Consider the following 63,570-nt stretch of genomic DNA (forward strand, 5'->3'; position numbering starts at 1 on the left):
GCTGGGAGTGACCCCGCAGTGGCGAGCAGCACACGGCAGGAGCGATGCCAGTGTGCGGGCTCCGAGGCCGGCCGGTGGAACTCTGGAGATCCTTTGCAGGTTTCAGTGAAGATTTGCAAATGACAAGGAGCTGCAATGTTGAGGTTTACAGGCGTCCTTAACTTGGGCTTAAATGAAGAAGAAAAGGAAGACACTGGGAAAGTATTAAGCATTATTTACAAATGAGAAAGTATCAGGAAAACAAATGAAAGAAACAGCTTTTTTCCCCTTAAGCATAAAGGAGAGTAAAATCACCACCAGGAGGCATAGAGTTTGAAAAGTATATAACAGCTTTTTTATTTATTTACAATCAAGTTCTGTGGGGCAACATAATTAAATAAATAAAAGATGTGCCCTGGCCTGTGAATTCGAGTTCTCTGAATGGCAAACAGGAAAGGGGACGAGGGCAGGAGGAGAAGGGAGACGAGGCCCCTTGTCGAGCAGAAGTGCAGCTCATGCCCTCACTCCTAGCTTGTGCATCCACAACCGTCCAGAGAACGAGTTTGGAAGGGAAAAAATTAAAGTGCAAACTAAAAAGTGATAAAAATATTGGTGTTTCAGTCACTCAAGGAACTACAGTTTCATATGCAGGTAAAATGGTGAAGATATATGTTCTAGAAAATGCCAGAGGCCTGCTGTTCCCCGGCCTTAGCCACAACTCCTGAAGCCTACAGATGACAGCCCAGGCTCCCTGGAACGGGCTTCCTGTGCTAAAGCACCGAGGGGGTACTGCACGTGGGTGGCAAAGGGACAGGGACCCAGAAGCACCGGCTCCACAGTAACGCATCGGAGGCCCCAAATCCCTTGTCACCAGCACTGGAACGCAGGGACGTGAGGAACGGCTGTGGCGCGGGCACCGTCTGGGACCTTACAGATGGACACGGACACGCTCCTCACTCCTGCAGCACATCCACTTCTCTGGACTAACGTTTCTGCACTTCCTCTTTACCTCAAAAGAATATTTTTAACCAAACTGAGACTTATGTCTTAACCAAGAAACAGGTCTGCAGAACTGGCGGGGGAAGGGGAGCCAGCAGCTCTGAAGAACAGGTGCTGTCCCAGAACACTGCAGGGCATCTACGGGAATCCCGACAGGAACCACATGAGCGGGGAGTGAGAGCCTCGTAACAATGACACGGCCCAGCAGGGGCAACACCCCACGTCCCCTCAGACGTCAGGGCAGCCCCTGTGGACTACCTGAGGGCAGGAGCCGGCGCGTTCGGTTTCTGTTCGTCCACTGATTAAAGCAAGCTCACGGGAACGGCCTGGGGGGACGGGACATGCACTGGGGCACAGCTGGCTTTGGAAGGACAGGAGGAAGCACGGAGGGAGCCCCGACACCTGGCCGTGCGGGCTGTTTGGCACTGCCGCCCAGTGAGGACACCAGCGGTGCCTGTGCACCCCCCACTGAGGTATGGAAGATCAGAGCCAGTAGTGTTTCCCACCCGAGTCAAGGCAAGAGCCTGAAGCTCTGCAAGTGGCTGCAGGCTCAGATCTTTTCACTGCTATTCTTTCAGGGCATCAGAGGCCTCAGCCAAAATCCTCAGGAGTCCTGGCCAAGGCAGGCCACCACACCACATGGCCCAAGCTCTTCTCTGGATGTCAAGGCTACACCCAGCACACCCCCGGCCAGGACAGAGCTGGAGGGCCATGTGTCTCTCCGACTTCGGATCCGCTCTCTCCTGGGGAGGTGCCATCAATACTCCGACCACAGCACAGCTTTGCTTCCTTTGTCCACACTGACGACGTGGGAGCCGGACGGGGACCACGCCACTGCATTGATGGATGAGCTTCGAAGGGAGAGGTCGGAGCATCTGTGAGACCCTGGTGACCTGAACACCAGGCCCCCTCGCACTCAGAGAGTTGGGCTCTTGCCAGCCCCCCTTTGCTAGCCAGCACTGCCCCTGCTCAGAGGCAGGCTTGTCAAAGGAACCCTGCACTGTGTTTCTGGAAGAAAAGGAGTCAGGTTGTATCGAGTTTAGCCTAAGGGAGCAGCTCTGAGCAAATTAAGAGAGTGACATCGCAGGACTCCAACAAGGGTGTGAGTACTGAGAGGCGGTCAGGGAGGAAACCGGGTCTGTATTCTAACCAGCAGGTGGGCTTCGGGGACAGAACAAAGCTAAGAAAAAAAAAGGGGTTGGCTATAGATGGAAGATGAAAAAACAAGTATATGAAAGTCACCGTTGACAAGTTAATTTACTGAGAAAAGGGACTTAGAAGGGAAGAGGTGCTATACAGTCAAAGGGACAGAATGTGTTGCTCTGACTGGAATCTTCTGTAACATAAATAAGCAGAACACTGTAGTCTGTTGTACTGTGTGAAGGCCCCAGCTTCTCGCCACCAGCCTGGCTCACAGCAGAGCAAGTGAGCAGACACTGCCCTCATGGGGCCGACACAGGCCCACACCCGAAGAGGACATGGCCCCTGGGATGAAGTCACAGGGCCCGCTCACAACCTCAGTGGGGCTAACTGGGCTCATCTTACCCGTGCTGCTTCGAAAGGACCTTCTCCACTTTCCCTGAGAGCACACTCCAAACGTAGAGAGAGCCGTCGGCCGAGCCTGCTGCCACGTAACTGCCATCAGGGCTGGAGGACACAGGAAGATAAGGGTCAATGGCCTGTCCCTAATTCAGTGTCCTCAGGGACCTCTTCCCAAGAAGTAATGTTTACTGTTCATTTATGAGGCAAACACATGACCCTTCTCGTGCACCCAAAAATCAGAACGTGCTATTCACGACTCTTACGGCCAAAGCTGCTTCAGCCTGTTATCTCGGCCTCACCCAGCTATGAAGATTGGTGCCACCACATTACTTCTCGAGGCCACAAGTCCCTAACCAGCTATCAGACTCCAGCACGGCACATAGGGAGATCAAGTCAACGCCCAAACGGCCAAGGACTGCCTGGTGACAAGGTTCAGTGAAGAGCAGGAGAGGACAGGAGGAGGGAAGCATCGACTGTGGAGAAGCTTCTCCAGCACACTGGGACTGACCATGGCAACGTATCTGGGAGAAGCGCCACGTGTGCAAGAAGGGAGAATAGGACGGGGACCGCCCCCCTCCAGAGAGCTGCTTCAGCTCGGCCCGGCAACCTTCCCCTCCCCTAAGAGCTCTCAGAGTGCTTACAGAAACGCATGACGTGCTCGCCCCAGACTGACCAGCCAGCCCCCCACTACTTTTTGGTACAACACACTTACTTTCATGCAACAACAAGGGGACACTAGAGAGAAAGGAGACAGTGACGGTGACCCCAGTACTGAACTTAACAGGTTCGCTCCTGGACACTCACTTGGGCTGAGACACCGTACTTGAGCTCACTCCCCCGTGGGAAAATGCCCACGCTCTAACCTTGGACTGACCCAGGCTGGGGGGGGAGGGGAGGGGCGGGCCAGGGCAGGAAGCAGCACCACGAACCTGAACACAACTCTCGTCCAGTCAGAGCCGCACTTGAACCCAGGCGCGCTGAAACAGACGACAGGGCACCGTTACCCCGGGAGCAGCACACGCAGGACGTGAGGGCAGGGGCAGGGCCTCCGGCCATCATGCAGGCCTCAAGTGAAACCCAAACCAGCAGGCCCTCAGTTACCTAAAGGTCTGCCTGACCGCGTTTATCCGCAGGTCGATAATTTTCAGCAGGTCGTCACGGGAGCAGCTGAGGAGCTCAGTCCTTTCTGGGTTCAAGTCCAGGGCAGTGATCTTCCCCAGCAGCTCCATCTCTCGGACAACACTCTCTGATCTAAGAAAGAGATGCAAAGTCTGAGAAAATGTAACAGAGAAAGATCACAACTCTCCCATTTTAACCAGGACGTTGTGCCATGGAGAAAAGCAGGGAAAAAGGCAATTCAACTAGAACGCGATACTCTTCAAGGGCGGGGAATGTGTGCCAACCTCACAAAAATAACGTCCGTGACCACTTTGATTAGTTTCCTGTCAACAGGTTCTATGGTAGTAGTTTTGAATACTACAACTCTGAACTGGGTAAGAATTAATTTCCTTGTCCATTTTGGGAATGACACAATAACTGCCAATCAGAGCTTCTGATCAGCAGGAGCTAAGCATGGCCACTATCCCATTAGAGCTATTTCAATTTCATCATTTCAACCCTTCTGGAGGCACACAAACTTGATCAGGTCTGGACTGTCTTACATGGAAGATGTGTGCTCTCCTGCAGGCTTCCTACCATTTGGAGTTCAGCTCAGGGGCCCTCCAAGGCCAGCTCAGTGACTCGCAGCGTGGACCTGCGACTCCACGGCAGAGTCACCACCCTGAGTATCTCCTTCCTTTCATTCTCCCTGCTGCCCTCTGGGCCCCAGTACTCACCAGGTCTGTGACAGCAGTCCTGGGCAGGGCCCTGTTGCTGAGACAGCCAGAGGACGCACTGACCCCTTCTGGAGTCATTTTGTTGTAAGCTTTCAACGAAATTATTTCCTGCCTCAAACCTTAACTGAGTTTATCTTTTTATTGCTAAACACGTGGCTGGAGGCAAGCCACTCCACTTCCCTGGGACTAGAGAGTGTTCATCTGTCAAATCAGGGGTGGGCCAGGAGACTCCCAACATCCAGTTTAACTCTACAAAATTCCACGTTTCAGGTTCAAATTTCAGGTTTAAAAAAGCTAGCCAAAGGTTACGATTGCACCGTGAAGAGGTGTCTGGGAGCCCTTCTGAGCCACATCTATAACCACAGGCTCTTCATGCCCCACTCTTCTGCCAATCGGATCACCCACTTATCTCCTAACCAAGAAGCCTCACCCTACTGGACTCCTCCTGCCACCCGACCCCTCCACGCCCCTAACTGTGGCTGGCACGGGACTCTCCGGCTGGCTCGCTTTCTTCCCATTTCTGGCCGCTCCTCCTGGGGCAGCTCCCTAAGCGCTGGCCTCCCGTGGCTTTACGTGTCTTCAAGTAAGCCGTCCCCACGTCTTCAAAGGACTCCTGCTCACTGAGGCCTTCTGATCTTTTCCTCCCATCCAGCTTCTCTCAAAAGTTCTGCTCCTGTTTTTCTGAACATCTATTAGAAACCACAAACTAATGTCCTGATCTGAACACGCTCTCTGCACCCCACCCCCATGTGTCCTGTATTCTCCGTCCTGCTTTACTTCCCCCTTCCTCACCCTCCACATCCAACTTCTCAATAAGCCCCGTCCAAATTCTCCCTCAACTGATGCCCCCTCCACTGCCTTGAGCTCAGATCCTCACTCACTCTTTACCATATTGCTGCTCCCCAACGCACCCTCTAAACTGCCACCAAACCCACTTGGCTCTGGGGAGCCATCCTTTGCAAAACACCCAATGGCTTACCAGATCAGGTCATTTACAAATGGCACAAAAAGCCTGCGGCAACCTGATCCCAACCCACTCTATTAGTCTCATCTGCCTGCCCTGACGTGCCCTCTCCAGCCACCCCCGGTGGCTCTGCTGTTCCGGTCGGGAACGTCTGTCAGGGCTTTTCTGCAACTTGAAGCCTGCTTGCCTGTCATTCTAATCCTGGGAGGCGCCCTCCACCATCCTAGACAAAGGAGCCCAGCTCTGCATCAGCACACTGTGCAGACCCGGGTGTCTTGCCTGCCAGACTGCAATCGAAAGCACCTCCTACCGAGTCGTTCAACTGTGTGTATTTAGCAGCTGGGAAAGAGCCCAGTAAGTACACAGTGCGTGCTCACAAGCGACGTGGAATGCAACAGTCGCTTCATGGTGAAGAACAGCACACGGTTAAGATAAACCTGAGCTGAAGCTCATTTCTGCCATTTCCGGGGAATTTAAAAACCACCCGTATACAAAGCATCATCATGGTTGTACCACGTACAGAGCCCCTCATCTGCCTCCCCACCAACCTCTTGAGTATTTACCGGATGTCCCAGAAACGAATTTTCTTGTCAAAATGTCCACTCATTACACACTGCTCCGTGCAGACTATATCATTGCAGCTGGATCCTGCAAACACGGTCTTTATGCCTGAAAGAAAACCGAACAGTGGTAATCAAGCAGAGGCCCCTCCGTGGCTGTGCAGACAACATCCCGCCCTCTGACCCTGAGCAATTAGAACCACCCATTTGAATGAAGCCTCAGACATGAGACACTGTCACTGCCCCAGCGCCACTCTGAACATGAAACTGGACTTGAAATTCCCACTGAATCACACTAAAGGCAGGCTTTGACAGGAAACAAACACCTCCGTGGATACTGTCTCGTCATACAGATAGACAGAGAGAGTGAATTTCCTCACAGACTTTGCTGCGTAGATCCCAGAGTTTGAGGGTCCGGTCATGACTTCCAGAAACAATGCGCGCATTGTCCAGCAGGAACTTGGCCGACAGCACTTTGCCGCTGTGTCCGGTGAGCGTGTGCTGGGAGAGAGAAGAGGGCCAGGCTAAGCCTGGGGGCGCCACGTTGGGAGAGTCAGCTTCTCCCACGCCCCCAGATCCAGTCAGGAACGCTCAGAGAGGACAGGACGCTGTGGAAACACCCAGAAAGCCATCTCTGGGTGCTGTCCAGAAGTGAGCTATCAAGAGGAAGAGGATAAACCTCCTACCACAAATAACACTGAAAAAGAAAGTCCAACACTGGAAGTACAAATGCCACGTGTCCCCATCCTCAAAAAAAAGAGGGGCAGTGGGAGGACTTATTTGAAACAAGCTCTATTACAGACACCTGTCTGTACTGTTCTTGAAGCTTTTTTGTAAGTCTGGATTATATCAAATTATAAAATTCTAAAAGCCTAGATTTTACCCAGCGCCTCTGAAAGTCAGTTCCCTATCTAAAGTCAGAGTAGACAGGTTCCCTGCAGGCATAATTTACAAAAGGAAACATCAGGACTCTTTAAATAAACAATTAACCTCCCTGGGGGTTTTTCAATCAGAGGCCTCAGCTTGAACCTTCCGATCACAACCACAGATACCAGCACTGCCAACAATCAAATCCCTTCGTGACAAGCTGTGGGACGCCAACTACGCCGTCGGCCCTGGGCTTGCCAAGAACACAGAACTGGGACCTCACGGAGTGTCAGCTGCCCCTTTGCCCATCAGAGCATCACTGGAGCCGGATGGAGAGAGGCATCTGGGGATGATGAAGACGCAAGGAGGGGACCTGGGGAGTCAGCCTTTTTACTACTCATCACTGACCTCTTTTCAACGTGGATCAACATGTTTATATGTGCAAAATTTCAAAGGCTCAGAAGGTATTCACTGACATTTGTTAATTAAAAAAAAAAATAAAAAGGAAAGAAAAAAAGCCTTTAAAAGACTCTAATAGACTTCCCTGCAAGTGCTGACTTCCTGAGTTCCAACCCCCACTCTCGAGAGGCTCCTAGTTGTTAAACTTTAGAAACTGATCTTTCCCCTATGCGCAGTGGAGCGACTCCACGTTACACTAGAACAGAAAACTTAGGCCACATGGACTTCTCCCTTTTCAATGGGCGATGTCTGCAGATTCTAAGACTCATTTCTCCCACACTTAAACCTCTCTGAAACCGGAACAGCATCTTCCAACCGCTGCCAGCCAGGTGGCAGCTGTGCCAGAGCTGTGTGAAAACCTCCCACCGAGCCTTCTGGTAAGATCAAGAACGCTCCAACGCTCCAGCAACAAAGTGTACATTAAATACAGCACAGGAAGAATGATTCTGTGCAGTATAAGGCACTGTACAAATCACGGGGAGAGACAGAGAACGGGTATGTGTAAATTCAGTTCTACTTTAGTAAAGAACCATTTCATCATAAAATGCACTATCTTCTTTCTTACTACAAAAGGAAAATTACATTTCACAAACACAAGGAGGAAAAGACATTGCTCACAATGGGCTATGCGATTGCACTCATTTTACATACTCTAAATGCACGTTAAAAGTTAATATTTCCATAAATTTCATGTGAAATATTCCGAAAATTTATCCATTGCTCTTTTGACATTATAGCTTAGGCAATTTTTCATGTGACAGCTGAAAGGGCATGGGCTTCGGGGTCACACTGATTTGACTTTGAACGCCCTGGGTCTCTAACATCTATGAGACTAAACCCGTCCTCAGGCTGTTTCAGTGAGGATGCAACACGGTGCCCTGTGACAAGGCACACAGCTGACAGCGTTATTTCTCTTCCTTTTTGCACACTCCCTCTTAAGAGTCTTCATAGCTACTTTAACAGCTAAATAATCTTCACGTGATGAGACCACAACTGAATTGAACTGTCCTTGGCCAGCACAAACTTAGGTCACTTTCAAAGTTTCAGGATCACAAATGATGCTGTAATGAACATTTCTGAGCATACATCTCCCTCTTGACTTACTTCCTGGTGGACTAACGGACAAAGAAGAGAGACGTTTTTATTTCCTGGCACTCCATACAGAACACGAGCTTGCTTCTGAAAAGGTCTGGACTCCTACTGATCTTGTTCTTGGTGGAAACCCAGTCCCCGCCTGAGGCCGACCAGGCTCCACCTCCATGCCCTCATCACCTGGAAGCCAGCCCTAACGGGGGCCACCTCTCCACATGACCGTCAGAGAAGGAGCAGAGCGGTTTCTCCACCCAGTGCCTCAAGTCACACCTTCGAGAGCAGCCAGGCAGTTCTGCACTATCCTTTTAGTTTTTTTAAGATTTCATTTTTCCTTTTTCTCCCCAAAGCCCCCCGGTACATAGCTGTGTATTTTTATTGTGGGTCCTTCTAGCTGTGGCATGTGGGACGCGGCCTCAGCATGGCCTGATGAGCGGTGTGTGCCATGTCCGCGCCCAGGATCTGAACTGGCGAAACCCTGGGCTGCCGAAGCAGAGTGAGCGAACTTCAGCACTCGGCCACGGGGTGGCCCCTGTCCTTTCGGATTTTGAAGGGAGTCTGTAACACCTGATACTGAAGAGTCCTCCAACAGACTCCTTTCAATCCTAGGCTGTTCCCAGGACACCTCCACTGAAAGCACGCTAAAGCACCCCCAAGCAGCTGCTCCCTGCACGCGAGTCTTTCCCAACACCACCGCTTCTCATAAAAGCTAAGGAGGCCCTGCCCAGGGCTTGGATCTGGAGTCTCAGAACATGGGTGTCCATTCATGTCCTCCAACATCCTCTGCTCACTGGGGTCTAAGCAGAAGCCAGAGCCTCCCACCGCAGGGAGCCTTCTCACTTCCTGGAGGTGGGTAACAGCTCCCTGCACTTTCTCTGGGCATGGAGAACCTGTTTAAAAGGCCTCCTGATCTCCTTCAGACATTTACCGAGGGACAGGACACAGGTGGGAGCAGACAAGAGGCCCTCAAGACCAGCCAGTCCAGCAGGGAAGCCCCAGCATCACCCCCAGTTTGTCAGCCCACAGCCTGCACATGGTGCCCCAGCCGTGGAGAGCACCCTCTCCAGTGAAACTCATCCACCTCTGCAAGCTGGCCGAGTAGGAAAGCTTGCCACATGACCTGTCTCCCAGGTCTATCCTCCTGCCTCCTGCATGTTCGTCTTCACTAATTAGACAGATTTACTGTACCTCAGTCTAGGCTAACCCAGGCCAAGCAAACAGAGGAAAGAACACAGGCCTCAATTCCAATTCTCATCTTATTTGTTAACTGTGTGACTAGGTAATTTTATGGGTTTATCTGAGCCTCAGCTTCCTCATCTACCTACCCCACCTGGTTCCTCCTGAGGATTAAAGCTGTAGGTACACAATATACCTCAGAACTGGGTCAAACGCACAGAAGCCACTCAAGAAAAGTCCCTTCTCCTTTAGGCAAGAAACATCTGCAGAAGTACTCAACCCTGTCTTAAATGTCCAATAAGAGACAGACGCTTAAATCAAGGATGGCATACCGCAGGCCAGACTGGAATGCTGCCCTGAGAACAGGCTGGGCATCTTTTCCGCGTTTAGGGTGCAGATCTACAGGCCTCCCACTGAGACCTGTGCGAGCATTGGCCAGATGGGAGCTGGTGCCTGAGCAGTCCTGGCCTGCCCGCAGGCCTCCAGTCACCTCTCTGTGCCCTCATTCAGATGAGAACACAGGGCAGGCCCTTCAGCCTTCACGAGAGAACATCATGTTTGTCATCTTCATGTCTCATACTCTGCATACCTAGCCCTGGACCTTCTTTCAACTAAGAATAAAGAATTACCACCATCTTTCAGGTATTGGCTAGCACCTAATACTGGTAATTTTGCATTTAGCTGCTTCAAGAAGATGGAAGGCCTAAGTGATGTTAACTGTGTTTCTAAGGATTTTTCCAGCTCCATCCCTACATCATCAAATCAGAACACCAGAAACCACCTAACAGGCCATTCTAGCGCAGCCCCCGACAACCTCCCTGTAGATTTATCTTTAAGAAGTTCATCTCAACATCACGCCATTTTCCATGTGAGTTGATACACAAGAGCTTGTGTCAAACATTTTTTGGTAAAAAGCCTACGAATGTCAAGTTCATCCTCCATTTTATCCTTCAGTAGCCTTTATTTAGTGAGCTGAAGTGAAGACTCCTTCAAGCTTAAGGAGAAAAGCATGTCCACATTAAGCTGGTTTTCATTAGAACAAGGCGATATAGCCACCAAGTTTTGGTCTCCATTGCAGAATCCAAGAGACTCCTGGGCAGGTTCGGGTTCAGATGCAGATTTCCTGAACATCTGAGCCCCTGTCCTCCCTTCCTGTACACTTTGTCTCCTAGCTTTCATTTCAGAGCTGTTTCTCTTTATCACAAGCGCATCCTATGTACTTACACGTCCTACTTTCCAGCTATACTCCGTTGGGTAATTGCTAAGTCTTGGAGCCCATAACAAACACAATTCATATGCTGGTGTTAAGATTGCTGAAGTTCAGCTAAAACTGGTAACTATCAAGTTTCTGGTTCCTATAAGCAGGAGTATCCCAAATCTTTCACAGAAATGTCAGTGTTTCCTACTGCAATTTTCTTGTTTGCTTTTTTGTGAGGAAGATTGGCCCTGAGCTAACACCTGCTGCCAAACTTCCTCTTTTTGCTTGAGGAAGATTGTTGCTAAGCTAACACCCGTGCCAATCTTCCTCTATTTAATGTGGGATGCTGCCACAGCATGGTCTAATGAGCAATGCTAGGTCCGTGCACAGGATCTGATCCTGCGAACCCCGGGCTGCCAAAGCAGAGTGCACAAACTTAACTACTATGCCAATGGGCTGGCCCTCCTACTGCAAATATTTTTAACTGAATCTTGGACAAAGTACGAGTATAAAGTAGAAATACAAATTTTTCCAATGAGAAAAGGCAGGGGGAATCAAGTATGGTTTTCAGGAAAACACACACTATTCTCTTCATTAATCAACCTGCCACTTCCCACATTTTGTGCCCCAGTAACCACTTGAAGTTTGGAGATCATACTCTCAGCCCTCCCTACCCGCAGATGTGGAACCTGGGGACACAGAGGGCCAAGGGACTCGGGCATCGGTGGATTTTGGTATCCACAAGGGTCCCTGGTACCAATCCCCCTCAGACAACTGTACTAATTTTCTTAACTGCATCTTACCCGCAACCGATAATCATCCACAGTCCAGATTCGGCTTGCAAAATCATTTGAAGCTGCTAAGAGGTAAGATCCCTATAGGAATAAAGGGGGAAAACAAATTTTAGCCACAATAGTGGAATTCAGTTCACACAATACAAACTCCCCAAGAGTCAAGTCCAAGGAGCTCTAGAAGCCCCAAACCATTCACCTGATCCCAACACCAGGCATTATCACTGGTGTGCTGTCAACTCACCACCCCCATCAAGTCCAGACCCTTCTGAGCTCACTCAGCCTCGCCTGAATGCTGCAGACCCTCCAGCTCAAAGTAGAACTCGTCCTCCCTTGTTCACTTTTCCCCGCCACATTCATGAACAGCAAATGCTGGTTTTCTCTACACACTGTCAAAGCCGGAGAGCCCAGAGGCACTGACTCTCCCCTTGCCTCTCTTCCCAATTAACCCCTGGGAGACCTGCTCATCTCCAACACATCTAGCTAGACCCTCTCCTCTCACTTGCACTGCCCTGGCCCAAAGCGGGGCTTTTCTCAAGTCTGCAGACACTGACTGCTGGGTACCGCAGACCTGCCTGCCCCACCCAGGCTCCAACATGGTAATGGTCAGCATAGGATTTATAATCTACCTGCATCCTCCTCTAACACTGATTTGACTTAAGACAGAGCATAGCAGAAAAATCAGATGAGTTACGTTTAAATTTCAACAACGAGACATCTTAAACTATTTCTAAAAACCTCTAAACTCGCCTGTCTCCATGGGTATTAGATACTCACAGCACTGTCAAATTCAATGCTTGTAATGCCTGCGTTGCTGCCGGAGAGGGAACCCTTGAATTCACATTTGTCTGCATAAAAAGAAAGATTGAAGAAAGACAGAAAGGTAAAGCTAACAGGTAAGTTAAAACGGAGCACCTGAAATACAATGGGAGCCGATTACTTTGTTACAGAATCAAAAACAGCAAGACAGACTACTAGACAAAAATATACCATTCGTCAGTTTCGAAGAGCAAGGAAGATGGACGCAGAGGCAGAGCCTAGCATCCTGCACGTGTCCTTAAGCTGTTCCTTTCAAGAAACTTAGTGCCATAGATTCTCTTCACAAAGAGATAAGTGCAGGATTTTGAAAGCGTGTCAACAGACCTAGAGGCTGAGTTTATTCAGTTCTGTTATTTCTCAGTAAAAATTTTTCTTTTTTGAAGATCAGCCCTGAGCTAACATCTGCCGCCAATCCTCCTCTTTTTGCTGAGGAAGACTGGCCCTGAGCTAACATCCGTGTCCCTCTTCCTCTACTTTATACGTGGGATGCCTGCCACAGCATGGCTTGCTAAGTGGTGCTGTGTCCGCACCTGGGATCCGAATGGGCGAACCCTGGGCCGCCGAAGCAGAACGTGCGCACTTAATTCCTGTGTCACTGGGCCGGACCCTCTCAGTAAAAATTTCTAATTTACAGAAATACATCTTTGAATTTGATCAGTATTTGTGTCAACTTAACAATCCCTTTTGTAGAGCCTGACCATTAAATTTTCAGAACCCAAGGTGTGGTAATTCTCATAAAGATCTGAAGAGAAATTTTTTCAGTTCTGTGTTACTGGCTAGTCATTAGAATGCCAGTAAAACTAGTCTGGAGTTTCTGGAATTTTTCGTTACACTTACTCTATCTCCAGGAACCATATGCTGGCAATCTAACTGCCTGCCAGGGCGCTCCCCTCTCTCTCCCCAGACCCGGCCACCCACTCCCGGGCCCTGCTGTCAGACATCTTTGGCCACCCACACGGGAACTCTAATGACGATGCAGACACAAACTTAGAAGTGTAACAGTCACAATGACGATGTGATTAAGTTCCTTTTTTAAAGGGTAGCTTAAGGATGACCTATACAGACAAGCTAGGAAAACAACTAGGAAACCACTCTAATGAAATTCATAAAAGGGGAGCAACAGAATAGGGAACATTTCAGTGAACACTCAGTACCTCTAAATAGTAATAATGATATGAATGCTGGTTTGGAGCTGTCAAATACATTTTAGGGCCAGGATTATTAACCTGGTCAATGAACCCCTCCTCTCAATTTACTTGCAAAATATAGCAAATTTAATGCCTTCTCCTGGATCCTAGCTTTCATTAGATTTTCAAGAGTCAAAAAAAAAGTCACCCACTAATTAAGGTCTTCGTTTAGACTAGACCTTCACAGATAGAAAGATAACAGCAAATTCTAAGAAATACCTCTTTGGCTTATGCCCAAAATATCGGTCTATTTGTTTGGCAGTTAACACAATGCCAAAATGCAACAAATGACCCATAAATATCATTCTACACAAGAGACTGATCTCAGAAGACCAAGCTCCTTATTAAAGCTGTTTTATCTAGAAGGCGCCAGGGGAGACTGTCCATACCATCTGTATAAGTAATTCCCAATGTTTCTCCTTTTGACAGAATGAGCAAGGACACACGCTCTACTGGGTAGAAAGTGCCATTCGTCTGATGTTTTTAAAGGGTAAAAAACAGGACCCCTGAACTATTCCATAAAAGGCCTCTTGGACTTGGTCTCTTTCAAGATTCAATAAATATTAGCCAAGGGGAAAAACCCTGAAGACTCAGGAAGTCCTCTGTGGAAGAAAGGCCCTATAAAAAGTTAGGACATGACTAATATTTGTTCCTAAAGATTATTAAAAATGCTGCCAAACATTCTGTTATTTCTGTAGACCAAGTAGAAACATCTCAGTTTATTAACACAAACTCTGTTCTGGCACAAATTATGTCAATATTAATTTTGATTAGTGTTGATTTTCTCTTCAGCAGCAAAAAGACAAGACTATTACTAAAGGTCGGTATCCCTAATTTTCTTACAGGTATTTTTACTGACCAAGGAGTAAAACAAAAATACCTCCAGCGTAATTTCTATTGAATTGCAAGGCATAATCAAAACAATCTGCTTAGATTTTTAAAAACCAAATTGCATAAAATTCCTATTCTTATGATATGGATTCTAGCATTGTTTTCTGTAACAGTTTCAGTAGTGATCACTTATAAGGTGTTTCTGGGCACAACGCACACATTTTGATGGGCTTCAACCGGCTGTAACGGCCAGGGATTTAATTACTGAGTCACTTTCCTGAAAATCAAGGCCAGTGAAGACAAGTGTGGTGCTTTACTGATAATCTATTATAATCAAAGGCATAAGAGACTGCTTTTGCCCTGAACACGTCAAAAGCAGCAACCACGCGCTTCTTGAGCGGCTCCACAGCTCAGAGGAGGCCACAGTGGAAAGCGAGGAGGCTGCAGTCTGAACACCCAGCTCGGGCGCTGGTTCTACTGCTCCCTTGCCAAGGGAATCATTTACTAGCCACGGAAATCAAGCAACTACGGACAAGCAGTGCTTCAGAGTTTCTGCGCTTTCATCTAACAGGGGCGACGCCCACCTTTCTAATCACACAGGGCTACTGAGATCAGAGGAAGTAACGCGGACACAGGCGCACTGCTGCTCTTTGTGGCCAAACAGTGAGCAGGTATGTGCTACAACTAGGCAAACCTGACAAAGTGGCTCCCATGGAAACCTTCGGCCTCACTGGTGACCTTGCTTTATTGAAAATACGTGTATACTTACATGAATCTCAAGAGGATGAAATTGGGCTATGCCCAGCTTCAGAATTCTGAGACGGTTTCATTAACTCCCATTTCCTGTTTTAATGCCATCCCATTTCTGAGTATCTGAGGTCATTTCTGAAACAAGGTCTAATCAACGAGACTGAGTCTTGAGCTTAGGGCCCTTGTCTGAGAAGCTGTTTGTTCAACACATTTTTCCTAGTGACACACCCCTCTTCTCTATTCCCAAGCTCAGATACGACTCGAGTCACTTTTTTCTAGGCTATGGCCGCTGGCATTATTAACTGCATAAAACACAGCTCAAAGCATAGTTCAATTATAGAGTCCATGACTAAGATTTTGTATTTTCCTTCTAAACCCAGTACTGTCTGGGAAGAGGTTCTGATCAGTATATATCTGAGAAAACACAAACACAAACCTATCCATAACTTAACAGCATTTTCCAGTCACTACTTGGAAACCGAGCAGACATCCACTCAGCTGTCAAGAGTGACTGAAATGGAATGATGCTTTGGTCCCATGATTCTTTACACAAAATGCTGGATGTTTTGAGAAGATGAGTGATTCAAAGAATGTGTGAAAGCAAAGTCACCCAGATGTCACCAACACAACTTCCTTCTGTGCACTCCGATGGCATCTCACCTCCAGACACTTCCCAAAGCTTAACCCTCCGATCCATGCCTCCTGTGGCCAGCAGCCGGGAACCTGGACTGAACTGCACAGCGTTCACCTCCCCGTCGTGAGCATCCTGCAAGACAAGCGTCTGTGTCAAACCCAATCACTGTCATTCCCAAGAGGACTGAGCCTGATACAAAGGAACACTTTGGACACCTAACCAAAGGTTAATAAACACCTGCCCTTACAGAGAGGGATCCAATCATAAACTGACTTGGATTCCTAGCCCAGTGTCCCCTAAGATTCTATGATCATTGTATTGTTTGTTTTTTTTTAAAGATTGGCACCTGAGCTAACATCTATTGTCAATCTTTTTTCTTCTTCTTCTCCCACACCCCTCAGTACGTACTTATACAGTCTAGTTGCAGGTCTTTTTGCTTGGCTATGTGGGATGCCACCTCAGCATGGCCTGATGAGCGGTGCCACATCCACGCCTAGGATCTGAACCGGCAAAACCCCGGGTGGCCAAAGCGGAGAGTGCGAAGTTAACCACTGGGCCACGGGGCAGGCCCCTGATCATTTTATTCTTACAGTTACTAACTGCCTAAAGTTTTTCTTTGCATTAATTTTATTTCTTCTAAAAATAATGAAACTTCAACCTATACTCTACTATGATCTCAACAGCTCAAAAGTAAACCTATGATTAAGTGCCTCTCTTTGGTCTCAAATGCATTAATACTACACACTAAACTACATATGTCAAGTATAGTATGGCTTCTCATGATAAAGCAAGCTTTTATGGCTTTCCGGAGTATATGCAATGGAGTCCAAACATGAGCAAATGCCAGTCCACTGCTTCCCCTCGGTATTATAGTGGGATTCTACGCAGCTCTTTCTGGAGACAACATGGCACTAATGCGTGCAAGCAGTGTGACCACTGCTAAGTTTCATAACTTCCCAAAGCCTCAGTCTGCCCATCTATTAAAAACAGACTTTGTAAGGTTTGCAGCCTAAGACTGTGCCTGACTGTGAGTAGGCCTTCAATAAAAATAATGGGTTATTTTGGGAGAATTTAAATTCTTCAGAAGGAAATTTCTGAGACTGACATCCACCCTGGAACACATAATCTGAGAAGATGGCTTCTGTGTTCAGGATAAGAAGGGAAACCAAGTAAAAAGCATCCACTCTAGAATGGGAAGAGAATACTAGAAGATGCTGCCATAATCTCTCTCAGAAGACCACGGACACTGAACGATTTATGGATGAGACACAACCTCTGGGATTTGTTTTAAATTGCTGTAGCAGAAGGGGGAGAGAGAGAAGAAGATGGGCAAATGTGGCTCACTGAAGCCACTGACTGGACGGTGGTACCTGGAAGTTCTTTCATCTCTACCTCTGCCTATAACTGAAAAATCCCATATTAAAAAGAAAAAAAACCCCATGGAAAACGTGGATTATAAATATTAGATCATTAAACAGGACATCAGGGGGCCGGCCCTGTGGCCTAGTGGTTAAGTTCAGCAGGCTCCTGCTTGGCTGCCCGGGTTCAGTTCCTGGACTCGGACCTATACCACTCGTCAGTGGCCATGCTGTGGCGGCGACCCACATACACATGTACCACAGGAAGACTGGCACAGATGTTACTTCAGGGCAAATCTTCCTCAAGCAAAAAGAGGAAGACTGGCAACAGATGTTACCTCACGGTGAATCTTCCTCAGCGAAGAAAAAAAAAAAGGTCATCAATCACTTGCCTAAAAAATCATTTTGGGAAGATAAAATCTAATCTTCACATTTGCTTGGGACTGAAAAACTGTAAGATGCTTGAAATACTGAGAGTGTGACTCTATTAACTGACAGGGGAATAAGCAGCACTTTATTATTACTTGGCTTGGTGACCGGATTTCTCAGCCCCCTCTTGCGGCCCACTGCTCAAAAGCTGTAGGACAGGTGACCAAACCTTTACTCCCTGCAATTCCCTTCCTTTTCTTTTTTATGCTAACTTTCTAAGCAGGAGGTCTCAGATTGAAAACTTGAGATCATGCACCGTCACACCCAGGGCTGCCGCTCATCAATCTCCTGCAGAACTGGTTCTGTTGGATACTTGTCAGCTGTGACCCATTCTCTCTCAGAAACACATGCTGACAGAATCCCCAACTGTCAGCTGCTCCATTATCCCAGACACATGACTTCAGTGTGACAGGAGAAAAAAAATGGGCTGCTGGGAGTTGAGGGCAAGGAAGGGACTGTGACATGAAGTGCAATCAGACCTTTTACCAATCATCATCGACCTCCAGGAGCCCAGGCCCCTTAGGGAATCAGAGGAGCGGAGTGAGGACAAGAAACGGCCTTAATGGCCCCCAGTCCAACTCTTCCTCCAGAGCAGACTCTCTTGACAATGTCCCAGATGGTCAATCGCTCAGCCAGTTCACTGTGTGGTCATATCTAATTATTAAAGTTCTTCCCTATGCTTGGAACTGAACACACCCCCATATAACTCCATCCACTTTTACAAGAAGTCTTCTCTCCGAAAGCTGGCTCCTCTGACTCACTCTACACAACCCAAGTCAGCCCAACTACCTGGTCTCTCTCTGCTTTTTCTGCTTCACCTTCCACCCCAAATCCCCCGACACATCTGTTAGGCCTGTCCAGGCTCTCTACATGTCCCCAGGCTGGTTCAATCTCTGATCCATCACCCTCGCTGGGATCGGATCATCCTTTAGTACTAGGAGGCAGCTCTGAACTCCAGCTGACAGCCCTGGTATCACAGTGGCTTCTGCTTAGGACTATGTCCTGATTCAAACCATATGCTCCTAATGGTCAGAGGTCATACAGATACAGGTGTAATTCAGGAAGCCAACAGCTGTCCTACTGGGCTTCCATAATAGACTGCCGTCTACGATCTCACTCTAAACTGGAGCCAACTGGTGACAACTGGATGAATTACTCCCCAATGTCTCACCATCCCTGATCAGTCTTCCCTTGCCCCATCTCTCATCGTACTGATCCTCTCCCTCAGCCAGCCCTGTGTTAGGAAGAATGGTTGCAACAAGTTCCGTCCTCCACAAATATCAACCCCTTCCATCAGTCAGAGCCAACAGGTGTAAAGCCTGATAGAAATAGAACAATACAAGGCTTAGCTGCAGCAGTGGAAAGGATACTTTAATTGTCGGGCTGTTCCCATACGGAGCTTGGACAGGTTTGGGGATAAACCATACTCACAAAGACGCACAATGCAGTCGTTGGCACCCTCACTTCTTTACTAGAAGCAGGATGAGCATCCATGTTATCCTGGGGTGCTGGAAAGGAAGAGACAGAGCGCCTCCTGAGGAGTAACACGAAGGAGAACATTAGAGAGGACTGCCCAGGCTTACCGTCTGTCAAACCTCAGAAGGGACACAAAGATGACCTTGGTCAAGTGCTTCTTTTCCCTTCTCAACCCTTCAAACCACAGAACAATTCACCAAATTAGAAGCAGCCTCACTCAAATGACAGCTGCTAAGATAGCATATAACCTGCACGCTGCCTGCTAACTCACGGACTCCAAAAGTCAACAGTGAAAAGCAGTCCTCAGGAACAGCTGCTTCCTCAGTCAATTAACTGCTAGAAAACTTTCTCAACAGAATGCAACTGCTAGCTCTGAGGAAGCTTGTTGGTATTTTTGTAAAACTACCTTAAGATGATTTCTATGCCTAGTTACAATCGTCCTCAGTATACACTTGTGGTCAAGGCGGAGTGGAACACATGCCAAAAGAAAGAGCAACGAGAGCGTGATTACTGCACAAGGAGCTCCATCTAATCGCCCTGCGCAGAGGGCAAACAGCAGTCCCAGCGACATGCAAAGCACCGGGTTAGCACAGGTACACTCGACGATCGAGGCAGTGAAGCGGTGATCAGTATGATTACCAACGACCCACACTTGCATGCTGGGCTAAGGAGGATAACGTTTTCACCTGGCAGCATCAGAAGAAGAGTGATGTCCCAAAAGGGGAGACTCGGACAGACTAGAGAGTCAGGCCAGAGATCAGCGCGCAGCGAGGTTAAGAGAAGGGAAGTTGAGGAAAAAAGGAAGAAGCTAAATGAAAAGCTGAAATCAAGGCATCTGTATACTCTGCACCACTGAAACTCTGGTGTACGTTTAAAAACGGTAATAAATCATGTACATATACTTAGGTATATTTACACACACAGTAACAAGGGAAGGCGAAGGTTTTCTAACCTACCCAAAGATATTAGTGATAGAATCCAGAAGGCCTCCAGCAGGCTGCGAGAGTCGCTTACTAAAGAGGAGGGGAGGATAGGTTTAAACCTTAGAAACACTTTGCCCAAATAATCAATCAATAAAAACAGTCCACAAAAATAGGTACCAGGGTGCATATTTTCCATTGAGTTCCCAAACCCCAGCCAAGAAACCCAACACAGTATTGAATCACCAGAAAACAGTGGGAAGGTAGGAGGGAAAACCCAGCTGGAAGTTTGAAAAGATACAAGGTTCCCTAGTGTTAAAATAATGTCCCTGGAAATAATGTTTTAGACAATGAAACTAACTGACCTAACCACGTCTGGCTGTCAATAACCAATCCCCATTCTTTTAGTCCTGCTTTAGCAAATAAAAAAAATCCTGGAGCTCAAGTATGAATGAAACAGGACGATCTAAACAATCACCCTGCCTGGGTTTAACTGTCCATCTTTCAGGAAGCCAGTACACTTTTTTCTGCTTAACGGCTAGTAGCAGCACTAAGGGACGGCTCGCCTACCTAAAGGTGACCTGAGACAGACAGGGACACTCAGGAAGTCACAATCCCTGTGGTTGTGCAGGAGGGGCCAGGTGTTCTAGCAACAGGGCCTGAGGGCATCAGACTGTCCTTCTGTCGTGTCCATGAACGTCCTCTGTCAAACTACAGCTCAAGCTCCCCTCTCGGGCCCAACCCGTCTACTTACGTGGCTGCCCTGCTGATGGCTCGCACGGGAGAGGTCTCCTCAGCATGATCGGTGGTTTCATCCACGATGACTTCAATGTCGTCATCCCTGGAAAGAAGGGTGAGAGGCCGAGTCTTTGATCCTGCTAAACAGGAGCTTTGTGATGAGTCTGTCCTGCCAAGGCCACACCATTTCCTAGTCACACACAGCCTACACGAGCTGGCTGTGGTGGTGACGGTTAAGAGGTCTCTGGAGAAAACGGAGGCACTGCCATGCTCTGAGCAACACAAGGAGGAAAGGTTTAACCTGTTCCAATCAAATCCAGAATTCCAACTGAAAATCACCTTAAATGTGAGCTTCTGATCCTTTTAGGTCTAAACACAGCTCCCACTTGAAAAGCAATCAAATAATGGCTTATTAAGACTATAACCACTAACCAGTACCAACGTAGATTCTGCACATCAGAAGAAGTCTGGTTCGCAGCTGAAAGGCTCCTGCACGTGAACAAGTGGATGGCAGCCCTCACGATAAACAGTTCCCCTGAGATACGCTGAGCGGCACAGAGGATCGGTAGCGGTAGCTACGGAGTGCTAGGAAATGACAGTGTAGGGAGAAGGCCCAGGGGACTAAGAAAAGGGACTGTTAACAGGGCAGGGAAACTAACAGCTGTATTCACATCCCAGTCTTAAATATAACTTTAATAATAAAAACCAGGAAAGCGAAATCTAAACGCAGTTCATTTTTGCCTCTGGCTATTTTGTGCTTAAACACTAGTGCCTCTGACATTTGGGGAGCCCATCACAGTTCACACGAAGTAATCAAGTGCTAGGAACACGCTCCTTTGCTGTTGTTTATCCCACCGGATGCAAAGCACTTCTGGAATTCCCCCTCCTCCCTGTTTTCCTGGTTGGAGGGAAGGCAAGTAATTATTTTGGTCTTAATGGACTCCCACCAAGTTGCAATCTGCATGGAGAAGTAAAATAACAAAATGTAATAACCCAAGACCATCTCACCTAATTTCCGGATTCATAAGAACCTGAAAGCAAGATTTTCCCAGGATTTATTATCTGGATTACGTAAATATAGACTTAAGAACTTGTTACCTAGCAAGTTAAACTAGGTCGAAGTAAACTTATTTTCCTTGGCTCTTGACTCTCAGATTCTGTGTAAGTGAACCCAGTCTTGGCCAGGATGCAGATGAGAACAAAGGCAGGCCTGAAGAAACAGAACACGGCTGAGTGCTCCTTCCTTCTCGGCTGCGGTATGGGGCAGTCACTTGTGTTCACACAAGGGCGACAGCGGACCAGTGGAGACGGTGAGAGTGGCAAATCTTAGCTGAGCCCATGGAAAGGCTTTAAGATAGAATTTTACAGTCATAAAGGTACTTGGAACTGTGCAAAGGCCCAGGGCCATGAAAACCACAGGATGTGGCAACTGGTTATCAAAACCCATCAAAGATGTAAATGTCCTTTGCCCCGAAAACTCTACTCTGAGGGAAGCAAGAGACCAAGAACAGGCCTTTACAGTCTGACACCCCTACGTCTGCATCTTAGCTCAGCCCCTTCCTGTGTGATCTTGAGCAAGATGACTGACCTGTCTGTTATACCTAGTCACCTGTTTATGCTGGCAAAGAGGAGGCAGACAAATGCTGCTTTCGTAAGCTGTTATTTTTACGGAACCGACTCTCATTTCCAGGTCAATTATTTATTTACTCTGTAGTTTCAGGAAAATAGATGAGATTCATTTTCCACATCTGAGAGTATAGAAGAAATGTACATATGCTACATCTGAAGCAGAGGCTTGGTATAAGAGCCTTTGTTTTCTTATAAATGAAGAGCTTTGTCCGGTAGGCGACTCCTAACTGAATTTAAACCACTCTCTTCCATTTATAAGGAAGCAATCAACATTTAAAAAAATAGTGGATCATAATTCTAACACTATATTCCAGAATATATTTCAATAGAAAATACCTACTGAACTAGAGCAAAGGGAATTTAGTTATTAAAATATCCACCACTCTTAAAACAAAGCTTCAAATCTTAGGGAAGATCTTCCATCCCAACTCCAGATGAGAAAAAGCTCCAAACTGATTCAATTCCTTTTGTTCCAAGAGATCCTAGTTTTCACTTACGCTTCAGAAGTTTGTCCAAACCTCTACTTAAAGTCACAAACCAAGGAGAGAGCAAGAGAAAGAACCCAGGCCCAGCACTACACTGCAACAGCCCCAACGAGGGGCAGAAAACGGATCAACATGTCAACAGGAAGACAGTGATGCTGCCACTTGTTAAGGCTGCAGAAGTCAGAACTCATGCAGCTGATGAGGAGCGTAAACTGGAACAACTTTCTGGAGGGTAATGAGTTTTTTAATTTTCTCCCTTAAACCTTCTGGCTTTCTTTCTCAGATCTACACAATGGTTTTATAGCAATAAAAATATTATAAAACTATTTAAAAAGAGCAAATCAAATTATTAAGAGCATAGTTTTGATTCATGTATCTCTACTTACTGTTCAACTGGTAGAGGTTCCTTTGCTGCTTCTGCAAGCTCTTTCTGTAGCCGGGCTTGGCGCCTCCTATTTTTAAGAAAGCCCATTATTTACGTCTGCTTAAAGAAAACATAGAGTTTTGGCTCTCAATAAACTACCAGTTCTGATAACACATTTGAATATTCAGTGCTTGTTAAATAACAGCTACCTTGGACAAAGACACCACAGGCCCAAAGCCACGCCTGTAACATGAGCAGGGCTCCCATTACAAAGGACTGCAGAGCAAAGCCTGGAGGGATTATGTTATTAGAGAAAGCAGGGACCCAGCAAGGGAGACGCCTGCCTTCTGTGGGGACCCAGGCCCTCAGGACAGGAAGACCCATGCAGTTTATCCAGGGTCACTCACAGCCCACTTAGTTTTCTACAGCAAATCATCTTACACTAACATACCAAGAGCAAGAACAATAATAAAGATTTACTTAGAACTTCCTGGTACCTGGCACGGTTTTATTGTTTGACAGGTTTTAAGTTACTTTTTTAATCCTTATAACAATGCTTTGAGGTTAAGTTCTATTATTCCCATTTTACAGAGGAGGGAACTGAGGTACGGTGAGATTCCTGAACTGTCAAAGTGTACACAGCTTCCATTTACTAAGGCTGGACACCTCAGTCTCAGCTGTAGCAAAATTTCTCCGCAGTCAGCAGTCGCATCCGCTCTCCCCCCTCTCAGAACTATTTCTGGTTCTCCTTCCCAAGTCCTAAATTCAGCAGCTCCCTAATTTCTAACTTTGGCCTCATTCTCTTTTCTGTGGCAGTTTCACCTCCAAGTGTGGCTTTACTCTCTTTGTGAAGGACCCCCAATCCAGAACGCTAGCACTGCTACTGAGCTCCAGTCAAGAATCCTGCTGGAATTTTTTTTTTAAAGCTTCTACCACAGTGATAATTCCCAAAATGAGGAAAAGTGCTCTGGGTGGCATATCAGAATCAGGAAGGGATGAGGTTGTAGCTTGAAAAAGTGCATTACACTCTTAATTTTATACCTGCAAGATGAAATGTAAGGGTTTTTGTTTGTTTGTTTTTGGTGAGAAAGATTGGCCATGAGCTAACATCTGTGTCCATCTTCCTCTATTTTGTATGTGGGATGCCGCCACATGGCTTGATGAGCAGTGTGTAGGTCCATGCCCAGGACCTGAACCTGGGAACCCCGGGCAGCAAAAGGGGAGCACATGAACTTAACCACTACGCCATAGGGCCAGCCCCTGAAAAGTAAGTTTTACAAGACAAACAACAAAAAATACAGCTTAACAAATTTTTCTTAGCTGGAATAGAAGACCTATCAACTATTTCTGAAGGAAAACCAGAATCTTAGTGGTAACACTCCTCTACCAGAAAGGCACCTGTCTGAAAAGGCGGATAAGGAGAGACCCAAGGTCACAGAGAGAAGACACACCTGCAGGCTGGCCTTCAGCTGAAAGGAAATGTCCTTCTTTAAGAGCTCACATATTCCCCGAGTATGTCTGCCACAGCAGCCACCGTGCCTGACTGTGGGGACACTCCTCAGCCTAATGAGGGAGGCAGAACATGAAGAGCTATTTCAAAACAGCGTGCTCTGCAATGACCCAGGGAAACAAAGGCTGCTGGAAGGAGGACATCTAACCTGGGGAGTTGGCAGGAAGGGGGGAAGCTTCTGAGGAGGAGCAGAAGCCATCTGAGGGAAGGAATGAGGCAGAGAAGTCCCGTGCCTCACATCCCATTTTCATGAGAAAGTCTGAATTACTCTCCTGCTCCACTGTGGAGCTCAAAGCCTCCTCCTCAGCCTGCCCACTGCTCCCTCAAGCAGGTTTTCAATACGCAGCACGACAACTCCCAGGTAACCCTGCTGTCTGCACCACCCTCAGCTGCCTACGAGCTCCACGGCATAAGCCAGGCCATCTGACTGAAAGTAGACATGAGACAGAAAGAATACAAAAGTCATGTTTTCTTAACACAACAGAAACTTAAGAAAGTTAGAAAATACAGAAAAGTGTGAGAAAACAGAAACTATAATCTCGCCACCCAGAAATAACACTATTAACAATATAATTCCTTCTAATCTAACTCATGTAAAACATGGATGTTGTAGAACAAGATTTTATATTAACATTATATTAACTTATGTATTTTATTATACATATTAATATGTATTTACTATACATATACATACCGAGGGATACACTGCTTCTAATTTGTCACTTCCATGAATAATGTGCTAACACAAAATATTTGTGAACAAGTCTCATTACTTCCTTAGGATGAAGTCCAACAAGTGGGAACACTTTTCAGGCCCCCGGACTTCGCCAAGTACCCTTCAGGAGGTTGTAGCAGTGCCCTTTCCACCAGCAACATGAGGAGCCCTTTTCCCCGCCTTCTATGAATTACCTATGCCTTATGCCCACCTGTCTGAGTGCTCACCAATTCCTTACTTTTTCCTAAGAATATTTATTTTATAATAGCATATCCTAGCTGTTTTAGTGTTCTTTGATGTTAAGAAATCTAAAAATTTTATACAGTCCACTCTTTTTTTTTTTTTTGAGGAAGATTAGCCTTGAGCTAACATCTGCTGCCAATCCTCCTCTTTTTGCTGAGGAAGACTGGCCCCGAGCTAACATCCATGCCCATCTTCCTCTACTTTATGTGTGGGACACCTGCCACAGTACAGCTTTTTTTTTTTTTTTTTTTTAAAGATTTTATTTTTTTCCTTTTTCTCCCCAAAGCCCCTCTGGTACATAGTTGTATATTCTTCGTTGTGGGTCCTTCTAGTTGTGGTGTGTGGGACGCTGCCTCAGCGTGGTTTGATGAGCAGTGCCATGTCCGCGCCCAGGATTCAAACCAACGAAACACTGAGCCGCCTGCAGCGGAGCGCGCGAACTTAACCACTCGGCCACGGGGCCAGCCCCCACAGTACGGCTTTTGCCAAGCGATGCTATGTTCACACCCAGGATCGGAACTGGCAAACCCTGGGCCACCGAAGCAGAACCTGTGAACTTAACCTCACTGCGCCACCGGGCTGGCCCCGACAGTCCACTCTTTATTTCCATTACTTTGAAAGTTTAGAAAGCCCTCCAAAACTCCTCTTTAGCAATTTTTCATAAAATAGTCACGTTTTTTACTTCTACTTTATGGTTTCAGCTTTTCTACAAATTTTGAAATCTACTTGACTATATTATTTAGCAGGGTTAGTGCCCATTATTCTTCTTTAAGTCTTATTTTCAGTTATTCGTTCCCTCAGATTAACTGCAATAATCTTTTCCAATTCTAAACTACTGGCGTGGGGATTTAAACTCTTAACGTTCTAATCTCTGTTGAACTCTTATTACTAGTTTCTCAGTTGGTTTTCTTAGATTTTCTAGGTGGATAATCATAACCTCTCCTTTATTCTAGTGACCCCGCATTTGGTGTCCTATCCGGTTGATCGGCCAAAACACCTCTCCGAGTCTCGAGAGGGCGCCCTTCCGTCTCCTGCTGCTGGTACTGACGGGCGCGTCTGGAGGAGGGCGCCCTTCCGTCTCCTGTTCCTGGTACTGACGGGCGCGTCTGGAGGAGGGCACCCTTCCGTCTCCTGTTTCTGGTATTGACAGGCGCGTCTGGAGGAGGGCGCCCTTCCGTCTCCTGTTCCTGGTACTGACGGGCGCGTCTGGAGGAGGGCGCCCTTCCGTCTCCTGTTCCTGGTACTGACGGGCGCGTCTGGAGGAGGGCGCCCTTCCGTCTCCTGTTCCTGGTACTGATGGGTGCGTCTGGAGGAGGGTGGCCCTTCACCGCGCATGTACTAGACTCTCTGGGGGGAATTTTCAACACACACTTCCCTCCATCCAGACTCCGACTCCAAGTGTCCTGGGTGGGAGGCTTCCCTGCTAAGTACGCTACTGGCTCTTGGTTACAAATAGGTGTTTTTATTGAAAGGTTTTCCCCCCCAGGTTAAGGGTTTTTATCAGAACTAGGAATTGAGTCTGAGCAAATGGCCTTTTTCGAATCTACCAAAGTGGTCATATAGTTTATCATCTAATGTGATACATATAATTGATTTCCCAACAAACCATCTTTTAATTCCTGGCATAAATCCTAGCAGTATTGCAGTCAATTTTTTCAAAAAGCACCACCAAATTTGATTTGGGAATTTCACATCTACATCCATGTGACGTTGGACTATAGCCTTCTTGTATACCAGCAAGATCAGAATTTTTGGTACAGGTCTGAACAGTTTTATAAAACGGAGGGAAGGGCAATTCAATCTTTTTCTAATTTTGGCTTAATTTATATTGTTCAAGAATGAGCTTTTCTCCTTGAAACAATAGAACTCCTCACTGGCAAAAATAGTAGGAGCCAAAGCCCTCTGGGGAAGTAATCCTTTGCTGAGCTGTAAGAATGTTCTCATAAACCCCAATCTCCTTTATATCCACCAGTGCAATTTCTAGTTTTGTTAGTGTTTTCTGGTTTTCCCCCCGACCTGTGGTTAGAGCTGTCGGGTTTGTTTCCTTCCTTTCAAAGAATGAGGTTTTACTTTCCTAACACTGGACACCACCAACTGTGCACTGAGCTCCCACCTTGAATCCTTCTCATTCTCTGCATTTAGGCGGTTGGCTTCCTGGGCTTTCTCGGCCATCCATCGGGTGACCAGCTCCTGGTTCTCCTCAGTGGTTTTCCTCAGTTTCTCCTCCAAGGCCGTAAAAGTGATCTGCAGGGCATCATATTCATCCTTCAGGGTCTGATTGGCTTTCTCAAGGTCCTGCAGCTTACTGCGCAGTTCTTGGCACTCCGTCTCTAGGTCAGAGATGGTCTGCAAGCATTCTGCAATTCTGAAAAGCATGATATGCAGAGGAGGGATGGGACCGTGCAGGAGGCTGGCACCGATGGCAGAGGGCCAGACCGGGTGCCCGAGCTGCGAACCTGGGCACCAACAATAACCTCAGCCATCACACAGGCATGACGTGGCACACTCATGTTTATTACATCTCACTTAGCTAAGCCCAGCCCCAGTGGTTCACAGGACAATTCCAACAGGAGAGGAAACACCTAGGGTAAAATTCATCCAGACTGACTAGTTAAAGCCCCTTTCAAAAAGCAGGTTTGAAGAGGGAGCTTTCGATACTTAAACAGAGTGGTAATGGGGGCTTCAAAGGAGGCTGGCAATCCACCAGCTCCATCATTCCCTGCGTGAGAACGTCTGAGCAAGTCCTCTACCTTTCCAAGCCTCTAGACACCCTGTTCTGCACAGTACGGAAAGAGGCACAGATGAAACCCAGACTCCCCTTCCAGCTCAAAGTCCTAGGACTGAGAGCCCCTGTTTATCTTGTCTATCAGGCTTCTCCCTGGTCAACAATAATCCTGCTCACAAACTCATCTCTGTTCCCAAAGGCCACACACTCGGACATCTTGGCACAATCTCTACCACACAAGATACCAGCCCCCATATGCAGTGGCCACAGGGAGAACCGTGAATGCCTCGGGGACACCTCCAAGGGCCAAGGTTACTTCCCAGGCGTATGCTGGGAACCTGGAGCCTGAGGGCACTGTCCCTGCCTCTCCCACCCTTGGAGCAGGTAGAACAGGATCCCAGCTGTGCATGCACAGAAAGGAAACTCTTGCTGAGTCCAGTGCGGCTACTGTTTGCCACCAGTCACCAGTGGCCCACTCACAAGAGTACAGTAAAACAGGAGTTGTGATCCCAGAACCAGTCCCAAAAAAGGTGTCGTCTCTACTCACTTTGCTTCATTCATCTGCATCTCCCGGTCCTTCTGCTGCATTTGGTTATTCAGGTCAATCACCAACTGAGCTAACTTTGGAGTAAACAAGAACATTTTCATAAATTAGCACCTCAGTTGGGAACTAAGTAATAGCGGGTTATTTCATGTGTAAGAAAGAAATGTTGCCCGTGGGGTTGGGCCAAGGCGCCAAGAAGAAAGAAGCTGGGTGGCAGAGAGGAGCTGAAGGGCCTGGGTTCACTCACGAGAACAGTGTGTGCTGTTCGCCGCTGAGGGCAGCCTTGGGTGGGTGAGAAGTACTCTAGGTGACCGCCAGGTTCCTGCTGAGGACACCTGTCTAGCCCTCCACCCTGGCAAACTATTCAGACTCTTCAGCTGATGAAATGATTCATTCAGCTGAACTGACGGTAAACTATTTTTTCATAATTTGCCATCAGACCACTGTCCAGAGTAAACACGGCCCAGGACTTAATCCTTTCTCATGGATTCATTCTCAAAAGCTTATGACGTAAGACCTTCAGTGTCTTACACCTTCCAAGCCTCCTTTCATTACAGTTTCTCCACTCGTACCTTTCACGCCATGTTGGAACATGACAACCGGGTAGTTATCTCAATAGCTGGACAAAAAATAACCTCTTACTGATGGAGGTGGAGACGTCACATCTTTCCAGTTGTTTCATTTCCACAGATGGAGCTGATGATGCCATATGTAGCCAAGACAGCTGCAAATTCTAGTGGAAGGGCCTGCCCGCCCATCCTCCCCACCGCAGGACCCGCACAGAGCAGAGGACAGACAAGAGCAGCTATCTCTACCTCTCCACGTTTCTTGTGTAATTCAGTCAGTTCTTCCTGGTGTTTAATCCTCAGCTGGGCCATTTCCTGTAGCTGACTATCATTCCACGCACCGTCATGTCCGGGACTAAATCCCCAAACCAGGCAGATGAAAAGAACATCCAAAAAAAGAGAGGAAAAAAAAATCAGACCCCAAACCCCTTCAATCAGGCAGTGGAACAAGAACTTCAGAATTTCAAACCTTTACGTGACAACACAGCCACGAAAGCCATTCAATTCCTCCAGGCAAATGCAGTTTTAAGCCACTACAACCCTGAAGTAGAAAGTAGGACATACGAGGCCCACGGTAAATAAGCCAACCACAACTCAAACCACCAGTCGTGTCAGAAATGAAGGATGGGTTCCAGAATGAAGTTTTGGTAAACAGGGGAAGAGACAAGGAGGTCCACCTACTCGGTAAGTATCTGAGTGCCAACTATGTACCATGCACAGTTCTTGGAGCTGGGGAGAAGGCAGCGAAGACAATCTGCTCTCACGCAGCTGACAGTCAGTGAAGAGCAGACAATGAACAGTGCATCCAGGTGGTCAGATGTGCTGTGAAGGAAAACTAAGCAGGGTAAAGAGGGGAACAGGGCGACAGGGCTCCCATCCTTTGGAGGGTAATCAAAGAAGGCTCCAAGAGGTGCCCCACGATTGGAGAGTGGATAGAAGCGAGGAACAAGTCACCCCACCCCTGGGGGTGGAGCCCTTGTGAGCAGAGGAACAGTAAGTGTCGGAAAGGCCCGGAGCCAGCCACACAGCCAGTGTACTCAGGAGGAAGGGCGACTGGAGCCCCTGGCGCAGCAGGCGGTATGGGAGATGGGTCAGGGAGGGGTGGGGAGATCATGCAGAGCCTTGGAGTTCCTCTGAGGACCGTGGCTTTTACTACACATGACTGGAAGCCATTGGAGGGTTCTGAGCAGAGGAATGCCGGATCCAAGGGATCGCTATGTTGCTGGGTGGACGGCAGACTGCAGGCGGCACGGGTAGAGGCAGGGAGACCAGTTACAGGCTACCACACAGTGCAGACTCGAGAGGGCAGCTCCGATCAAGGTGGTGGCAGTGGAGGTGGGGAGATCGGGCAGATCCTAGCTAGATCGATTCTGAGAGAGACCACAGAATTCGCCTTTGATGAGAGGTGGGGTATGAGAGAAAGATGACTCCAAGGCTTTCAGCCAGAGCAACGTTTCAGCCAGATGAAATGGAGGCGTCACCTCCTGAGAGGGGAAGAACGACGGGGAAGAGCAGGTCTCAGGGAGGCCTGAAGGATTCAGTGTTGACATCCAAGTGGGTATGTCTAGTGTGAACTGGATGTTAGAACCTGAACTTCAAATAAAGAGGTCCAGGCTAGAGACTGACATGTAAAAGCTGTCGGCAAACAGCTGTATCTGAGGCCATGGACTGAGTTCAGATGACCTCAAGAGTCAATGGAGTTTTGGAAACTCTGCAGGGGTTTGCACACTAAATCAGAAACAGCAGTAGATGAGTAGACCTGGGGACTCACAGTTTAGGAGAAGGGTTTGGGCTGGAGCTACAGATATGCATTATCAGACTATAGCGAGTAGCTGACACCATCATCCAGGGAAAGCACAGAGATAGAGAAGAGGAAAAAAGCTGGAAAACTACGATACCGGTATCTGAAGGGAGGGGAGAGAACCTCCTCCTCTACATGTCCTATCATAAATAAAGGGGGCAAAGAGGGCAGGATGATGCTCCCTCCTAATTTTATGCTTGATCTACACTAGTATTTACTACACGTTCTAAGCAAATATGTCACCCTCTGAGGCAACCCAGTGCTTTCTCAATCTCAGCCCATGATGCAGAAGCCAAGAGAATAGAAAGTGGAACATCCCTTACAAGAAACCATCCTAATTAGGCAGAAGAACCAACAGGCCTGGGTGACTGACTGCATATGGCGATTAGAAGGACTAGAAATTATTTTTATCAAATCCCTTTATTTTAATGCAAAGCAATGTGGAATATGCAAAATGCAAAGCTGGTCCCTTCTTCCAAGGAGCTGGGATTCTAGAGAAGAGATTAAGGACAGCAGAGCAAGGTCACTCATTCCACAGCTCAAAGCCTCCTACCACTTCCAATCTTAATCACAATGAAGCCAAATTCCTTACAGGAGCCCACTAATAGCCTTCACCAGGGAGACAGACAAATCACCCAGAGGGCAGGTCTACACACAGAGTCCTGGGCCCACCCCAGGCGCAGCAAGATGTGAGATAAGGCCAATCCCCTGTGTTTCCAACATGCCCTCGGGTGAGGCAGCTAACTCACAGGCACTCTGAGTGCCACGGACTGAAGCAGTGGTTCTCAGATAGTCAGACTCACCTAAAGGGTTTCTTAGAGCGAATTACTAGGCACCACTCCCAGAGTTTCTGATACAGTAGGTCTGGGGTGGGGCCCAAGATTTTGCATTTCTCACAATTTCCCAGATGCAGCTGTCCAGGAAGCATACTTAGAAAACTATCAACTGTTGCCAGGCTGAAGAGTTTAATCTATTCAGAAGCAAAGGGATTAAAACACTTAAGAGGGGAGTCAGATAAGTGATGCAGATAAAGCTTTTTAAACAGGGTGTGTCTTAAGATTAATTACGACAGAGGGGCAGGATTTAAGGAGAGACAGAAGGAGGGAGAAGAAAACCAATTAGGCACCCATCTTCCGTGGTGCACTATCACACTAGCATTGGCCTCCCCACTAGACTCAGTTACTTGAGCAAGGACTCTGCCTTGCTCCTCTCTGCAGCCTTAATGCACAGCTCACACTGCAGTCACCAAATGTCTGAGTGGACAAGACTCCTGCCTGCCACAGTCCAGGGATGAACGCATAGATAATAAACCAAGGGGGTGGCAAAATTAACGTAAACTAAGAGACAGATGCACAGGAGACTGTGGGCAAAGCAGCAACGGGCCTGGGTGACCGACTGCGTGTGGGCAGGGGGAGGATACTGAGGGAAAAAGGAATCATCGATGACTTGTGGAAAATACGGATCCCATTAATAGAAACAAGGCAGTCAGGAGGAGAGGCCTGACTGTGGACACAAGTGTGCAGGAAAGGAAGGACCCCCAACTAAGGAGATCTTATCACCCCAGTGATGTCCAGTCAAAGGAACTGTCAGATATAAGATACAGGAATAGTCACTGAGAGTCTAACCAGATAGAAATAAAATGTTTTAAGTTTCCAATTGATTGAATTTAGATGAAAAAGGTAAAATGGCACTCTCTACACCTAAAATTGACCAAACACTACAACTACTATTTTCAATACTTCGGAAGACCTCTCAGAGACACAGCCAGGCACGGTCTCCTGTGTTGTTACGAAGCAGGGACGGAACCTGGGCCGGGCCCTCCATCCGTCTTTCCCACTCTGGTCTGCCAGGAGATGTCCTCAGCAGATGAGGAAACATGGACGGCAGGTGCTTATACGGCAGATTCAGCTACAGGAATAAACACACCGCGCTATCCCTAGCATTTCTGGGTTTAAAAAAAAAAAAAAAACCCTAAATTACTATCAACTTTGTTTTCACAATTGCTAAATGTTAACTGATATGCAATACAGCTAGGTAGATTTTAGAGCAATAATGGGTACCGTTCCCATACAAACCATCCAATTTAACGTGCAAACACGATGAACATACAGAAAAAGAGGGCAGTAAGACTCTAGAGTGACTCCATTTAAGCTGTTTTGATGAAGTCTGGCCTTCAGATTTTTTGAATCCTGACCCTCAAAAAAAAAATACAGTTTACAAGAAGAGCCCAAGTAAATACAGCAAACTCTCTATCACAAACACATAGGTGCATATTTAACGAAACAATACCCTTCCTATTACAATGCAGATTTTTCCTGTTCTTAACAAAAAAAGCTTCTTGCAACCTGCTAGTCTGATTTCACAACCTACTAAAATATGTTGAAAAACTGAACTACAGACCTATCTTGTATAAAAACCAATTCATGTTTCTGAGTCAATCAATCCTGCATTAACAAGACCCATGTAAATCTGCTTAAGAATGCTTACTTGTCTGATTATTTCGAAAAAGTGAACTCTGGTAGGCCAGAGGAGGAAGTGGCCTAGTTACCCACCTAAAGCAGCTTCTCAATCTTACAGCATTACGATCAGCCTTCTGGGTGGGCAGGGACCTTCAGAAAAACCATTTTAGTTACTTGGCTTCAGCAGTTCTTATTTGAAAGAAGCTGACAGAAACTGGAGCACAGAAACAGAACCTGGTTTGCTTCTGAGTTAGAGAAGTGGTAAGTGAACCGAGACAAATTCAATTAAGGAGGAGATACAAGCAAGACAGGATAGTTTCAAAATACCTTATCTCATGCCTGTTTGGTGTGTCATGCTTGTCAGCTTGTAGCTTATGGGCCAGCACTGAATGAAGATCTGACTTCTCCAGCAACTTGTTATCTAAAAAAAAAAAAAAATCAAGTAATTTATTATAACCTATGTATACTTTATGTTTACTATCTTATAAAGATTCAGACTAAAAAATAACCAGAAGATGACTGGGTAGTTTTCACTTTTATTAGGTGTCAAAGTATCATGTACTGCACTTTGTCACCGATTGTAGCAATCGTCCAAAATGCAGACATGCACACTCCTTGGATATACCCCAGACTAGGCATGGGCAGCCCTGCCAAAGGAACCTGTGGAAATACCCCTGCAAGAATGTCCCCCTATTAAAGGCAGTCAAACATGCTTTCTACTCCCACAGTCACCTATTTGTACCCCAGGAGGAAAAAGTAAAAAACATAGCAAAACACAATGTAAACATGAAATGCTATGCACCTCTCAGTAATACGAGAACTTTACCTTATTATTACATTTGGAAATTTTTCCTTTCTATCCCAAAGCCCCCCGTACATAGTTGTGTATTTTTAGTTGTGCATCCATCCAGTTGTGGCATGCGGGATACTGCCCCAGCATGGCCTGATGAGTGGTGCCATGTCCGCGTCTAGGATTCGAACCGGTGAAACCCTCGGCCGCCTAAGCGGAGCATGTGAACCCAACCACTCGGCCATGGGGCCAGCCCCTACATTTGGAAAATTTAATTTTTAGATCAGGGCACTAGGGATACAAATAGGAACGAGAGGCCCTGACCTCAAGGAGCTCAATTTCTCGGATGGTTTCACAAGGGAAGATGACAGTCCAGGCAAGACTAGAAGAGTTGTCTAAATGGCCAGAAAGAAACGTTGGAGCCAACACACGCACGGGCAGGATGAGAAATTCAGACCTTTTCTCACTGGCAATGGGGAAATAAGAGATTTGACAAGCAGGCAGTGACGTGAACAGGTATTTATTAGTAAGAAGTCAAACACCGGGCTGTGTCACGGTTAGGCGGTGCGCTCCTGCCTCAGTGGCCCAGGGTTTGCAGCTGCAGATTCCAGGTGCACCTACACGTGGCTCATCACCGGGCTGTGTCACGGTTAGGCGGTGCGCTCCTGCCTCAGTGGCCCAGGGTTTGCAGCTGCAGATTCCAGGTGCACCTACACGTGGCTCATCAGGCCATGCTGCGGCAGCATCCCACACACAAAGGAGAGGAAGACTGGCAAGAGGTGTTAGCTCAGGGCCAATCTTCCTCACACAAAACAAAAAAGTCAAAGATCATTCTGAGGTTCCTTACTCAGGCAACTGGGCAGAAGATGCCAAGGTTGTCAGAGAACAACAAGAGTGGACAGCGTAAGGAAGAAAATGAGTTCTCTTTCTGAATGTGATAAATGTGAATTCCAATTCTTGCTAGAAATGACATGTAAGAATGACAGGCACACAGGGGGCCAGCAGGTCAGATGTGGATGGGAGTTACGCTAAGGAGAACAAGAAAGCAACCATGGGAAACTTGCAGAAAGGCTACACCTGATGGGGGTGTCACATCTCCCAAAAGTCTGAGATTAGAACTGCTCTAGAACAAAATTTTGATAGGCTTATGCCAGTGACTACTCTTGTTAGAGGAGCTTATCTTTCCTCTTTTTTTTTTTTTTAAAGATTTTATTTTTCCTTTTTATCCCCAAAGCCCCCCAGTACATAGTTGTATATTTTTAGCTGTGGGTCCTTCTAGCTGTGGCATGTGGGATGCCACCCCAGCATGGCCCGATGAGCGGTGACATGTCCGCGCCCAGGATCCGAACCAGTGAAACCCCAGGCCGCAGGAGCGGAGTGCGCAAACTTAAACTTGGCCACGGGGCGGCCCATATCTTTCCTCTTAAAGTAGGACCCTCTTGAGTCCTACTTCTCCTTGATATCTGAAAACGGAACTCCTGGGCAGAAATAGAACGACTCTCTTCATCTCTATTAATTTAATGAATTAGCCCAGCAGAACAGGGAAGTGGTTTCAATCTTGGATATTCACCAGTGTCAAAGAATTCTAATAAGATCTTCAAAATGTTACACCAGAGCTGGGTGCCCTAGGATTACATTAGGTCTCTCAAAAGACACGAGGTATTCAAGAGGGATCCTTCCTACTAGTTCTTCTCACTAAAAAGAAGAATGGAGACCGAGGGAAGCCACTCCTGTCCCCACAGCCTCTCTTCAGGCTGACAGGCAGGAACTGCACAGGAAACACTGGGTTGAATGAGGGTCAGAGCGTGACTGGCCTGGGAAGGCTGGAATGAGGAGTGGGGGTGTTCCACAGTCAAACTTTGAAGTGATCTCTCTATTGTCAATCCCCAGCCTAAAGAGATTTTAACAGGCAGAAGTTGTCTTACTCTCCTGCCCCCGTAACTGGCTGTCACTCAGTCTCCTCTCCTAGCCCCTCAAGCACACACTAATCGCCATTTAAAGCTATTTGAAGATGTGTTCCCTCTCTAGGATCCATTGCTCCCGACTTTTCTCCTGCATCCTCCCACCCCATCAATATGTCCATTTTCAATGCAGAAACACCATTCCACTTGTGTCAATGCAATTACAAATGCCTTCCGTTTATAGACAAGTACAGAGATGGCTTTGAAAGCACTCACACACTATTTTTATGAAGCAGGTAGGGCAGGTTTCACCCCCATTTTATAGATGCAGCAAATCAGACTCAGAAAGTAAGTGAAAAAATTAATAAAGGAGTGAGTGGAAGCAGACCTTCAACCCAATTCGCCTTGCAATGTGTACTAGCTTTTAAAGAACAGGCATTTAATAAACACCTGATGACCTGAGTTTACACAACCTACGAGAGCATCACGATTGAGCAAGAGAGGTTTCTTATGCTTCTGGCTTTCTGAAAGAGCACTTGTCTGCCAGGGCCTCTTAGAGTATAAGGAATGAGCACAACAGCGGAGCATCGTCCCCCTTTCTTACTATCTTTGTTAAGAGAATGGGCTCAGCGAAAAGCAAGGAAAGGACATTTCCCGGGGGGACCCAGTGAGAAAAGTAGATACCAAATGCCCAAGTTAGGAGCCATTAAGTCTGCGTTCAAATCCAGGCCCCACCATTAACCTGCTGTGCCTCCCTAGAGAACCTACTAATCTCTCTCAGTCTTGGTTTCCTCATGTGTGAAAACGGCAACAGGACCTACTTCATAGAATTTTCGAGAACATAAAGTGAAAAGCACATGCCAAATATTTGCCACAGCACTCAAACTTGTCTGCACATTAGAATTACCCGGGGAGCATCAAAAAAATACTGACACCTGTGTTCCAGCCCATATGCTGCGATTTAGTTGGTCCGGGCTTAATTTTTAAAAGATCCCCACGTGATTCTAAGGTGCAGCTAAATTTGGGAACCACTGATTTAGCACAATCTGAATTCAATAAAGGCAACCTATGACTGAATCCCATCATCAACATAACGTAAGAGACTTGTTGGGCTTACTTCAAGGGGTAGATGGAACCATAGGACCGAAGAGTACCCGTTTCTGCCCCCAAATGGGTCATGACCTACGGTAAAATTGGGGGGAGCGGCAAGGAAATGCTAAGACGTATCCAAGGGTACAAACATTTTTGTACCCAAATTGCACCGGGAATGGGGGGGGGGGGCACCATCTCTTTCATATAGAAGTTTTCAGTAACAGTAAAGACTATCACGTCCCTACTAAAAAAGGGTGTTAAGAGTCACATGTCTAACAGTCAAAGAACACCAAGGTGGAGTAAGGACGAGAGGCCTGAGGAAATCAAGGCCGAACGTTTCATTACACTCAGAGCACGACGTTAACCGCGCGAGTCGATGCTTAAAATCAGCGCCTGTTTCAGTAACACGATGCGCGCAACGGGACATTTCTGGAACCTGCCCATTTAAGTGCATCAGCACTGTGCGAGCTGCTGGGATTTACAAACAGAAGCATGAGCGGTGCCCGCCAGAGAAGAACACACAGCTCAGAAAAAGAAACCCTCTGCGGTCACCCCAAAGACAAAATGAAGAGAAGAGGAAAAGATGTGAAAAGGGGTGGGGCGCCGGGGCAGCGCGGGGCTCGGCCCCGGGTTCCCGCCGGTGCCCCGCGTGCTTCTGCCCGACCGCCCGCCAGCTGCTCACACTGCAGGATGATCTCTTCGAACGCCTGCCTCTGCAGCCGGTCCCGCCGCCTCAGCTCCTCCGCGATATGGCGCTTCCAGCGGGGGAAGTCGGCGGCGCGGAGGCCCGACGACATGTCGCGCGCTGCCCCGGCGCCTTAGCGCCACCAATCCGAGCGGAGGCTGGCGGCCGCGGCCCGCAGCATGAGGCGACCGGCGGGCGCGGGCCGGCAGCTTCAACACTCAGCTCCAAGCACAGGCCGCCCCCGAGGCCATCCAGGACGGCCTTCCGGCTCCCGCCGGAAATGACTTTCGTGAGGACCGGAAGGCCCGCCTCCTCGCCGACGTCTTGCGCCCACGCACGCACGAGGCCGGCGCCAACGGAGGGCGCTCGCTAATGACGCCCTCCCGAGGCCGGAAACTCGCGGGGCAGAGAGGCGGCCGCTGGGAGGCGTTCGGGCCCCGCTGGAGGCTCAGCCCAGGGCGGGAAGGAGACAGGAAAGGGGCCGCTTCCGCCCGCCTGCTTGCCTTTCCGGCTCTGCTCTACTTCATTTTATATTTTCTTTCTTGGCCTGCCTCCCTTTTCTTCATCTGTCTTTGCAAGCAGAAGTGGGGTCCATCCCCACATTGTAACCGTGTGATCGTAGATGAGTGACAACCTCCCTAAGCCTCAGTTTCCTAATCTGTAAAATGGGGACCGTGATGATACGTACCCCACGGGGTTGCCGTGAGGATGAAAAGGCATAACCTATGTAAGGCAGTTAGCACTGTGCCTGGCACACGATGAGCCTAACTTTACCTGGACACCAGGTATCCTTCCCAGGTCGACCCGGAGTCTGGCCGCTTTAGCAAGAGAGACCCACTGACCTTGGAAACAGGTTTTTTGCAATGAAGAAATGGAATGCAAAGAACAGCTGAGAAAGAAGGGAAGAGATTGGCCATGTTAATCATTAGAAGCCTAGAAATTATCTGTGATCTCACAGTAAATGGGTCCTTAGAAAGTAATCTAGGGGTGGGGATACACACAGGACTTTGAAAGAGGAAAAGGACAGTAGATGTTGAAAGGAGTCCATGGAAGATGCAGACTCCGGAGAACATGGCGTCTGTCAACTCAGCAGAAGGGAAAACCACAATCTGTTATAGAATCATCTGAGCTCCATCTGCCTTTGACAAGTTAGTGAATTTACTGCAGGAAAATGGAACTGGACAAAGTAGGAGGCCAGAGGAGAGAAAAGGAATGTCAGAAACTGCCTTCTTTAATAGTGTGTCTCAGACCAGAGGGAGATCCTTCAGAGACAGTTAGGAAAGCCTTTCCTCTCCTATGGAGCCCAGGAGTGGGACAGCCAGGCGTCTAGAGCTGAGGTTAGAGATATTTCGTTGGCTGTCAGTATGGTGTGATCTGAATTTGTGGAAAGGACTCATGGGGATCAGAAATAGAAGGGAATTCCTCACACGGTGAAGACAATTGAGAAGTAGGTTCTTAGAGTAGGCATCCCAAGAGTGCCTCCAAATCTGACCGTGGTACCAACCTCAAAAGACTGTAGCCTCATATAGCATCAAACCTTGACCATTCAACATGCTAATTTCCCAGACAAGTTATGATTAAAATATGTTAATGAATTTTCAGAACTAGCAATTCCTCTTGTAGGGATTTATGCCAAGAAATATTTGAACAAATGTCCAGATAAAAAAAGTTGGCCATGCTATTTTTAATAATAATGGAAAGTTGGAAGTAATCTGTAGATCCAACAATAAGAGATAGGTTTAATAACTGTATATTTATTGCTCAAAAAATATTCCTAATAAAAGCAGCATATGGAATGAATCCAATTTATGTAAAATAAGCGTGTTGGTGGCTCCTCGTAAGCAAAATTTGTTGAGTGAATAGGGAATATAATTTCTAAGCTATGGATACTAAACTCTGCTAAATTCTGCCCTCTCCCTAACTCACCAGCTTTATCTGGTGCGCACTGCGCCCCACTGGGCCCTCTTACTCCCTTCTATGCACGATGCTCCCTCCCATAGCAAGGCTTTTGGATTTACTGTGCTTCTCTTGGGTACGCCCTTCCCTTCTGACTTCTCCAAGTTAATTCCTATGATTTTTTTTTTTTTTTTGGAGGAAGATTAGCCCTCAGCTAACTACTGCCAGTCCTCCTCTTTTTGCTGAGGAAGCCTGGCTCTGAGCTAACATCCGTGCCCATCTTCCTCTAGTTTATACGTGGGACGCCTACCACAGCATGGCTGCCAAGCAGTGCCATGTCCGCACCCGGGGTCCGAACCAGCGAACCCCGGGCCGCCGAGAAGCGGAACGTGCGAACTTAACCGCTGGGCCACCGGGCCGGCCCCTAATTCCTATGATTTAATGCTCAGCTCGGCTGTCACTGCCTCACAACCTTCAGATTACAGACTTTCACGGCTAGGTCAGATCTCCCTCCTGCACGGAGAGGTTAAGTTACTTATCTGAGGACACCTCGCTAGTTAGTGGCAAGACCTAGGTTCAAACACAGACAGTTTGACTCTAGCGTCTGTGCCCGTAACCATTGCCCTCCACTGCTCTGTCTCTATTTCAGCTGACGTTGCAGTTTGGCTTGACTAGAATATGTAAAACAGAGAATAATTTGAAATGATATGTAATTAATTCTTAAATTAGCCAGTAGGCAGGGCATCCCGGTGAAGAGCAAAGTCAGTGGCGTGAAGGCCTCAGGTGTGTTCCCAGGACCTTGATGGGAGTGGCTGGAGGGGGGATGAGTAATAGGAAGGAGGAAGAAATGAGATTGTCTGAATATTCTGGAAACAGATTATGGATCTTAAGAGAACGGTTTTTCTTTTTGTTCTGGGAAATAATGAATGTCTAAAGGATTCAGCATGCTTTGCTGGAAAACAACATCTATGTTCCAGAAATGGATTCTGACTGCCTATAAGGGATGTAAGAGAAATATAAAATATCCCAAGATTCTTGCAGCAGTGTGTTAAGCAGTGCAAATTTGCTCACAGAAGAGTGGAAGAGGCATTGCCTGTCCAAGAACTTTCTTTGTGGAAAATCCAGTCTCACTAAAGCAAAGTATGAACAGATTTAACCTAACAGCATTTCCACTGCTAAAACGTTCCAGGAGATTTTCGCCTTAACCATCAGTGCCTCCACATCCCGTCTGGGAGATCCTCTAGAGATGCTCCAGTTCTGAGAAATTCAAGACTCACTTTCAGATAGTTGTCTTGTTTGCTCTTGTCCTTTCCTTTTGGTCTTCCTGATTTCCTCCATCTTTCAGTCAGATGGGAACAGTCGGGTCCTAGAGTGGATCAGGCTCAGGGGTGAGCTCCCCGTGGGAGACAACGATAGCCCAGGCTTAGATCCGGACCTCAAGGAGGTCACTCTTTGGCAAGGGAGATCTGCATCTATGAGTGTAAGGAATGTAAAGTAAAAGAGGGCCGGCCAGAAGGCAGTGCCAACAGATTTTCTTCTGTTCTTTTTTTCTCTTGCTTTTATTCCTTTCTAAAATACGATTTCTTCTTTTTAAAAAATTGCTCTTGATCTTTAATTCTTTTTTTTTTTTTTTGAGGAAGATTAGCGCTGAGCTAACATCTGCTGCCAATCCTCCTCTTTTTGTTGAGGAAGACTGGCCCTGAGCCAACATCCATGCCCATCTTCCTCTACTTTATATATAAGACGCCTACCACAGCATGGCCTGCCAAGCGGTGCCGTGTCTGCACTCAGGATCCAAACTGGTGAACCCCAGGCCCTTCGAAGCGGAATGTGTGAACTTAACAGCTACGCCACCAGGCTGGCCCCTTGATTTTTAATTATTTCCACTCCTTTTCAGCTCTTGCCAAAATCTGATCACTAAAGGTGAGAGTAAATTAAGTTAACCGTGTGGCTGTGTTAACTGTCTGCTGTACAAACCTATTACCTGGTAGAACCAAAGGGTAGCCAAGAAACCAACCAACACAGGTTTTCAGACACTGATAATCCCTCCAAATGTGGCTTTTTTGTGACAGTAATGATGCTCCCCTTACAACCACATGTTGCCTGACATTTGGCTTTTCTCCGTTCTCCTTAGTATTGTTGCATTTGCCTATGTATGATACTACAGAAAAATCTCATTAGCAAGCATCTCTTTGAACATAGTAAATCACATGTAGGTCTTGTCCTCCACTCCATACGTGTGCTGACACTCAGATTTGATGTTTTAATAATGACAGTGTCTGAGATGGGTGTTATCCTTATACCCCAATACAAGCATTATAGGAAAGTTCAACTTTCTTAGAGGAAGTCCCTGTTAACCCTTCTATGTGTTGGCGGCCAAATATCGGGAGTGACACTGGAGTGGTCAAAATGACACATCTAACCACCTGGGAATATGACTCCTGGCTAGAGAGTATGCGTGTTGAGGGGGGAGTTATCTCCCTTGTTTTGCTTCTTGGATCTTTAAAGAGATGGTAAAATTTCTCCCAGACACTACTGCCCTCTTCCGCTATCAATAATTGCTATCGTTTATTGAGTGATTTTTATATGCCGTGCACTGGGTTCTACAAGGATTAAAATATAGAATTCTCCCAGCACTGTAATGTAGGTGCTATTAACACTTCCTTTTACAGATGAGGAAACTGACACAGAGGTCAAGTAACTTGTCTGATGTCGCAGAGTTAGTAAGAGACACAACTCGGATTCATTGAGGAAAACTGGCAACAGAACCCACCCATTAAATCGTGGCACTGTGCCGTGTGTCAGGGTACCAGGGTTGTGACTGTTTTTTAGGATTAAATAGAGTATCAGTTAGAATACTTTTTTTTTTTTTGAGGAAGATTAGCCCTGAGCTAACTACTGCCAGTCCTCCTCTTTTTGCTGAGGAAGACTGGCCCTGAGCTAACATACATGCCCATCTTCTTCTACTTTATACGTGGGATGCCTACCACAGCATGCCTTTTGCCAAGCGGTGCCATGTCCGCACCCAGGATCCGAAGCGGAGAACCCTGGGCCGCTGAGAAGCGGAACGTGCGCACGTAACTGCTGCGCCACCGGGCCGGCCCCTGTTAGAATACTTTTGATTGCAAGCAATAGAAGTGAAATTTGAGCTTCCTTAAGGGAAAGTGGGGGGTTATCAGGATATGAGGTGTTGCACAGAGCTGGTAGCAGGGATGTGGCTGGACACCAGGAATCACTGGAACCAGGACACAAATCCCATCAGAACACTCAGCCCTTTGCATCTTCTTCTCTCTGTAAATTGCTGCTTCCTTTTCCTCTTGTCTTGCAGCCCAGCTCTTTGTGTTTCCCAGCCCTCCCATCCTGATGGTGAAGAAATGGCTCCTTCAACATCTCCTCAGTACAAGCAAGCTGCAGACTGAGCTGGTATCTCCGAACCCCAGTTCTTAATTCCTGGGAGAGGATTCCCATGGACCAGCAGATGCCCATATCTGACAATCAGGGTGGCAAAGGGGCGGGATCAGTCTTCCCTCCTCTGGATGTGGGAGGAGGGAACAGTTCCCAGAAGAAGGGAGATGTGGGACACATCATCTGTTCAGACTGCCCAGCTCCATTTCCCTCGTTGTTTTATTAACAGATTCCACCCTCCTGGCTACATTCATGGTATTTCCATGCCCCTTCGTGCAACAAATTGATCCCAGGAGTGGGCACAGGAAACCTTGCCAACCACTGTCTTCCATGGGGACATGGAAACTAGATCTGGGAGAGAGGAACGATTTTCTCCTTTGGTTAGGAAGTCTGAGGATATGCAGCAGGATCCATTAGTGGCCATGCCCCCTCTGATGTCTCATGAAAAGTTTAGTCTGAAAACAATGGAGCAAAGGCACAGGGAAAAGAGGAGACGAGAAAGCAAGAATCCTGCTGGCATTGCAGACCCTGGTTCCAGCCACTCCGGCAAGGAGCCCAGCCCTGTTCTCCTCCCAGTCTGGTTACGTGAACCAACACATTCCTGCCTTTCACTAAAGCTGGTTTACACTGGGGCTTTATTTTCGCCTGCCACCCAAGAATCCTGACTAACCCAGCAGGCTAATACCAAGACGAATGGCATTGCCCCCACAGGTGGTCACTAAGTCAGGGTTTTCCCCTTTAAAATCTTGATGAAATGGGGAAGGACAATCCACTGCCCTTCTCACCATGCACTTTTCATGTTCACCAGCAATCCTCATCCAAATTCTTTGGGAAAAGTTTCTGGATCTGTGATCTCCTGAACTGCTGAGGAAGTTAAGCTGCCTCCTAAATACTAGTGTCTGTTGGTGATAGAAAAATTTTAATAACCCAAAGTTATAATTAGAAATATGAGAACAGACCTGGAATATTAGAAATTACTCTTTCCATGTGTTAGAAATATTTTCTCTTTCCCCCAGAAAGAAAGTGAAGGGATACCATTTCCAAAAGCACTGTTCAAATGACTCACGAGATATTAATAGCTCTGCTGGGTGTCCCACCAACACTGGCTTCTCACGCAGGAGAATGGCACACAGCAGTGGAATAGGATTTTGGTTAAATACATAGTGCATGTGATGAGACTTTTTTCCTGAGGTTTCAAGTTGATTTTGTCTTTAAAAAGGCCTAAAATTGAAACAGCAATTTATTGGACTTGCTCCCCAAATCCGAATGCTAGGCGTTTTCCCTTTGGGAAGCCAATCCCCAAATAAGGAGGAACCAGCCAGGGGTACAGCATCCTACAGAGATGGGGCTCAGGACTGGCTGCTCTGTGGTGGGTGACTGTACATGCATTCCAGCTTTTTGAACAGAACCTCTTTTTTCCAATAAGGAAATTTTTCTATCCCAATGTACACACTGGACCTCAGTCTCTGTTAAATATTCCTTAGAAATCCTTGGCATGGCCCCCTTAATTTTGTCAAGGACTACACATGGATAAATGGCTGCTCCACTAACCTGGGTAACCCCAGCACAGCGCTTGTTCTCCTGGAGCAGAAGCAGTCCAGTCCAGGGCAGAACGGTCTAGCCTGTGATGCCTACGGAGGATCTTGGAAATGTTCGGTTGTCCTTCCCAGCAGCTTCAGGTGGTCTAGTCCAGCCCTTGCAGAGTCTACATTGAGGTGGAGATTCAGGAATGGCTCCTCTGGTCTTTCCAACTTGTCTCTGAGATCTCCCATGGGTCTTGGCCCTGCCCTGGACCTTGGGGGTGCACCACTTGACCAAATCTGGGGCGAAATACCCCACACTCTCTTCCTTCCACAATCTCTCATTCTCTTTCTTCCCTCCCTCCAATTTAATTCTTTTTACCTTTTTTTTCCCTCAAGGCCCCATCTCCTTGGTGTCCAACACGACTTCTGCCCCCATGAAGGTTAAGTTTATCAACCATTCTCTGCTCCATTCATTTCCTCAGTTAGGAGTATGTGTGTGTGTTTGTGTGTGTGTGTGTGTTAGTATGTTGGAGGCAAAAGTAAGTGACCTTTCTGGTCTGGCTGGGAAGGGGGGCAGTGGGGAAGTATCTAAAAGACAATCAGATCTTTGATTCTTGCTAGCGAGCCCCCCATACCTTATTAAACTGTAAGATTCTATTTCTCTTTGCAGGTCTGACTTCTGTTACAGAAGCCCTGCCCCCACCCCATACCCACTACCTTAACCTTAAGTTAGGAGCTTCAAGAGGTGAGGAGAGGATGAGAGGAAAAGGAAAATACCCATCCTTTCATGCGAGCAAGAAGGAAAGTAAGATAGGGTCTGCAGATTTGTGAGCCTGAATGTCGATGGACCAATTTCGATGGGAATTAGGATGACAAGCAGCCCTAAGTCAGCATCCCTGTGTCAGTGGCACTTACCCCTTGTAGAAGTTAGGAGGGTTTTGTCTGCAAGCAATAGAAACCTTAACTTGTAACTCAAACCAGGGGTCAGCAAACTCTGGGCCATGGGCCAAATCCAGCCTGCCTTCTGTTTTTGTACAGCCCTTGAGTTAAGGAGAGTTTTTACATTTTTAAAATAAAGGAGGGCCTATGTGTTGGCGTTGAACTTGTGCCTCTCAGATCTCCTACTGGGGAAGTGTAATGGACTGACACCCCAGCTGCTGTGCTCTGAATCCACCACCACAGTCCAGCATGTCCATGCTCCCATGGATGCCCCACCAATGGCCAAGCATGGCTGGGATGCTAAGGCAGGACTGCTTCTGAGACACGTGGGACTCCTCGCATGCCCCCAAATTTGTGTGCCCCCAAAATTCATGTGTTGGCGCCTTAACCCCCAATGTGATGGTGTGAGGAGGTGGGGCCTTTGGGAGGTGGTTAGGTCCTGAGGATGGAGCACTCATGAATGGGATTAGTGCCCTTATAAGAGGGGACACCTGAGAGATGACCTTTCTATCAGTGGCTGTCTGCAAACCAGGAAGAGGGCTCTCACCAGATTTAGAACCTGCTGGAAACTTAATCTTGGACTTGCCGGTTTCAAGACCTGTGAGAAATAAGTCTCTGTTATTTGAGGCCCCGCGTCTATGGTGTCTTGTTATAGCATCTGGAACTAAGACAGACGCCTCATTGGTCCTGCTGAAACTTCGTTAAAATGTACTGCAGGCTGACAATCTTCCTACCCAACCTCCTTTCTTCCCTCTTTCCTTCCCTGGATTCCGACCTGCATGGTGGTCTGACGGTTCTCCTAGCCTTGTCTGGCGACCCCGCCGTCTTTCCTCCCAGGCATCTCCCTCAATAAATCTCCCGTATTGAATTCTCCTTGGCATGTGCTTCTCAGGGAACCAGAGGAGGCTGCTGTGAACCCCGAGTGCCAGGAGAAGGGTGGGAAGGAAGGAACCGCCAACTCTGCTGTAGACATTTGGGGGGGCCCTGCCCCTCCCCAAGTCTGTCCTCTTTCCCTCTAGTAACGTCATGTGCCTGGGTGGTAATGTTTCTACCACGTGACTGGACCTTTCTGACCAATCATTCATTGGACAAGCAATGGACTCTTGACCCAAGCTGGGTCAAATTCCTTTTCCAGGGGTCTGAATGTGGGGAGCTGGACTTCAGGGTCTGGAGCAGCCACGCTGAGCCAAGGCAAAGCCAGGGAGACTGGCAATGCACAGAGGACCATCTGTGGGACAGGAGCAAGAAACAGGTGGGCAGAGGAAATGTCTAGGGAAGACCAGGGTCCAGGCAGGAGCCACCCGCAGCCCAACAGCCCTGTTCCCAGTGTGTGTGCCTGAGGCCTGCTCTTCGTTAGCTCTCCTTAGCCTTACGTTGCTTCATCTCCATCTGTGGCTGGTTTCTTTTCCTTGACTAAATGGAAATTTAGAATTTTACAGCAGGAAAATCCCTTAGACATAATTTTATGGCAGAGACTCAAAGCAGGAAATTTCCACCCCATCCTGCCTATCTTTGCCAAGATCTGAGGAAATGAACCCGTGTTTCCTGGAAGTAGCACTGAGTGCAACTCCAGGCCCTAGGTCAGGCGTAGCGAGGCTCCCCAGCAGAGGGAAAATGGCGTTGCTGTGCCCTTTCTCAGGCCCTGATCCATGGTGGGGAGGTGACGGCCTCTCACACAGCCGTGGATAAGGGGAGACGTCTGCCTGCCGTTTCTCCCATATCTTAGGATGACCTCTCGTGTGAGGGCCAAGAGGGCACGTCTTCTGCTCGGGATGAATGGAACCTTCTCTGCTCCTCCCCAACATCCCTGCATCCCATGTCTCATGATTCCACAGCATCTCCGAGATCAACAGCTGAGATTTCGCTTCACCATGAGGAACCAAACAGCCTATTTCCGTTAATTTTTCCAAAGTAAATGAAGTCTGAGTAGACATTTTTATGAAGTCATCAGGAGGGCCTCTGCTACAGAGGTGCCACCTCCAGAAACTGGAAACTGCCGACAACCGTGTAAATAGCTTGCCTGATAAAAACTAAAAAAACAAAAACTTAAATCCCATTTGGGATGAACACGTGTTTTACGGGCTGAAGCTACTTTTTTTTTCACGAGTGAATGTCTTTCCTGAAAAATAAAGTATTCATTGTTGATGCATCTATTCTAGTTCAGACAGAAAAAAACTCCACAATTTTGGTTGATTTTTAGTGAGTGAAGTTCAAAGAGAAAGAAGATCAAGAGAATTCAGAGAATTTTTTAGATGGTTGTTTTGAATTTTGAAAATAGACTAGTTACTAACATGGCTCCATGTTAATAAGAGCCATGCACAGGAGGAAGTTTTTAGAACTATTGGAAACATGACCCAACTGTCAAAAGCACAAGAAATCAGCAATTCCAATTATGAAACTAAATGACAGTATTCTATTTGTTGGGCCACAGGGAAATGTGACAAAAATTGTCCTTGCATGCACGGGCGCATACACACACTCACACACAATGTTTTGTGAAGTCTGTGTCTGCCATATCTGGCATTTGTATCCCGGGGGAAATGGTTTGCATATTTTGATGCTGTATTCAGCTTCATCATCTGACTTATGGGCAAAGTCAACTTCAATGAAGAAAATGTGTGTAAGTGGCATTTCAGCCTGAGTTGATAGAGAATGTGGCAGCGTCCCACATACAAAATAGAGGAAGACTGGTCCAGTTGTTAGCTCAGGGCCAATCTTCACACACACACAAAAAGTTGTCCTTGTGAAAGAAAGTTAAACCAAAGAAAAATTTTGAAGGAATCTGTCACCAGCTTTCATGAGTTTTCTCTCTCTCTCTCTCTTTCTTCCTTCTTAGTCCTGCTATAAACCCCTATGGCTGGTTTCAAAAGGCTTTTCTTACCTGAATTTTAGGTTATTTTGGTAGGATAGGGTTCTGACTCTAGTAGGTCGGAGGTTATGAAGATAGCAAAGTCTATAAATACATCTAGCACGTAGTTTTCTATTAGCCTTTACCACTTGACACTTCCGTGCATGTGTGGAAAGATTTTCTTCACCAGTTTGTTAGTACAGTACAAAATCTTTCCTAGTTAGATAGATGACAATCATGTCTGACTGTTGTTTTAATTTACATTTCTTTGGTTAAATTGAGCATTCTCCCATCTACCTGTTCATTCATCATTCATTCTCTTTTGGGTGATGTCTGTCTAATCCTCTGCCCGTTTTCTTTAGGCAAGAGATAAACAATTACCTGGGAATTGTTTGGGACAAGGCTAAGAACAGATGATTTTTGAAAAAGCATTTTTCTCAGCATTTGTCTAAGACACCTTCTTTGTAAGACAGACAAGATGTGCGTCTCAACTTGGTCCCTCAACTTCTGAGCGCGTGCACGTTAGTAAGCATCCTCTAAGGAAACTGTGAAAATTCCTCACTTAGTGTTTATGAAGCATCGCCGTATCTGAGTTATTCCATATCTTAGCATTTCCATATCTTTGGATGAAAAGTTCTGCTACCTAAGCTATTATCATCAGGGTGGTCACACTTTTCCCAAGCTGAGACTTCTGAGGGAGGGTAAAGACAAAGTTATTTTAGAAGAGCAAGTAGAAACTTCCCACCTTCTCAAGTACAGCAGCAGTGGAGGGTGGAACGGCTTTGAGCCGCCACTCAGAGTACATTGTAATGAGGACTTTGCTTTCATTTGGACTCAAAAATGATACCATCCATGTCCTTCTGGAGGTGGGGGACTCCTCCTGTAGGCCCCACAACACACCTACTGGCTGGGCTAGTGCCCTCTTACACCATCTATTTCTTTAGGCTCTTGACTTTCTCCCTTCTTTGGGTCAGGGACCCTTTGAGACTTAATTAATTAATTCAACAAGTATTTATTAAGTGCTTAGTATACGCCAAGCACTATTCACGGTGCTAAGGCTAGACCAGTATTTTTGTCCCTAAAGAGCTTTCCTTCTAATGGGGAGAGACAAGCCATAAACAACTGAACGGGGCCAGCCTGGTGGTGTAGTGGTTAAGTTCACATGTTCCACTTTAGTGGCCCAGGGTTTGCAGATTCAGATCCCAGGAGCGGATCTACACACTACTCGTCAAGCCATGCTGTGGCGACATCCCACATACAAAATAGAGGAAGATTGGCAGATGTTAACTCAGGGCCAATCTTCCTCACCAAAAAATAAAATAAATCCAAAAACAACTGAACATACCAAAGAAGTAAATTATGCATGTGTAGGGTGGTGAGTACTGTGGACCAAAAGAAAAAGTGGAGCAGAGAAAGGGTGATGAGGAGGGGGTGGAGGTGCAATTTGCACATCAATAGAATGGCCGGGGTAGACTTCACTGAGAAGGTGAGGTTTTAGCAAAGACCTGAAGGAGGAAAGGGAGTGAGCTAAGAGGCTACCTAGGGGAGGAGCATTCTGCGCAGAGGGGTCAGCTAGAGCGGGCTCTGGAGCAGGTGCACTGGAGCCCAGCCGGTCCTCTTAGCAGCCAGTGCACCCGGCCCCTGCTGGAATGGGTGTTGGCTGCTAAAGGCTCACGGACTTCTCTGGAGGCTTGCCCTTGGCTGACCAGAGCTGGCTCCCCTCCTACAGATGCCTGGGAGGTGACCAGTAACTGACCGGTAGGAGGGGACATAGGAGCCCAGTGCCCTTACCTCTGAATGAGACGCTCTCTGTGATGTGATGTATGTTCTGGAGCTCTGCACAGGACAGACGGAGGCTAGACTCCTAAAACTACAGTTCTGCCTAACCTCTTCCCCTGAGCCATCCTGCTTCCCTTAATGCCTACCCTGCTGTCTGGACTGAGAGCATTTCCTCAATAAATCAATTGCACAAGAATCCCAGTCTTAGGCTCTGCTTCTAGGGAGCCCAGCCCAAGGCAGCCCTACGGCCAGAGCTTGCCTGATATGTCCGAAGCCCAGCAGGGAAGCCACTGTGGCTAGAGCATGCCTCCCCAGGAAATGTGCACACATACACACGTGCAGACCGTTCTGCCTGAGGCACTATGGAACCAGAGTCATCCGCCACAGTCTCTTTCCGGGCCCTATCTAAGGGCTGCTAACCCTACTGTTGACTTCCTGATCCACCACCCATTTCTCCACAAAAGGGTTGGAAGGGGACCTCCTCAGATAGAGTTTTCTGTATTCAGTTAGGAAAAGCTGCCCATTTGCATCTTTCTGAAGCTGCTTTCCTGAAAAATTACTGGATCCATTTCCTATGAACTGAGTTGAGTCCCCCTACAAATTCATGTGTTGAATCGCTAACACCCAGCGGGACTGTATTTGGACATAGGGCTTTTGGGAAATAATTAAAGTTAAGCGAGGTCATAAGGATGGGGCCCTGATCCAATAGGATCGTTGATCTTATAAGAAGAGGAAGAGAGAGAGAGATTTTCCCTTTGTCCCTGCCATGTGAAGACACTGAGAACACAGCCGTCTGTGAACCAGGAACTGAACGGTACAGTGTTTTGTTATGGCGGTCTGAGCAGACCATCAAAACTACAAACCCATCAAAACCACTAAAGTCAGTTTGGGAAATTCTGGAGTTAGGTTTGTGAAGATTACTTTTCTGATCCACTTGGGAAACAGCTCCTGCAATGCCACCGCCCAGCTCCAAGGAGCCAAGCCAGGGTGTCCTTCAGCATTGACAGAGGATTTGAGAACCAGGGGCACATCGTGATTCAACTTCCTTTTCTATTTCCATACTTAACCATAAGATGGAAGCATTGTAAAAGGTCTGAAGATGGAGACCAACGCAGACTTTTCTTAGAATTTTAATTATTTCCTGTGTAGCTGCTGTTCTGTGAATACAGAAGTAATCTCCTCTTGTATAGAAAATTCATTCTGAGAGGTAATTGGTTTATTTTTTTATGTAAAATGCTTAACCCACCTCCACATATCCTGGCATTACAACCAAACTCTTGACAAGGGATGGAAAGAACAGGTTTGGAGACCGGAGACTCAGCTCAGCGACTCGGCTCTCCACTTTTCTTGGGTGACTTCTGCCAAGTGCACCAACCTCTCTGACCCTCAGTTTCTTCCTCTATAAAATACACATAAGACCCACCCTACAGAGTATTGAGGATCAAGTCAGGAATGTGTATGACTGCATTTTTTATTTGGTCCAAAGGCATCCAGTATTCTCACCTCTCTGAGCAATCCCTGAGGTGGGTAACCTGCTCTGTTTGTGTGAATTTACCTTGTTTGTGATTAGATTGTCATGTGGTCAGGCCAGGAGTTGAAGCGCTGGAAGAACATTCCTTAATCCGAGATACGCACCTGCCTCCAGGCCAGCGCTGAAAAGGATGCCTAGGTTGGGAGTCTGCTCACAGGTGAGGGAATAGGCAGGTACAGTGAGGGAGAAAGAGCACCTCCAGGAAAATGGACTAGTTAGTCCCCAGCTGGCTCCATCAGCATCACTTGGGCACTTGTTTAGAATGCATGTTCCCAGGTTTCACCTCCTCCCACCCGGAGCTGCTGAATCGGACTCTCTGTCGGTGGCCCCAGAGCCTGCATTTCTAAATGGGCTCCTCGAGCAATTCTTCCTACACCCAAGTTTGAGAAGCGCAGATCTGGTAGAGTTACATCAGGTTATATAGTCACTAACAGGTTCCTGTAGATTTTGTACCTAAGTTGTAAGTGAATGTTCTGAATGGTTTGCTTAGGATAGATTGCAGTTCAGTTATTCCCCACAATAAGCAGTATTCGTAGGCTACTTATTGAACAAAAAATTGGAAGCTCATTATAGGTCATCTAGGATTAGTAATTACATTATATCAAATATTCCTCAAGTCCATATTATCACTACTCACGTCCAATTAGGGTGATTTAAGAGGAACAATTGGAAACTCTTTTTACATTTATTCACTGAAAGTCAATTAAGTAAAAGAATAGGAGAGACCCGAAGTGTTAGTTAGAATCTGGGCATAATCAAAACTGTTGCATTATGAGTTCTGATAGTCGCTTTACTCCTTGGAGGTCTGAAGCCGAGATGCACAGCCAATTAAATGGCAACAAAATGTGTTGTGCAATGAACGGAGAGCAAAGGGCTCACTTAAATTTAGCATTCTGACTTCATTAAAAATTTTTATTCCAGCACATAGAACACACTGTGAAAAAGAAATCAGAATGACATAAAACAACCCCTCTGTCATCCGGGAGTCTATATTTAGAATCATTTCTAACTGTTTCTGCACCACTGGGACTGTGCAAAAGATTTTCCTTTTCATTATGTTACATTATGAACCAGAACCAAAAATTTAAGATGGCTAGTTTTAATATTTTTCGTTAACAACATATTGTTGAATGATATAATGCCAACGGCGAGAGAGAATGGGTAAAAAAAACCTGTTGTCCATATGCTTGCAGGATGAATAATAATTTCTTGAGTGGAAACAAGGCAAGAGTGAGTCTCAAAAACTATGAAATAGAGGAAAAACAGTGTCTCATGGTGGGGTTCAGTGAGGGCAAGGACGCAGTGCTGGACATCAGGTGTCATCCTCATGGATCTTTGAAGGGAGGGCTCCCAGAGCCCCATCATCTTGAGAAAGGCTGGCTCAAGAAGCTTCTGGGTACCAATAGGCGGCGCCACTATGTATTAACCATGATTTTTGCTTTTCATTTATTACCTCCAAGTGTGCCCTTACGTACATTTGTTACCCTTCCTGCAGATGACAGTCAGAGATGGTAACTGGCCTCAACCAACCAATGGTGAAGTTGGGATTTGAACCCAGCTCTGACTTCAAATCATTCCTCCACTTTATCTCTCACACCACTCTCCCTCCTCTGTGTCTGAATCATGTGCCCAGACCTTGGGACAGCATTTCCCCAAATGCGATGCCCTGAGCACCAGCATCAGAATGATCTGGAATGCTTGTTGAAATTCAGATTCCTAGGCACCACCCAGACCAAGGGAATCTGTCATTCTGACGGGCCTGGGAATCTGCAGTCTCATAAGTTCTCCAGGTGATTCTCACGCATAGCAAAGTTGGAGTGTCACTATTTTTGAGGAATCGAGAAGAAGCACGAGATGCTCTGGCTGTCCTTCATGCTTTTATAGACCAGGTGGAGAGGGCGGCCCTTGTAAAACCAAAGCAAAACCTTCCATTTATTTTTGCATCATCTGCAGCAAATTGTGAAATATCAGCCTGGTTTCCACCTGGTGCTCAGTGTACTTTTGAGCCATCCTGCTTTGTGATGAGGTGGTATTTACTTGAGGAATCAAATCCTTCTATTAACATAAGCAAAACATAATTAGAAAAATCTGTTATAAAAACCATTCTGCTTTCCAAGCCAAATATAAATTACTTTGGAGTAAGTCATGCCAGGAATCCCACTTCATTAGCTCATGTAATTAAGAATGAGCGTCACGCCAGTTGCTGTCAATGTCTATTTTTCTTAATTGTTTGGGCATGTGCCCCCCACCCCATCTTTTACTCCCAATGTATGCATAGTTTGAAAGAGTTGCCGTCAAAAGATGATCTTAATTTTGAAGCAAGTTGGGCTGTTTTTTCTCCCTTTGCTCACCCTCCTCCCCATCCATTCGCTGCCCTTCCCAGTGTGTTCCTAGTCTGGAGGCTGAACCCTATGAGCAGTATCACCACCTGGGCTCCCTTACCCTGTGGCCTCTAGTTGGTTTGGCCAATGGGAAGAACCAGCGAGGGGTAAATGGGCAGGAGAAGAGGGAGGCCAAGGGGTTTTTAACCCAAATCCTTCTTTACTGTGCTTGGTTTCTTTCATGGCCGCAGCTTCTGGCAGGGGCCCCTCTTCCTGGGTCCAGCTCTCACTGCCTTGGGTAACACCAAGCCCTGTTCAGATCTATGGGAGGTGATGGCTTCCTGCTGTTGCTAGTCCCTGGGTGCCTCAGCATCCTTTTCTGGATCTCTTAACTCTGCCTGCACCTCTGTAAATAGTGTCTTCATGAGGGTGTCCCTTGAGTGTGCCCTGTTTCCTACACAGGTGCACCATTTCTATTCATGGGTTATGTGCGCACAAAGATGTCTAGTCTATCCAAATTACTGGGCTAACTTGCAAATATAATTACTGAGTTAAAAAAGTTCTGGGTTTATTTTCAAATGTATAAATATACATTGTATACATGTGCACACATATACATAAAAAACATTAAAGAGTGACAACCTAGCCCCTTCCAGCTTCTTAAGGAGGAAAGACTTCGTTGGTTCCATTGAAGAAATTGACAGAGATGAACTATGGGGAAAGGGAAAAGGTGAGAGTCTAAATTTAACTTGATAAAAAAGGGATTGCATGAGCTAGGACAGAGAAAGGAAAGTGGAAAAGAATAGGTGTAGAGGTGGGTGGAGAGGGGAGGGAGGGGCAGGTAGAGAGGAGCGGGCAGCAGGGTGCCATGAAGTGTGGACACATGGTTATTGGGGAGAGAAATGAGAATGAGGATTTTAAAGAAGCTTTCTGTGGATTGTGTAGTATGACTCCTCTCCTCACTGCCCATCAGTTGTGATCAACATTTCTCTTCAAGGCTGTGGGGTTTTAAAACGTGTCTGTGAGTTCTTTGACACTTCTCCCATCAGAAGGTGGAATCTAATTCTCTTCCCCTGGAATGCGGGCTTACTTAAAAAGAATGAGGGAGGAGTTATTCTGTGTGACTTCAGAGGCTAGACATAGGTCTTCCAGCCATAACTGAGGTCCCAGCTGACAGCCTGCATTAACCACCAGACCTTTGAATGAATGACCCTTCAGATGGTTCCAGCCCCCAGCTTTCAAGCCCACCCAGTGATGGTGAATGGAGCTGGGACAAGCTGTCCCCAACAAGCTCTGCCCAAATTGCAGATTTGTGAGCCAAATAAGTGTTGTCGTTGTCTTAAGGCATGAAGTTTTGGAGCAGTTTGGTATGCAACAACAGTTGACTGGAACAAACCTTTTACAGTCAATTTGGGTTTTTTAAACTGGCCTGAAGGTGGCCTAGTGTTTATCAGTGATAAGATGATATGGAGAGAACAGTTTTTATCCTCTTAGCAGCCTTTCAAAAAATCTTTCTTAGGGAGAGTTATATATGTAATATTAGGATGAGCACCGTGTGACTAGCATGTGGGAGGTGCTTAATAAATTTATATTTTGGATGAGCAAAGAAGCCACGTGGAGTGGGGAGTGGGACCTTAGGGGGGATATTTCAGTAACAATAGCTATCAAGGGCGGGTTTTGATGCCTCTAAGGCACTCATTTAGCTCAGAACCTGGATAAGTAGATGATGTGAGTTTGGGTTGAAGCTCATTTGCTGTGTTTAATCGAGGAGAGAGCCAGGAGACAGCGCGATGGTGTATCTCTATGTAGGAGGAAGGAAAAATGAGTTTAAAAGCTACTAGTGGATTTTTCAGAGAGAAAACTATCTTTTTGTAGCAGAATGTTTTGGAGGCTGGTAGCTGTTTTGAAGTGATGACCCCTGAGACATGCCCACGATGGGCTTTGAGTGAGATGGAGAACCGTGTTGCTCAATAGGACGAAGTGAGAAGATTGTGGAGAGTTTCCAGCAGAGGGAGGGCCAGTGCAGGGGGCAGGGGGGCCTCAGAGAAAGTAGATCAGAGAGGAATTTCTGGTAGCCAGACGACTGAAGAGTTTTAAGGGCAAAGATGTCTAGTCGTTGTTTCTAAGTTGCTGGTTGTGATGTAGCAACGATCCATTGCCCCAAATTTTCAGTGAAGTCTGTCTTACATGTGGATATTTTTGGTGGTGTTTTATGGAGCGACAGAATCAGGGCAGGGTCCAGCATGGGACAGGAAAGGGGCAAAAAGCCAGACATATGGAGGAAATATGCATGTGAAACTGGAGACCACCGGAAGAAGCAGAAGAATCCCCTTCTAGAGATTAAAATATACATCTTTAACACTTCACAGTCTATTTAGAGTTAATATTGCCCATTTCACGTAAAATCTATAAACTTTGCAATCATACAGCTCCATTTCCCACCCTCCTCTATGCTACAATTGTCATAAGTATTTCACCTATATGTTTTATAAACCCTACAATAAAATGTTATAATTATTGCTTTACACTCATATTTTAAAGAAATTAAGAGAAAAAAAGTCTTTTATATTTTTCCATAGATTTCCCATTTTCCATGCTTTTCCTTCCTTCCTGAAGATCTGAGGTTTCACCTATTGTCATAGCCCATCAGCCTAAAGAAATTCCTTTAGCATTTTTCAGGAGTAGATCTGATAGCAATAGATACTCTCAGTTTTCTTTGATCTGAAAATGCCTTTATTTCACCTTAGTTCTTGAAGGGTATTTTCACTGGGACTAGAATTCTGGGTTGACTTTTAAAAATGTCTATTGTTCTGCTGAGATTTCCTATCTTTTTATTTATTTCAGGAGTATTTTCCTTTATGTCCTCAGGTGTCATAACATCCCATAACATCTTTGTCTGCTAATTCCAGTATCTGGGATGGAGTTGATCTCTGTGGCTTATTGTTTCTTTTGAGATAAGTCACATTTTGCAGATTCTTTTTATATGAGGCAATTTTGGATTGCATCCTGGACATTGTGAATAATAAATTGCAGATCCTCAGAATCCTGTTATGTTCCTGAAGAGTATTGACTGTTTTTTTTTTTTTAAGGCAATTAGTGTGGGTAAACTCAAACTACAAATTCTATTCCCCCTGAGATGTTAAATAACTTGTCCGAAGTCATGCAGCTAATAGGTAGCTAACTTTAGGTAACTTATGAGTTAAATGGAACTTTGACAAGGAATATTTACTTTTCTAAGTTTTCATTTATCTTTAAAAATTCTTCCCTAAAACAAGAACCCCCTTAGCTTCCATTTGGTTCTCTTTGTTGGGAAGCCAGAACTTGCAGTCTGATCTGCCGTGATGTTATTTACCATCACCGCTCTTTGCTTGCTACGGGCTTGTACCTTATACATTTGAAGATGTAGTGCCTCATTCCAGCTGTGGAAGCACAGTAGTCCTCCAACTTCAGGGGAGGGAGCATTTACCTGGATCCTCAGATGGATGGAGCAGGGTTAGGGTGGCCAGAAACAATTCAGGATTCTCGGTTAAATTTTAATACCAGATAAACATATATAAATTTTTAGCGTAAATTATTTGAACCATACTTAGTGTAGAAACAAACGGAGGCCAATCAAAGGAGAAAAGCAAAGGTTATTTATTCAGAGCTCGCAGCCACCATCCCTGGCGTTTTGGCAGAGACTCACAGGCAGACACAGGATGGGGAGAACCTTCTGGTGGAAAAAGGGAAGGAGCCAGGTGTGCCCTGATGGGAGGCTGTGGGCCTGGGGAAGCTGGGAGTGGCCAATTAGAAGTGGGGCATTCCATGTGGCTGGTTAGGGGTGAATATTTGGCTTTCTCCAATTGATCCAAAGCTGGAAATGGGGACAAAAAAGAGGGAAGCTGTCAGTTATTAAAGCTCTGGCCATTTGGGGCAATTGTTACAGGGCTTGTGGTTTGGCTTCCTGCATGGTCATAGAGACAGCGGTCTGACTTACAGCTGGCTGCCTTCCTGCCCAGTTGCTGTAGATACAAGGCAGGCTGCTGCAGATTGTGGGTCAGAGTTTTATTTTTGTGTATAGTCTGGCCACTGTCCATTGGTATATTCACGCTCTCATTATACCGTTTGGGATGTGCTTACACTGAGTATCTCTTCAGAGATTTCTCTCTGAGCACCCAAGAATGTCAGCCCAAAGGCACAGAGTAGCAATAGGAGAGGCCAGTGGCCGGTGGGCTGGCGTGATTCCAGGACTCTGTCCCGTAGTGCTGATCCTATGGGGTGATGGAGCAGACACATCAGTGCCCCACCCATGCCATTCCTGTCAGTCCCACCTCCCACGTGTGGCTCTTCAGGCCTGAGAGCTCTCTCTGGCCGCTGGAGTTGTCTGTGCTGCATAAGTCGGAAGAGCTGAGGAATGAATACCTCCCAGAGGTAGCCCTTCACTGGGGCTCGTGCGAGCTGGTGGGTAAGCACCCGCTCTGTCCTCTCTGGATGGAACAACGCAGGCGTGTGCTCCACACTGGCATCCACCGATTAAGCCCCAGTTGGTCACCACAGCACCCTGCTCCTGGCGCATCCTTTCTTGGCTTCCTTCCTCTCCTGGTCTCAATTCCCTGCTCCCTTACTAGTGTTTCCTGGAGTTACTTCCAAACACTTTCTTTGCACTTGAGTCTTTGTCTCAGAGTCTGTTTCTGGGGAGCCCAAACTAATAAGACAGGTGGAAACTACCCAACCCCAAATTGACCTCCTGGGAGTTTTAAATGTAGGACATCTTACAAAAGGGCCAGGACTGTGGACCAAGTAGGGACAAGAGGCAGCAGAGTGGTGAAGATGGTGGGTCTATCACGGAGGGAGGAAGAAACGCTGGCTTCTGATGGGATCTTGAGACGGGGGCCCCGGGCTGACTCTGAGCGTATGAGGGCCTTCTGTACCCTGACTGCTGAGGGGGCGTTATTGCCGTTCCCCTGAGGCAGGACTGTGCAACATCCTCACTCCCACTCCCGTGCACCCTGGTGACAGACCCTATTCCCTGAGGTGATGCCCCACATCTTTGTCCCTTGAAATGGAAGGAGCCTAACAGGCCTGGCGATGTTTCTACAGATGTGTGGGGAGCACCTCCTTCCTCCCTGTTTCCTGCTTTTGGCTGCTGTTGTTAGGCGTTGAAATTAGTATCCTTATCTCCTTCGAGAATGAATAGCTCTTTCTCAGGGGAGGTGTGGTATGGCAGTTATTCATTTCCGGGGGTCATTTGCCCCTCCCCCTCCCCCATTGGGGCATTTGGCAATGTCTGGGGGGTGTACTGGCATCTAGTGGGCAGAGGCCAGGGATGCTGCTCAACATCCTATGATGCTCGGGACAGCCCTGCCGCAAAGAATGGTCCAGCCCCGAATGTCAATAATGCCGAGGCTGAGAAACTTCGCCCCATGGTGAGAAGCCTTTTTCTTTATTTTTAGTTCTGGATGGGTTCCTTCTTCCAGGAGTTAACCTGAAAATTGGAACTTGCTTGAGCCAGGTCTGCTGTTGCTTTGTTCTAGTCCATCCATGGCCAAGCAGGATTGGGAAAGCATAGGAGGACCAGGGGAAAGAGCGAGAAGACTGGTGCTTATGGAGCCTCGCTGGCACCAGGTGCTGGAGCCGGGGCTGGGCTTGGCAGCTTGGGCTGGTGCGTAGTGCCCACGTCATTTCTGGCAGACACAGGGCATCCCAGGCATCATGGGCGCGTCCTGAGGGAGTGACCAGGCTAAGGCCATGCAGCTTTTCAGATTTGGAGCCAGGACCTGGCCCAAGAACCCAAGCATGAAGGAGTCACCCAGAAGAGGGTGTTGTGAATGGCAAAAACTTATAGGAGCTTCTACATAAGTGGCCTTTGTAGCAGCTGAGGCTGAAATGGAAACATGAAGAATTACATTGTTTTTGTCAGATCATCATGTCAATGACAACTGATGTATACTGAGGGTTCACGGACAGTCAAGGTTATTTATCACCAGTAGTTCGTTTAATTCTTACAAGGACCCCATGAGGCTGATGTCATTATTCTCTTCTTTTTACAGATGGAGAAACGGAGGCAATGCCAGGTCAAGGACTTAGCCAAGGTCATACGGTGGGGCAGCAGTGGGGCTGAGATCTAAACCCAAGCAGCCTGACCCCAGAGCCCAAGACCCTCACCACTAAGGTAGTGATCCCTCTAAACACTAAATCATCAAACGTTTTCCCAGCTAAGTCTTGAAGGAAATTCATCTCCCAGGGCTTTCGTCCGCAAACCTCTTACCACGTGGCCACAGAACTGTTAGCTGGGTGTTTGCCTCTTGTGGAAGCTGGGGGTATTGCCTTATTCCTCCCAGGTGTTCACAGCCTGGCATGGAGCCTGGCACCTTTTGAGGGCATTTAGGCAATCCGGCTCCAGGGTTTGTGCTTTTAGCCACCGGAACTGAACACTATTTTAAAATAACTAAAGCAAGACAAACCGTTTCTGGGGATATGCTCAAAATTAGGCAGGAAAATTGAATTTGCATCCCATGCACTAAAACACGATTCCATGTAATGCAGAGCACAGCTCTTCTGTGTGCCCCTCCACCCCTGCCCCCTCCTTCACAGGGCCACTGTCGGGCTGCAGGTGGGAGGTCTCTGCCTGTCACTCACGGTCATCCAGCTCCTCCTCCTCCTCCGGGCTAGGCTGAGGCCAGCGCTTCATTCAAGGTGGCGCAAGTTCAGGTGGGCACCTGTACCTTTCGCACTAGGTGCCTCACCCTATTCTTGACCTTCCTAAACACATGAACAGCACGTCACTGTCTGCTCGAGTCCCTGTGGGCCCTCTAGTCCCTGCAGGATGCAGCACAGGCTCTGAGTCATTTACTTGCTTAGGGAAGTAGGAAGAAGAAGCCGATGGAGGGAGAAACAGGTGCCGGAGTTGGGTCTCACGTGGGACAGGCCCATCCAGAACTGCCATTGGTCATGGGCTGTTGTGTGGTGACTGGGACTGGCAACACATCCCGAACGGCAAGGAGCGCTGGCCGGCACTGCCCTTGAGCTGTGGCTGGGTGCCTTTCCAAGACTTGCCACGTCCGCTCCCACTGGCTCAGGCAATCTGAGCAGCTCTGGTCTGTGTAGCTAAAGCAGTCCAACTAGCCCCTGCCCTCTACTAGTCCCCTGGATTCAGCTACCCTCTCCTCAGCTTCATCTAGACCATCTGGCCTCAACTAGTCGCCCATCTCCAGCGTGACCCTGGTTTCCTGCCTTGTTTAGTCATGCTCTTGACCACACCTGTGAGGCCTTCACCTACCTCCTTCTAGAACATTCCTACAGTCTCTGGAGGCCTCACTGCCTGCACCTTTTCCCTCCTGCTCCCTTGCGATGATCTCCGAGGGGCCCTCCCATGCTGTCTCATCTCCCAGGCAGGGAGGGGGCTAAAGACCAATGACTGACTAACCTAGTCAGCACAACCACACCTGCAGAAGGCATCTTTCTCCCCGTCTTACAGATGAGGAGACTGAGGCTCAGAAAAGCTGAGTGCCAAGTACGAGATCAGATTTTTAGGAAATGAAAGACAAGACATTTAAACCCCATTCTGTCTGATCCCACAGCCCAGGATACACCCCACCGTGGGCCCCCTTAGTAAACGTGCTGGCCCCTATGGCCCAGCACATGCCACCAACATATGGTTGAGGGAACGAAGGAAGACCCTGAGCTGTACACACCAGGTATGGAAGGACTCGCTGACAAGCCCAATGGTTTGGTCCCCTGTGACCTGAGAGAGAACCGACCAGTGCAGACGAGTCGCCCAAACAGAAAACAAGAAAACAAATTGTCCTGCACTCTACCTGGCAGTGCTGGTCCTGGCACAGTGCAGATATTCCAAAAAGGGACCTTTCAGGGGGCGGGAGGGGGGAGTGCCACTCTCAGGCTGAGGGTGGGGTTGCCTATGCGGGTGAGACCAGACATTTGCATCATAAAGGGTCTCTCTGTTGGAGTGAAGGCTGGGAGCTGGGCTGCTGCCTTGCAGAAAGCTCTGAGGCCTTCAGATAGCTGCATCTCCATGGAAATTAGTTTGCCAGAGAAAGGAGCTATTTTAAGCCCATGCGGAGAAGACGAGAACCTGTAGGCTGGGGTTAGGGAAGGTAGCTGTGGGAGAGAGCTTTTCTGAATGACTCACTGATTTCCCTCCTATCGAGCTGGAAAAACTGGCATAGAAAAGCAAGCAAGACCCAGGATGGAGGGGGAGCCTGCACGGCCGACCCTTTTGCTGGGCCGAGGGCACCCAGTGCCGCAGCTGCCCCCAGGCCACGATGATGACAACACCTTCCCATTGGCATAGAATCTGCTGTTTTCAACTAGCTGTCATAGCATCATGCAAAGAAGGAAAATTTTGCTGCTTAAAAAGTGCGTGCAGCAGCTCCTGCAATCTCAGAGGGTGACAATTCAGCTTAGAGGGGTAGGGAGCAGCTTTGTAGGAAACTTGTTAATTAATCTGCCTTCTTGGTTAGGGCGCTGGATGAGGAGTAGCTGAAATGAAATAGAGGTGAATTCCTTAGGCGGTAAAGAGGTGGGAATTTCTAGGTCTCCCTCTCACTGTAGGAACGGGAATGGGGTGTTTGGGAGGCCTAGGGCCCCAAGAGATAGTGGTGGACCAGAGCCCAGGGAGAAAGGTGGTCAGGGACCCTGAGGGGTGGGCACAGGGCTGAGCAGTTGAAAAGACGATGAAAATTCTTAAATGGCACTGTGCTTCCAGCTCCAGGCATCGCAGTGGGCCCTGTGGTTCATGAACTCACAGTCAAAGCCCGGTTGGTGCTCAAACGGCCTCCTGGAGCTTCGGGGAGAGGAACAAGGGGCACCGTGCTTGCTCAGGCGACTGGAACTCAGAGCAAAAGTGATGGGGAGTGCAAGGTGCACCCCCCACTGCTGCCTCTGGGACCCCTCAGGACTGGCGAGGAGGGCCTGGATGTCCATTCTAGGTGGGCATGGGAGCGCACGCTCTTTGCTCTTGCTGTGGCTGGGTAGCTGCAGGCACCTGGCAGCCCAGCATGGCAGCCACAGGCTTCCCCAGGTGCCACGGTCTCAATGCCCTGGGATGATGGATGTAGGGGGGTCGGCCTAAAGGATGTTTGGGTGTCTCCAGCTGTCCCTCCGCCCTGGCCCTTGGCCTATTGAGTCAGAAGGCTAGTGCCTGGGGCTCAAGTCGGGTTCGGTGGGGGGACTGGGAAGTGAGCCTGCAGGGCGAGGGGATCCCATCTGAGTGGGGTGAG

The 63,570-nt window shown here is 47.3% G+C and overlaps 1 protein-coding gene and 2 non-coding genes across 6 annotated transcripts; all 3 read right to left on the bottom strand.

Annotated features, from left to right (window-relative positions):
• Window positions 1-311: 311 nt before the first annotated feature.
• On the bottom strand, window positions 312-38,403 carry ATG16L1 (autophagy related 16 like 1). 4 transcript variants are annotated; one of them, XM_014862546.3, is made up of 19 exons: window positions 38,108-38,401; window positions 33,970-34,063; window positions 29,632-29,737; window positions 28,820-28,893; window positions 27,661-27,912; window positions 23,102-23,167; window positions 20,618-20,704; window positions 19,900-19,956; window positions 19,630-19,680; window positions 18,899-19,001; window positions 15,707-15,812; window positions 12,237-12,307; window positions 11,472-11,543; window positions 6,260-6,380; window positions 5,883-5,988; window positions 3,622-3,771; window positions 3,450-3,497; window positions 2,524-2,625; window positions 312-1,829 (listed from the first exon to the last, which is right to left on the bottom strand). In XM_014862546.3, the coding sequence occupies exons 1-19, from the start codon at window positions 38,220-38,222 to the stop codon at window positions 1,736-1,738; spliced, it is 1,875 nt and encodes a 624-aa protein (XP_014718032.1). In that variant the 5' UTR covers window positions 38,223-38,401; the 3' UTR covers window positions 312-1,735. The 4 variants fall into 4 exon arrangements, with proteins under 4 accessions (XP_014718032.1, XP_014718034.1, XP_014718035.1 ...); XM_014862548.3 differs by lacking the exon at window positions 19,630-19,680 and having other exon boundaries at window positions 38,108-38,396; XM_014862549.3 differs by lacking the exons at window positions 19,630-19,680; window positions 19,900-19,956 and having other exon boundaries at window positions 38,108-38,403.
• On the bottom strand, window positions 6,894-7,155 carry LOC123278572 (small Cajal body-specific RNA 6). The gene has a single exon (XR_006516013.1). It is a non-coding gene; the product is annotated as a small Cajal body-specific RNA 6 (non-coding RNA).
• LOC123278573 (small Cajal body-specific RNA 6) lies at window positions 17,693-17,968 on the bottom strand. Its single transcript, XR_006516014.1, has one exon. It is a non-coding gene; the product is annotated as a small Cajal body-specific RNA 6 (non-coding RNA).
• Window positions 38,404-63,570: the final 25,167 nt, after the last annotated feature.

The sequence above is a fragment of the Equus asinus genome, chromosome 19 (genome assembly GCF_041296235.1).
Source record: "Equus asinus isolate D_3611 breed Donkey chromosome 19, EquAss-T2T_v2, whole genome shotgun sequence".
NCBI lineage: Eukaryota > Metazoa > Chordata > Mammalia > Perissodactyla > Equidae > Equus > Equus asinus.

Coding starts and splice junctions, on each gene's coding strand:
- ATG16L1 (XM_014862546.3), bottom strand. CDS start 38,222: ATGTCGTCGGGCCTCCGCGCCGCCGACTTCCCCCGCTGGAAGCGCCAT. Junction 29,738..33,969: donor CCAAACAGGCATGAGATAAG/GTATTTTGAAAC, acceptor TTGGGGATTTAG/TCCCGGACATGACGGTGCGT. Junction 20,705..23,101: donor GAACCTCTACCAGTTGAACA/GTAAGTAGAGAT, acceptor CCTTCTTTCCAG/GGATGACGACATTGAAGTCA.